The sequence below is a fragment of the Wyeomyia smithii genome, chromosome 3 (assembly GCF_029784165.1).
Source record: "Wyeomyia smithii strain HCP4-BCI-WySm-NY-G18 chromosome 3, ASM2978416v1, whole genome shotgun sequence".
Taxonomy (NCBI): Eukaryota; Metazoa; Arthropoda; class Insecta; order Diptera; family Culicidae; genus Wyeomyia; species Wyeomyia smithii.
Window position 1 is genome coordinate 253,097,845 of NC_073696.1, and position 56,301 is coordinate 253,154,145.

At 40.3% G+C, this 56,301-nt stretch overlaps 9 protein-coding genes across 19 annotated transcripts; 5 read left to right on the forward strand and 4 right to left on the reverse strand.

The window, feature by feature from the left end:
• Positions 1-14,934: 14,934 nt before the first annotated feature.
• On the reverse strand, positions 14,935-16,723 carry LOC129727854 (uncharacterized). The gene is made up of 4 exons (XM_055686087.1): positions 16,423-16,723; positions 16,276-16,362; positions 15,575-16,219; positions 14,935-15,513 (listed from the first exon to the last, which is right to left on the reverse strand). The coding sequence occupies exons 1-4, from the start codon at positions 16,451-16,453 to the stop codon at positions 15,299-15,301; spliced, it is 978 nt and encodes a 325-aa protein (XP_055542062.1). The 5' UTR covers positions 16,454-16,723; the 3' UTR covers positions 14,935-15,298.
• Positions 16,724-23,172: 6,449 nt separating this feature from the next.
• LOC129731667 (uncharacterized) lies at positions 23,173-24,728 on the reverse strand. Of its 2 annotated transcripts, XM_055691845.1 has the most exons (5): positions 24,417-24,728; positions 23,772-24,232; positions 23,558-23,711; positions 23,363-23,497; positions 23,173-23,310 (listed from the first exon to the last, which is right to left on the reverse strand). In XM_055691845.1, the coding sequence occupies exons 1-4, from the start codon at positions 24,553-24,555 to the stop codon at positions 23,391-23,393; spliced, it is 861 nt and encodes a 286-aa protein (XP_055547820.1). In that variant the 5' UTR covers positions 24,556-24,728; the 3' UTR covers positions 23,173-23,310; positions 23,363-23,390. The 2 variants fall into 2 exon arrangements, with proteins under 2 accessions (XP_055547820.1, XP_055547819.1); XM_055691844.1 differs by having other exon boundaries at positions 23,288-23,497.
• A 308-nt stretch (positions 24,729-25,036) lies between these two features.
• LOC129731665 (probable proline--tRNA ligase, mitochondrial) lies at positions 25,037-26,773 on the forward strand. 2 transcript variants are annotated; one of them, XM_055691841.1, is made up of 4 exons: positions 25,037-25,244; positions 25,294-25,447; positions 25,503-25,757; positions 25,811-26,773. In XM_055691841.1, the coding sequence occupies exons 2-4, from the start codon at positions 25,346-25,348 to the stop codon at positions 26,771-26,773; spliced, it is 1,320 nt and encodes a 439-aa protein (XP_055547816.1). In that variant the 5' UTR covers positions 25,037-25,244; positions 25,294-25,345. The 2 variants fall into 2 exon arrangements, with proteins under 2 accessions (XP_055547816.1, XP_055547815.1); XM_055691840.1 differs by having other exon boundaries at positions 25,304-25,447.
• A 20-nt stretch (positions 26,774-26,793) lies between these two features.
• On the reverse strand, positions 26,794-27,829 carry LOC129731666 (protein ARV1). The gene is made up of 3 exons (XM_055691843.1): positions 27,566-27,829; positions 27,230-27,509; positions 26,794-27,157 (listed from the first exon to the last, which is right to left on the reverse strand). The coding sequence occupies exons 1-3, from the start codon at positions 27,797-27,799 to the stop codon at positions 26,796-26,798; spliced, it is 876 nt and encodes a 291-aa protein (XP_055547818.1). The 5' UTR covers positions 27,800-27,829; the 3' UTR covers positions 26,794-26,795.
• A 583-nt stretch (positions 27,830-28,412) lies between these two features.
• LOC129728440 (leucine-rich repeat protein 1) lies at positions 28,413-29,961 on the forward strand. Its single transcript, XM_055686882.1, has one exon. It carries the CDS (start codon positions 28,562-28,564, stop codon positions 29,807-29,809), a length of 1,248 nt encoding a protein of 415 aa, XP_055542857.1. The 5' UTR covers positions 28,413-28,561; the 3' UTR covers positions 29,810-29,961.
• Positions 29,962-34,260: 4,299 nt separating this feature from the next.
• LOC129730319 (V-type proton ATPase subunit e 2-like) lies at positions 34,261-35,495 on the reverse strand. Of its 2 annotated transcripts, none has more exons than XM_055689575.1 (4): positions 35,442-35,495; positions 35,260-35,359; positions 35,122-35,169; positions 34,261-35,057 (listed from the first exon to the last, which is right to left on the reverse strand). In XM_055689575.1, exons 2-4 carry the CDS (start codon positions 35,355-35,357, stop codon positions 34,916-34,918), a joined length of 288 nt encoding a protein of 95 aa, XP_055545550.1. In that variant the 5' UTR covers positions 35,358-35,359; positions 35,442-35,495; the 3' UTR covers positions 34,261-34,915. The 2 variants fall into 2 exon arrangements, with proteins under 2 accessions (XP_055545550.1, XP_055545549.1); XM_055689574.1 differs by having other exon boundaries at positions 35,260-35,362; positions 35,442-35,493.
• A 133-nt stretch (positions 35,496-35,628) lies between these two features.
• Positions 35,629-40,405, forward strand: LOC129730318 (sodium-independent sulfate anion transporter). Of its 7 annotated transcripts, none has more exons than XM_055689566.1 (5): positions 35,629-35,949; positions 37,937-38,305; positions 38,367-38,795; positions 38,861-39,800; positions 39,858-40,405. In XM_055689566.1, the coding sequence occupies exons 2-5, from the start codon at positions 38,141-38,143 to the stop codon at positions 40,160-40,162; spliced, it is 1,839 nt and encodes a 612-aa protein (XP_055545541.1). In that variant the 5' UTR covers positions 35,629-35,949; positions 37,937-38,140; the 3' UTR covers positions 40,163-40,405. The 7 variants fall into 7 exon arrangements, with proteins under 7 accessions (XP_055545541.1, XP_055545546.1, XP_055545542.1 ...); XM_055689571.1 differs by having other exon boundaries at positions 35,629-35,892; XM_055689567.1 differs by lacking the exon at positions 35,629-35,949 and adding an exon at positions 36,198-36,593.
• Positions 40,406-44,638: 4,233 nt separating this feature from the next.
• Positions 44,639-47,923, forward strand: LOC129732147 (phosphate carrier protein, mitochondrial-like). Of its 2 annotated transcripts, none has more exons than XM_055692707.1 (4): positions 44,639-44,794; positions 45,736-46,164; positions 47,031-47,371; positions 47,430-47,923. In XM_055692707.1, the coding sequence occupies exons 2-4, from the start codon at positions 45,796-45,798 to the stop codon at positions 47,773-47,775; spliced, it is 1,056 nt and encodes a 351-aa protein (XP_055548682.1). In that variant the 5' UTR covers positions 44,639-44,794; positions 45,736-45,795; the 3' UTR covers positions 47,776-47,923. The 2 variants fall into 2 exon arrangements, with proteins under 2 accessions (XP_055548682.1, XP_055548683.1); XM_055692708.1 differs by having other exon boundaries at positions 44,740-44,954.
• Positions 47,924-48,114: 191 nt separating this feature from the next.
• Positions 48,115-51,546, forward strand: LOC129732146 (phosphate carrier protein, mitochondrial-like). The gene is made up of 4 exons (XM_055692705.1): positions 48,115-48,295; positions 49,068-49,482; positions 50,377-50,717; positions 50,780-51,546. The coding sequence occupies exons 2-4, from the start codon at positions 49,114-49,116 to the stop codon at positions 51,123-51,125; spliced, it is 1,056 nt and encodes a 351-aa protein (XP_055548680.1). The 5' UTR covers positions 48,115-48,295; positions 49,068-49,113; the 3' UTR covers positions 51,126-51,546.
• Positions 51,547-56,301: the final 4,755 nt, after the last annotated feature.

Below are 56,301 nucleotides of genomic sequence, written 5' to 3' on the forward strand. Positions count from 1 at the left end.
CCAGTTGTTCCTTTTGCACATCCAGTTGAAAAATCAAATGCTGGACTGGTGAAATTTTCTGACATTGTGGACTGGATTTTTGAAACTTTCAATGTACCCGATCCAATAAAAGTTTTTCTTACAGCATTCCTCCCAACAGTTAGAACATTTTTGAAGCAGTTGACTGCTCAATGGCCCCTCCTCGCAGCGATCGTATCCTTAGATGCCTAATTCATCTGCTAATCTGAAGGATTCTATCTCTGTCTTACAGTGGAGTTGTAGAAGTATTTTACCAAAAATTGATTCGTTTAAAGTTTTGATAAATAAAAACAAATGCGATGCATTTTCCCTTTGTGAAACTTGGCCTACTTCAAATATTGATCTCAACTTCCATGATTTTAATATTATTCGCCTTGATCGAGACACCCCATATGGAGGAGTACTTCTAGGGATTAAAAAGTGCTATTCTTTCTATCGTATTAACCTCCCCTCGATTCGAAGTTGTTGCATGTCAAATGACAATACAAGGTAAACAGCTTTGTATTGCCTCAATATATATTCCTCCCAGAGCACAGGTTGGGCAACGGCTGCTCTTTGATTTAATAGAACTTCTTCCCTCGCCACGTTTGATTTTGGGAGACTTCAACTCTCATGGTGTGGCTTGGGGTTCCCCTTACAATGATAACCGCTCCTCTTTAATCTATAACCTTTGCGATGACTTCGACATGACTATTTTGAACAACGGTGAAATGACACGTATCCCGAAACCTCCAGCGCGCCCAAGCGCTTTGGATCTATCCTTATGTTCGACGTCGCTACGGTTGGATTGCACATGGAAGGTAATCCTCGATCCTCACGGTAGCGACCATTTGCCTATTCTTATTTCAATTACTAACGGGTCAACTCGCATGCGACCAATTGACATTCCGTATGACCTCACACGGAATGTCGATTGGAAGTTATACGAGGAAATGATTTCCAAAGCGGTCGAGTCGATTCAACCTAATCCACCACTTGAAGAATACAACCTCCTCGCGGGCTTGATTCTCGACGCCGCGTTGCAAGCCCAAACGAAGAAATATCCCGGCGTAACGATCAAAGAGCGGCCTCCAACTCCGTGGTGGGACCAAGAGTGCTCCGATGTCTACACGCAAAGATCCGACGCGTTTTTGGCCTTCCAGAAGGGAGGTATACCCGACGACTATATACGGTACTCGGAGCTTAATACCAAGCTTAAAAGCCTGGCTAAAGCAAAGAAACGCGGATATTGGCGTCGGTTCGTGAACGAGACGTCGAGAGAGACATCGATGAGCACTCTTTGGAACACAGCCCGAAAAATGCGGAATCGCGTAACGGTCAACGAAAGCGAGGAGTCTTCAAGTCGGTGGATATTTGATTTTGCCAGGAAAGTATGTCCGGACTCTGTTCCTAAGCAAAACATTGTTTGCGATGCGTCTCCGGGCCACGACGCGATAGAATCACCTTTTACGATGGCAGAATTTTCAGTTGCCCTCCTATCCTGTAACAATAACGCGCCTGGGTTAGATAGAATCAAATTCAACTTGTTGAAGAATCTACCCGGCAATGCCAAGAGGCGCTTGTTGAACTTGTTCAATAAGTTCCTGGAGCAAAACATTGTACCGCAGGATTGGAGGCAAGTGAAGGTGATCGCCATTCAAAAACCAGGGAAACCAGCTTCTGGTCACAACTCTTATAGGCCGATTGCAATGCTATCCTGTATCCGGAAATTGATGGAAAAAATGATACTCCGTCGTTTAGACCATTGGGTCGAATCAAATAGTCTACTATCAGATACTCAGTTTGGCTTCCGTCGTGCCAAAGGGACGAATGATTGTCTTGCGTTGCTTTCAACAGATATTCGCCAGCTGGCGTATGCTCGCAAAGAACAAATGGCGTCTGCGTTCTTGGACATTAAGGGGGCTTTTGATTCCGTTTCTATTGACATTATTTCGGGTAAACTTCACCGACAAGGATTTTCTCCAATTTTGAACAATTTTTTGCACAATTTGTTGTCCGAAAAGCATATGCATTTTACGCATGGCGATTTGGCAACTTTTCGAATTAGCTACATGGGTCTTCCCCAGGGCTCATGTTTAAGCCCCCTTCTTTACAATTTTTATGTAAATGACATCGACGAATGTCTGGCAAATTCATGCACGATAAGACAACTTGCAGACGACAGTGTAATCTCTGTTACAGGAACCAAAGCTGCCGATTTGCAAGGACCATTGCAAGATACCTTGGACAATTTGTCCGCTTGGGCTTTACAGCTAGGTATCGAATTCTCTCCGGAGAAGACTGAGATAGTAGTTTTTTCAAGGAAGCATGAACCTGCTCAGCTTCAAACACAATTAATGGGTAAAACGATTTCTCAGGTTTTGGTACACAAATATCTTGGTGTCTGGTTCGACTCTAAAGGCACCTGGGGTTGCCACGTGAGGTATCTGATGAAAAAACGTCAACAAAGAGTGAATTTTCTTCGCACAATAACCGGACAATGGTGGGGAGCCCATCCAGGAGACCTTATAAGACTTCACCAAATAACGATATTGTCTGTTATTGAGTACGGGTGTTTCTGCTTCCGCTCCGCAGCAAACACACATTTGATCAAACTGGAGCGAAGACAATATCGTTGTTTGCGTATCGCCTTAGGTTGCATGCAATCGACCCATACGATGAGTTTGGAGGTCTTAGCTGGAGTTCTACCTTTGAAAACCCGCTTTTGGAGCCTGTCTTCTCGTATTCTTATCAAATGTGAGGTCTTGAACCGTCCTGTGATTGAAAATTTTGAAAGGTTAATCGAACTTAATTCACAAACCCGTTTTATGACATTGTATTTCAATCACATATCCCAAAATATCAATCCTTCTCCGAATATTCCAAATCGTGTCAACTTATTGAATACTTCTGATTCTACTGTGTTTTTCGATACATCCATGATAGACGAAACCCGTGGAATTCCGGATCATTTACGCGTGCAGCAGATCCCCAAAATTTTTTCTAATAAATATCGAAACATCAACTGTGACAATATGTTCTACACTGACGGATCACTTATCGATGGGTCCACTGGCTTCGGTATCTTCAATAACAATTTAACCGTCTCCCATAAGCTCGATAATCCTGCTTCTGTTTACGTCGCAGAATTAGCTGCAATTCAGTACACCCTAGGGATTATCGAAAAAATGCCCACGGACCATTATTGATGAATTTACGGACAGTCTCAGTTCCATTGAGGCTCTCCGATCGACGAAAGATGTTAAGCACTCTCCGTATTTCCTGGGGAAAATACGGGAACATCTGAGTGTTTTATCCGAAAAATCTTCTCAGATTACCTTAGTGTGGGTCCCTTCTCACTGCTCGATACCGGGCAATGAGAAAGCGAACTGTTTTGGCTAAGGTGGGCGCAACAAACGGTGAAATTTATGAAAGACCAATTGCTTTTAATGAATTTTTTGCATTTGTACGTCAGAATACGATCATCAGTTGGCAAAATTCTTGTCCCAGAGGGGAACTGGGAAGGTGGTTACATTCCATTATACCCAAAGTATCGACGAACCCGTGGTTCAAGGGGTTGGATGTTGGTCGAGATTTCATTTGCGTGATGTCTCGGCTTATGTCCAATCACTATAGATTTGATGCACATCTCCGTCGTATTGGGCTCGGGGAAAGTAGTATCTGTGCCTGTGGTGAAGGTTATCACGACATAGAGCACGTTGTTTGGTCATGCCCTGTCCACCGTGACGCCAGGTCTAAATTAGTAGCTTCCCTTGAGGCCGGAGGTAGACGGCCAGCTGTACCTGTTCGTGATGTCTTGGCGAGCCGTGACATACCCTACATGACCCTTATATACGTTTTCCTAAAATCCATCCATGCCCCAGTCTAGTCCCGTTCCCCTCCGTCTACACCCAACAAAACGACAAGAACACGTTTGAACCTTAAGCACAGATTTTGGAATCAGCAACTGCACCCCACTCGAATTCGCCACGACCAGAGAACCCGAGGCCTTCAGTGATATCTTGGCTCAGCGGCACATACCATATGGCCACTTGAACACTAGCGAACAACAACAATGAACCATAACCAGCAACTAGACCCCGCACAATACCTCCAGGACCCGAGAATACAAGTCCCTGCCCCAGTTCATGACATCGGCCATTCGAAGAGCATCAGACGACCATTCAACAACAAACAACTGATTGAAAAATTCATGCTAGTTTTAAGTTAGACTTAATTTCAGCTCGTAGTCGGCAGCGAGGATAAAAAATTTGCTTTTAGTTTTTAAGTCACCAGATATAATTGGCGCCGTTAAACATTAAATTGTATTTGTGCCGTGTCAAATAAACGATATATAAGGAAAAAAAAACAGCTTTTTGGCTCGGTCTAAGGGCTAGACACAGTTACTGAACATTTATCATTGCACTCTTGGGCACATTTTTACATTGAAATTTCTTGGTGTTATATTTTTTTCGAGAATCGAGGACATTTACATTGCTGGTGTGGTAGAAAAGAGATGGATAACATAATATTAACGAAATATGCATTGTCGTATAAATAAGTTGTTTTGGCAAGATGAATTTTATCGCTTACTGTTTTCATAATAAGAGCGCGCCAATTTTCTTCTCAATAAACAAAAACTATTTGGTCTGATATGCTCGAAGAAACTACGATCACTTCTACCATAACAGCGAATTCCTTTGATCTGTTGTCTTCAGATGAAACCGACTATGACGATCCACCTAAACTTCTCAGAAAAGGTCCAACCAAAACAAAAAGTGCTGCGAAAAAAGCGAAGCAAACTCATTCTAGGCTTGCAAATTTAAAGCCCCAGAAGGAGTTCCCAGCGCACCCAGGAACATCTAAAACCCCAGTTGTTCCTTTTGCACATCCTGCTAACGCAACACATGCTGGATTAGTGAAATTTTCTGATATCATGGACTGGATTTTTGAAAGTTTAAATGTACCCGATCCAATAAAAAAATTTCTTACAGCGATTCTTTCAACAGTAAAATCATTTATTAAATCATAGAGATTAAGAAGTGCTATGCTTCCTATCGTATTAACCTTCCCTCGACTCCAGGCATCGAAGTTGTCGCATGTCAAATGACAATACAAGATAAAGAGCTTTGCCTCAATATATATTCCCCCCAGAGCACAGCTTGGGCAACGGCTGCTCTTTGATTTAATAGAACTTCTTCCTACACCACGTTTTATTTTGGGAGACTTTAACGCATGGCGTGGCTTCTCCCCTTACAATGATAACCTCTCCTCTTTGCTCTAAAACCTTTGCGATGACTTCGACATGACGATTCTAAACAACGGTGAAATGCGATGTGTCCCGAAACCTCCAGCGGGTCCAAGTGCTTTGGATCTATCCTTATGTTCGACGTCGTTACGGTTAGATTACACATGGAGGGTAATCCTTGATCCGACCATATGCCTTTTCTAATTTCAATCACTAAAGGGCCAACTCCCCCTCCTTGGTTGGTAAACGGCTGGGCAGAGCGTACCAGTAGTACAACCCGTACTAGTTGGCATAAAATAGACCCCATTGTACCAGAGCTGGGTCGTATGCTGACAGGGGGGGAGAGCTGTTTTCTCAGGAGGGTAGCTTGCCTGAGCGTCTGTTCTCTATGTTAGGGGCGGCTCAAACAGCGTCTGATCCGGAGCGGACGGTTGAGTTATGAAATGCGGTGTCTCGCCAGCTACACCCAAGACGGCAGCGAGAAGTTAGGGTGGAAGTCGCAGCCATCCAGGAAGTGCGGTGGTCGAAGACGGGTGAACGTGAGTTCCGAGTGGTAGATCCTGGTGCTTATTACGGGAGTCATTCACGGTGAAATCAGAGTGAAGTGAACAAAATCCTATTACGGGACTCACGTAAGTGAGAAAAACGTCGCAAAGTGACATCTGCCGCGGAATCTGGGTTATTATGAGTGTCATATCAGTGAAGTGAGAACGGAAAAAGCGACGTTTCGCGTGGAATTATTTCACGACCATTTTGAACGGTGAAATGATTCCACGAAGATGCCATAAGTCTTAAAGTTGATTGATTTGTGATCTGATGGTAAATATTGGAATTATTCTTCAGTAACGAAACGAATCCGAATTTGATCCGTGTCTTAAAGCGGTCAAATTTTCATTTTTTTTTGCCCAATGAAAAAAATGCAAACTAGTTCAGGAAATTTTCGATACCGAAAAAAACATTTTTTTTTATGCCGAATGTCTTAGAAATGCAGAACACGTCAAGATCTGGTGTCATCTAAAAAAACGAAAAAAACGACTTTCTGGGACTTAGAGATTTTTGAGCTGGGAAACAATATGCACTTGTCCTATTCTCAATTTCACTTCACTGTCAATCTCACCCCACGGAGGTGATTTTTGTCACCTCACTTGAGGTGGAATCGGGAATAGGTCTAAAAAAGTGAAGTAAGCGTGAGAGTGAAATATATTTCACCGTGAAGTGACTCCCGTAATAAGCACCCCTATCACGGGAACGACCTTCAAATACCACATCTACTACAGAGGCGGCGATAGAGGTGAACGGGGCGTCGGTTTCGTCATACAAGGGACCAGATCAAGCGGATCATTAAATGGAGGCCCCTCAGTGACCGGATATGCGTATTGAGAATCAAGGGTAGATTCTTCAATTACAGCCTGAACAACGTATACGTACCGACGAACGAAAAACCCGATGACGTGAAGGAGTTCTATGAGCTCCTCGATAAAACATATGGAGAGTGCCCAAAGCATGATATTAAGATCGTAATCGGGGATGCAAACGCACAGGTCGGACCCTAATGGCAAAGCTTGCTCGCAAATCGACCACATCCTGGTTGACAGTCGACTCAGACCACCATCTCGTGGTAGGAACAATTCGCGCTCGGCTGGCCAACGTATACAAATCGAGCACTTCGAGGAAGATACGGACTGGCATCCAGAGGTTGTCCGCTGACGGAGTTGCTGCTGAGTGCACTCGGAAGGTTGAAGAGCGGATTGGTGTACCGGTTAGAGATCTGAACGAACAGTGGAAGCACATCCACGACACGGTCAGCTACACAGCGCGAGAGGTGTTGGGCACGACTGCAGGAACCGCACGCAACACGTGGTTCGATGCGGAGTGCCAAGAGGTGACAGATGAGGAAAATTGAGCTCGTGCTCGCACGATGGTGGCAGCAAATCGTGTGACAAGCCAGATGAGGGAGAGTTATCGAGAGGCTAGAGCGATTGAAAAGAGACTCCATCAACGCAAGAAACCCCGAGCACTGCGAACGATCTCTTGCGGAGGCGGAAGTATGCCTCTCCAGGCACGACACGAGAAGTTTCTATAAGGTGGTAAACAGAATCAGGAACCGGACTGTGCCAATCCCTACCATGTGCAACGACATGGAAGGTAACCTGATAACCGATGAGACATTGGCGGCCATGCGTTGGAAGCAACATTTCAAGACTTTACTGAACTCTGCCAAAACGAAGTACATGGTAGCTGGCAGAGAGCGTGGAAGTCCCCGTGGTGTTGGTGCTGAGGTGGAGATAGATGGGGAACGATTTGAAGTGGTTGAAATTCGTTCATTTTGGTACACTTGTAACATGTGACAACGAAATGAGCCGAGAAGTGTAACGACGAGTTGCAGCTGCGAACAGGGCCTTCTACGGACTACGTAACCAGCTAAGGTCCCGTAGTTTGCAAACTCGCACAAAACTAGCGCTGTATAGAACGCTGATACTCCCGGTAAACTGGAAAATGGAGTGTGGCGCAGACGCATTAATCACGAGTTGTACCAGGTATACAGGCTTCAGTGGGCTGAACATGTAGCCAGAATGCCTGACGAGAGAGCCGCCAAAACTATCCTCAATAGAGAACCAGGAAGAGGCCGTCGGGTCCGTGGTAAGCAGGGGCGACTCGTTCATAGGTGCAACCTGTGCATTGCACACGGGAACGCCATGCAAAAAAATATATTTCAATCGCAAATTTATATTAATATTTTATTGGTTTTTAGTTTCACTTTCAAATAGTAACAAATAGAATGACTTGCGTGATTTCGCGGACATGATTGTGATTACTTCCTCTATCGATTTTCAAAATTTGTAGTTGAACAGGTAGGTTCAAAAGCCACGAGTCGCCCCTGGTGGTAGGCCTCGCACGCGGTGGATGTGCGCGGTAGAAGAAAATGCACGATCTGCTGGTGTACGAGGAGACTGGGGAACGGCTGCCCAAGACAGAAGAAGCTGGATATCTCTAATTCGGCCCTAGACCGGTGAACGGTCCGTTAGCCAACAAAATAAAGTAAAGTAAGTACTGAACGGCGAAGAGGATAGAGCAGTCGACAGAAACAGGAGAGAACTAGAGGAGGATGGACAAGCTGTGGATCCGCCAAGCTTAGACGAGGTGAGGGAAGCTTGTAAAAAGCTAAAAAACCACAAAACTGCAAACTTTTTTCCCGCATCCTATTTCATAGACTAAAGCCGTTGCAGGAAGCCTTTGTTGGAGATTACCAAATTATGCTTGAACACGGTTTCCCAACTAAACTGATTAAGCTGATTCGTGCCACCCTTGACGGTTTTACATCATACGTCAGGATAGCGGGCGTAATCGCGGACTCGTTCGTGACGTTGCCAGGTGGCGGGCTCTCGAATCTGTTGTTTAATATTGCCTTGGAAGGTGCAGTACGGAGATCTGGCGTGCAACGAAGCGGTGCCATTATTTCGGAGTCTCATATGCACCTTGGCTTTGCGGATGATATTGATATCGTCGGTATTATCCGCAGAGCAGTGGAAGAGGAATTCGTGCCTTTTAAAAGAGAAGCAGCGAGAATTGGACTTATCATCAACTCTGTCAAAACAAAGTACATGGTGGCTGGTAGAGAGCGTGGAAGATTGTCGAGTCTTGGTACTGAAATTGTGATAGGGGCATTTATGAAATAGTCGACGAATTTGTGTACCTTGGTACTCTCGTGACGTGTGACAACCATGTTGGCCGCGAAGCGAAGAGACGGATAGCAGTCACAAACAGGACCTCTTACTGAGCTCCCACAGCATGCACGTCCGCACGAAGTTTGCGCTCTACAGGACGCTGATCCTCCAGGTGGTACTCTACGGCCACGAGTGTTGGTCGATGAAAGAGACCGACCGGCAAGCACTTTCAAGCGTAGGATCCTGCGTCCCATACTTGGCGAAAAATTGGAGAATGGTGTGTGGCGCAGGCGCATGAACCACGGGGTGTAGCAAGCATACCAACATGCGGATATCAGCGAGCTGATAAAACACGGCAGACTACAGTGGGCTGGCCACGTGGCGCGAATGCCGAAGGAGCGACCAGCGAAGATAATATTCAGTAGAGAGCCCGGCAGAAATAGGCGACGCCGTGGTAGACCCTGTACTCGTTGGATGTGTGGTGTGGAAATGATTTCGGAAGCTGTTGAATCAATTCAACATCAACACCACTCACACGAAAAGATCCGACGCTATTTAGCCTTTTCGGGATTACAAACTGGGCTAGAGCAAAAAAATATGACTATTGGTGTCAGTTCGTGAACGAAACTTCGAGAGAGACATCCATGAGCAAGCACTCTTTGGAACACAGCCAGAAGAATGCGAAATCGTATAATGGTCAACGAATGCAACGAGTCTTCGGATATTTGACTTTGCCAGGAAAGTATGTACGGACTCTGTTCCAAAGCAAAAAATGTTCGCGATGCACCTGGGTTAGACAGGTCCAAATTGAACTTGTTGAAGAATCTTTCCGGAGGCAACTGAAGGTGATCGCCATCCAGAAACCGGAAAAACCAGCTTCTGATCACAAATCTTATAGGCCGGTTGCACTGCTATCCTGTGTTGAGTACGGATGTTTCTGCTTCGGCTCCACAGCAAACACACATTTGATCAAACTGTAGCGAATAGAATATCGTCTGCGTATTGTCTTGGGTTGCATACGGTCGACCCATACGATGAGGTTGGTGGTCTTGGATGGGCTTCTTCCGTTAAAGGACCGCTTCTGGAGTCTATCTTCTCGTATTCTTATGAAATGTGAGGGTTGGAACCGCCCGGTTATTTAACAATTTTGAAAGGCTATTCGAACTTAATTCACAAACCCGTTTCATGACATTGTATTCTAATCGCATGTCCCAAAATATTAATCGTATATTCCAAATCATGTCAGCTATTAAATACTTCTAATCCCACTGTGTTTCACGACACTTCCATGGTAGAGGAAATTCGTGGAATCCCGGATCATTTACGAGTGCAGCAGATTCCCATACGGGTCATTCCATACGAAGTGTACATGCCACTTGGACACGACCATCACAGATTTTGCCCAAAGTTGGGGGAATTATTCATCTACTGTCGGTTTGGAAAAAAACCCAATTTTGGTGTCGATTGGAATACCCCCCGCTCTGTTGGACCCCCCTCTTTATTGCAAAGTCACGCAATTTTTGTCAAAAATCTCTTTTTTCTTTTTCTTACAATTCATAGACGTAGGATGACCGAAAAATGCTGATAGATGATTTTTGAAGAAAATAAACCAAGGAATCCAGAAAATATATGAGCTTTGACCGGAAGTGTTGCCAGATAAATTATTTTTGTATTTGAAAACTAAATTTACATTTTTCGGCAATTGCAGCCATTTTTATTTTGAATTTGATAATTTCATCGTGTTCCTTGGAAAATTTTACGTAAGAAGCTACTATCATCCCGAGGTAATATGGGCCAATCTCGAGATATAAAATTTTTACGAAAATAGTTGTAAACTTCGTAATTATTTTATTTTATAATTTATAGACGTAAGACACCCGAAAAATAGTGATAGGTGAATTTTGAAGAAAATAAACCAAGGAATCCAGAAAATATATTATTTTTGACCGGAAGTGTTGTCAGATAGATTATTTTTGTATTTTAAAATTAAATTTGCATTTTTCGGCCAATGCAGCTAATTTTATTTTAAATTTGATGGTTCCATCGTATTTCACGGAAAAATTTACGTAAGAAACACTTACCACCTCGAGGTAATATGAGCCAACCTCGAGATATAACATTTTTACAAAAAATTAATTACGAAATTCAAAACTATTTTCGTAAAAATGCTATATCCCGAGATTGGCTCATGTTACCACGGGGTGATAAGTGTTTCTTACGTAAAATTTTCCAAGAAATACGATAAAACCATCAAATTTAATATACAATTGGTTGCATTTGTCGAAAAATGCAAATTAAGTTTTAAAATACAAAAATAATCTATCTGGCAACACTTTCGGTCAAAAACAATATTTTTTCTGGATTCCTTGGTTTATTTTCTTCAAAATTCACTTATCACTATTATTCGGGTGTCTTACGTCTATAAATTGTTAAAAAAAAATTAATTACGAAGTTTACAACGATTTTCGTAAAAATTTTATGTCTCGAGATTGGCTCATATTACCTCCGGATGATAATTGCTTCTTACGTAAAATTTTCCAAGGAACGCGATGAAATTATCAAATTTAAAATGAAAATGGCTGCATTTGCCGAAAAATGTAAATTTAGTTTTCAAATACAAAAATAATTTATCTGGCAACACGTCTATAAATTGTAAGAAAAAGAAAAAAGAGATTTTTGACAAAAATTGCGTGACTTTGCAATAAAGAGGGGGTCCAACAGAGCGGGGGGTATTTCAATCGACACCAAAATTGGGATTTTTCCAAACAGACAGTAGATGAATAATTCCCCCAACTTTGGGCAAAATCAGTGATGGTCGTGTCCAAGTTTGTGCTATTTCGTGGTCACTTCGTATGGAATGACCCATATACATTTTTCTGAAATCCATCCATGCCCCAGTCTATTCCCATTCCTACACTCAAAATATTTTTCACATTATTGTTACGGGAAATTTCCTGTACTTATTCATTTTCTGTCATTTTGCATGATTTATGTAACAAACATAACATCTACGTGGAAATCACATGCTTACTATGTTTTATCACGTGGTATCTACGTGACCTTTGCAACGTCAAACAGAATGTCATAGAAAAAATATCGCTAGAACTCTCTGTGTGAAAATATACAGAAATCAAAATGGCAAAGCTGTTGTCTAACTCAGTCGCTGAAAATAAAATAGAATTTCTCGACGGCTTACCAATAAGTGAGCTTTCGAAAAACCGTACGAATTTGACATCGAGCCCTGAGCTTACAGGTTGCACACAGACTCAGTTCAAAGGTCGAGGAGTTTCTATCGCCGGCAAATGTCGTAATATTTGTCAGTTTTTATGTCGTTTGATTCATTTACGAATCGGCGATTTTGCATGGCCGTGCGATTTATCAAGCAACATATTTCTATAATTTCTAAAAACTATTTGCCGTCTCTTAAGAATTGGGGAAATAAAATTTGGAAATTTTACGTTGTATCAAACGTAGTAGCTAACAGATAATCGAATGCTTTCCATTTTACCGGTACCGTGAAGGTGCCATATTCTGCGCAGATAAGACAATTTCAAAAGTCCAACCCTAGTTCACAGATTTTTTACATGCATTCAAACAAATAATAGGTCCCACATGTTGTATGACTTTCGAAAATACAGAAAAAAAAGTTAGACACATGTACAGCCAAAAACAACAGTATGAGAAGAAAATCTTGCAAAACTCAGTGGTCTGAAGAGAAACGTGCGATTTATGGCCATCTATGAAAAGTAAAATGGGAAGAGCTACCTTGTATCGCAGTAGCCATGGGTGGAGAACATTTTTTAAATATTCATAAAAAATCTCATACCACCGATACATTTTTCTCAATAGACCAACCATCCGGAGTACTATTGACGATTTCTGCCGGCAGACGGGTTCCAACGAAACGAGGTCGCCCAATCGATTTAAGGTAATGTGCCACAGATGTCTTTAACCTCTGAGAATCCACCTGAAATCCAGCTCTCGCTATCTGAATAATCCAACCGACAATCCGGCCTTCCTGTTGCGTTGTGAACGCTTTTGGCCTCCCGGAACGCGTCGCAGAGTTCAACTAAACACCAGCTGAAAACTTTGCACGAAGTGTGCTTTCGAGAATCCCATATTTCCTTGCGGCTCGGCGTATGGAAAAGCCTCTTCTTACCTTGTCCACATTCGCAAGCATTTTGTTCTTATCATATTGCATGTGCTTCCGCCTAATTTTGCCAAAATTCATCTCTGTGAAACTGCGCATAGTTAGGAACACAAAAAAAAAATTTGGTGCGTAAATCTGCGCATTATTTTTTTGCACTTTTTCAGTACTATGCGCTATTTAGCGTAAGCTAATATTTCATTTTACCTAAATCATAACCAATACTAACTTTTATTACCAACTACGATGTTTGTTTAAATCGTTGCACTCGTTCTGAGAGGAAATGAATAAAACTATTTCCTGCCGTTGTCTTTTCGTTACTACGAGGAGTTTTTTTTTCTTTTATTCGCATGTATTCTTGATATTATTGTGACCACTGACAGAGAATCAATAATTCTATTTAAGAAAAATAAAATATTATGCTTATAGTTACAAAAAATACCATAAAACATAAGTATAACAAAAATTGCGCAGAATTAGGCACGGTAACGGTAGTTGAATTCTACGTGAAATTCACATAAAATGCATATGTCTGCTGTATAAGATTCATAGGATAAATCATCTCACCAGATCATGAACTCAAATGACAATCACGTAGAATCTACGTGAAAATGACAGATTGGTGGTTTTCCAAATTCTTAAGAGAGAAATTAGATTTCAGAATTTTTTGAAATATGTTGCTAGATAAATCGCACGGGCATGCAAAATTTCCAATTCGAAAATGGATTGAACGACATAAAAACTGACAAATATTAAGACATTCACCGTCGATAATTACTGTTAGCTGCTATTGTTTATGTTAGGGTAACTCCTGGATCTTCGAACTGAGTCTGTACAAAATCTGTAAGCTAAAGATTCCATGTCGAATAATGGTTTTTCTAAATCTCACTCATTGGCAAGCCATCGATGAAATCAATTTTATGTTCAGAGACCGAATTACACAACAGCTACGCTTTTTTGATTCTTGTATATTTTCGCACGGAGAGTTCATTCTGTTTGACGTTGCCAAGTTCACGTAGATCCTACGTGATAAAACATAGTATGCATGTGATTTTCACGTAAATGTAATGTTTGTCACATAAATCATGAAAACTGACAGAAAATGAATAAGTACAGGAAATTTCACTTAACAATAACGTGAAAAATATTTTGAGTGACCGCGAATTCAGAACCAGCCACTAAACCCCGCCCCATGGATGAAGAGTTGGGTTCATTTCGGGTCATTTTCCGAATTTTCTGTTTTCACAGATTATCCAACTTCGTGCACATTAGTTTAAAAGTAGTATTTAGAAAATAATTTATCGAAAGGACATTAATTTTGTGCAATAACTTATTGATAGTTGTTACCAATCGACCGTCGTAATTTTATTTCTTTTTTTCGATGCAATTTTCTCATAACTGACTACGAACGAAATAAAGCCGCATTGTTAACTTTAATCGTAAACCACGCTGGAAAATTTGCAACTCTGTTAACATTCACGATTGAAATTAACAATGTATACAATTGAATTCAATTAATTTTTTTATATTGGTTACTTACACTGAAATATTCACTCAATCACAACTACCGATCCGAGCGTACGTGAGCAACTTACTTAGTTTTCACTATTCCACGGCACTTCATGCGATCTAGTACTACCGTCATCCTAACACATCGTCGTATGATAAGAAAACTACAGAGATATATTCCCGCTTTTTTTGGTGCTTTGTTGGCAACCTTGATAACAGCATTGCATTTCTAGCAACAGCTTGAGCAAAGCATTTTGCACAATCGCGAAAATGCGAACAACTTTGACTAATCGCAGCCAAAGATTCCTATCTGCCAATTTAATAAATAATTTTCACATTCCAATATGCACTCGAAAACAAACGCACAATAAGTTTTGTTCATTTTTTTGTTGTCTTGTCTTATCAAGTTTTCAAAACCATTAGTACATTTTTTTTGTTATTTTATGTAATCGATCACACTTGACTATAAAGTTTGTTATTTAGCAACTCCGTTTTCGTATTTTCAACGTTACTGTCAGTAAAATCTACTTTTGCTTCCCTACTTCTGCTCGGCTCTTTTCTCAACGTAAAGTGCATATGCGTAAGTTGTATATCAATTTAACGTACAAACTGACAATAATCAAGAAGATAGTGCATTGATAGTGACTCAGCGTTTGAATGCAGAACAAATAAAAAAAATAAACGGAACAATCAGTGGAAAAAACGACCTACCTTGACTGAGTAAAAGGATGACTACGACAAAAACAGCTGGCCACCGTCGGTGACAACCGTGGCCGTTGTGGTTCCACTGGCCGTTGTCAGTGTGAGCGTTTGATGCGGCTGTGATTGCTGCGAGAGGGTAGATTTTTTCGCTTTTGTTTTTGCGTAACGCTTGTGAGACTTCTCGATTGCGTCCTTCATTTCCGTTACGTATTCATCATATTTGAGCCGATCCTTGAACCAGGCCACTGTGAAGATAAACCCGTATGAAACACAATGGAGATCCATAAACTCAATCGTACCACTTACCGTACAGAGAATCGCTAAAAATCACGAGCGAAGATAATTTGAACTTTTTCCCACCATCCCAGGATACTGCATCGAGTACCTCATCGCTAACTATCGAACCAAGTGCATTCATCACGATATTTTCATCACATTCCAGCTTAATTTTGGTGAGATACTCAAATAACTTGTTATAAAGGCTTTCATCGCTGCAGATGCCTTTGTTCAGTTCGATTAGCTCCTTCAGCGTCCTCAGTGGAAACCTAAACATGGACTCCACATTCATGCAGCTTGGTTCAGCGGCAATCAAACCAAGGTTAGCAGCAGCTGCACCTGGTCCAGTTGCTTCTTGCTTCAAAGCCGCCAACCGGTTGAAGCTCTGTTCCGCGACTACCTTCAGCAACTCTTCGATGTTGGTCAACTTTTTCAGAATCAGTTTGATGTCGTCGGGTTGCGATGAAACAGGCTGCTGCTGAACTGTCATGCATCCACTAGCTCCGATAGTAATACCAGTGCCAATGTTTGTGTTCGTTGTTCCCAGCGTCCCACTGTTGATGCTGGAAGTGCTAGCCACCACACAAGAAGAGGAGGGCTCTTGCTGTCGGATTCGCTTGAGCTCCTCAGAGTCCATACTGTGTTCGTCGTCGTAATCATGGTCACCTGATGTCGCTAAAAAAATATCAAATATTATTTATAAATCCAGATATTTGCTTAAAATCACTTACAAGGCTTTTCATCATGTTTATCTTTGTCTCGGTATTTCTTGATAATAATGTGAATATCGTCTGAGATCGGCATCCTTCGTTTTTTCGCTAAAACCCGAAACACCTCTATGAAACTTAGAACAAGCTGATTTTATTTGGAAATCTTACAAGTCGTAGCATAATTATGACAATTATCCATTCTGGGGGTATTACGGCAGCGAAATATCCCTAATCCGATGACAACGTAAACAAGCTGTTCCTGAACAGCTTTGAAGCAGGTTTGAACTGATGTTTAATCTCCTGCACTTCGAGACCTACTACCTGGAACTTCGCGACCTAGATTAGCTAGCAAGCAGAGTAGATAAAAACCATTTTTTTGCAAATTATGCGAAGAAATTTTTAAAATTTCCCCCCAAAACAAGCCATTTACAAACACGAATCACAGTCAGTGATAAACTTTTCCGTCAACGTCAAATTTGTACGGTGGTACACGCTCGTTGACCCTAACTCATAGATAGAGTAATTTGCACTCAGAACGATTTTAACGTATTTTACGAGCAACATGTTAAAAGGTCGTATGTACATACGTGAACAAAACAATTGAGAGTGAGCAAAAACCGAGGGGCGAGACAGCTTATGCTTGAAAGTAACTCTAATTTACTCAATTTTACTCCGAAATTTCCAGATGATTCACATCTTCGATTACCTTGAGAACAAGAAAAATATATGAGCGGTGAGACCGAGTAACATTCATATTTATATTCGCGTTGGGGAAAAGGTTTAAAGATGGATTTTCAGAGACACGAGAGTTACTCAGATTTGCTCTTTATATTTCAGGTTTTCTCAGAAAAACTCAAATTTTCTCACTTTTATTTGAGTTACTCTCTTACTTGGTGGTCCCCGTGGTTCTGTGGTTAGCGATGTCGGTCGGCTAGCTCTCCCACACGGTTGTGATATCGGGTTCGATTCCCGATCAGGTCGAAGAACTTTTCGAGCTGGAAATTTTCTCGACTCAGCACTGAGGCACGGTGTATCGTTGTACTTATCCTACAACATGCAAAATGTGCCGAAAACAATATCGATAACGAATTCTCTCAACTAATCTAGTTGATCGAGACCGCATTATCCCCGAGCAACATTCATGTGTATATTTGCGGTGGGAAAAAAAATTTTAAGGATGGATATTCAGAGACACGAGAGTTACTCAGATTTGCTCTTTATTTTTTAGGTTTCCTCAGGAAAACTCGGAAAACCTCAAATTTACTCACTGTCTTACCCCTCGGCAAAAACAAACAGACCACTCGATGACGACTTCATCGACCAGAAAAATAATGATGATTTTGAAATTTTGCTTAGTGGGCAATAATGCCGCTAGTGTCACTATAAGCAAGCTTGCACATTCATTATCAAAGACAAGAACCATCAGTATTGTCGCTTGTGTTGATTTAAGCAAGCGTGCACATCCATTAGCAAAGACAAAAACCGTTTTAGGAAAATAAGTTAGTGGGCAATAAGCTCACATGGTGGCGCATGAGTGTAACGTTTCGTACAAGGACGAAGATTTTTCAGGATTTTCGTTCGAAGAGGCACGTCTGTTTGTCTGTGTCGCTACAATGACAGTTCGCCCATGTACCAACTGTCATTGTAGCGATTTATAGCGATTTTTATTCTTCTCTTAAAAATCGAAGGACAATGATATAAAATTTTAAAGTCACATTCTGCTCAATAAATTACTCTTTTAGCTGGTATATAAAAATCTGAAAATCGTGAATAGCAAAACCCAATTATCACTGGCGTAGCGTGGTGGGGGTGGCGGAGGCGGCGGGGGCGGACCGCCCCGGGTGTCACCCTCTAGGGGGTGACATCCATGAGGAAAATTTTTCATATGTTTCACCTTCAAAATGGTGATATTCGTGAGAATAACTAGTGTGAAACGATTGAAAATTATATAAATTTGCTTTTAAGAGTATAATCTCAACAATTTTTTCAAAAATGCACAGATTTAGTACAATTGAAAACGAAAGTGCTAACTCTCACAATTTCGGATAACAAAATGGTTTCACTGCAACCTGGAGGGGGTGACACCCAGAGAGAGTAAGGGGTGACACCAAACTTTTTCGCCCCGGGTGTCACCCGGTCACGCTACACCACTGCCAATTACACTTTTGAAAAGTGTAGCAGGCGAATGAAACAGAGCACAATTTGAAAACACCAACAAGTTAAGTCAAAAAAGCAGTTATTTTTGACGATAAAACTATTACCACAGACTAACAGACATAACACGTCGAACAAATTTTCAATAAAATCATCGTTTGGATGATTCCAGTACTTTAAGTTAGTAACATTAGCACCATCTGCTGTCGTATTCGCGCTGCGTCATGTATTTCGACATCAGCGCCAGCGTTACTGCATGTGTCAAATGGGGAACTGCAAATTATGTATGAGATTCACATCCCTGTCATGAACGTCATCCCCATACATTTCGCTTGAAGCCGTTTTTCTCTGGCTCTCTGGCTCGATTATACGTCGAAAGGCTGTCAGTACTTGCGGAATAGTCGATTAATGTCGTTTTCGTTTTCGCGGTGTAGCTACACTCAAACGACACTTTTGACACCGAAAATGTTTTATTTGATTTTTCGTGCACCCTTTTTCTGTCTCTCCCTACAATTCTTCTGTCACTGATGACACTCGAAAAAAGTAGAGTGAACTGTAGGAAGTTACCAACACATTCACACGTATGTGTCAAAACTGGTTTGTGTTGGTTTTCGTCCCACGTGGTAAAGTGTCAGGTAAATTTTTTCTCAACACATTTGCGAGATGGACATATGAAATGGAAACGAGACAAAATGATGAATGCGATAATGACCAAAACAAAACGAATTGACAGCTATCCCATTATTACGCATACCAATGCAATGACACTGAAAATGTTTTATTTGAAGCTGCAAAGTATAGCACGGAAAAAGGGTAGCTACACCGCGAAAACGAAAACGACATAAGCACCGTCCATGCGAGATCAGCTGTTGCTGCAAGTGGTGTGAAGAAATGCAGAAAGCGAAAAATGATTGTTTTGTTTTGAACGTTTTGTGGATTTGTGCAGGACATAAAAAGACATAAACGTTCAAACATGTTAAAACACGTTTCGGATAGCCCTACATTCAATATAGTTAGAAGCACGCAAAAAAATCCGTACAGTAACACATGCGACACAATGAACGGAGCTTATGACCACATTTTCAACAGTAGCGCCATCATCATCGGCGGCAGCTTGAGGAAACTGTTGCCATGAAATCGGTCTGATGAGATTGCATGACAGCGCCCCAGACGACGTTTTCGCGCGATGACTGTTATTCGATTGAAAATTTGAAATGAACGTTTTTGTGGCGATGGAGCTAGGTTCCAGTGTTACGTCTGTTAGTCTGTGCTATTACAATCCAAAATAAGGCTTAATGAACATTATTCGAGTGCTGTGCCAGGAAAATCAACGATTTCGAGGAGCTTCATACAAGCACCGATGATCAGGTAGGTCAGAAAACAAAAAAAAGCAAACAACATAAATTTTAAAATGTTATTGTTGAACGAGAATTGGGTTGTTTCCGATTGATTTCCGATTTTTATATATCATCTGAAAGAGTGAAATTTTCTTAGCAAAACGTTTTTTTTAAACTTTATGTCATTATCCTTCGATTTTTAAATGAAGAGTTAAAATTCGTTCCAAATCGCTACATTGACAGTTGGTATATGGGCGAACTGTCATTGTAGCGATTTCGAGCAGTTTTAAATCTTTATCTAAACAACCCAATTTAAATCAGTCAGCTATGTGGTCAAAACCCGACGCAAGGACTCCAGAGCATGATTAAACCCAACAGTCGACCGGAAAAGATCATGACGTCTGTATTCTGGGATGTGCACGGAATAATATTTATCGAATATTTCACGATGAGAAAATGTATCAACAGCTCTACACCAAAGTGTTGTAGCGAATGGCAGATAAGAACACAAAAACATCTTTATATGTCAAAGTTACGTTTTATTTGTCATCATAAAAAGCTTTATGAAAAATTATATCGTTGTCCTCCGGTTCTTAAACCACGAATTATAACTGCTCAAAATTGAATTAGTTGATACTGTCTTCCGACAGCTTTCGAGTAATGTTTATTCTTCGTTTAGAAAACGAAGAAAGTCCATATAAATTTTTTATTAACAAAATTGGTTTTTTAGATCTGACGGTTTGAGTTAAAAACAAATATTTTTTTAACAACATGTTGCTCAAAAAATTATTCTCATAGCTTGTATAACTAAACAACCAAATTGACAATTGGGTTGTTTAGGTATTCACGGATTTCCGATTTTTATACATCATCTGAAAGAGCGTAATTTTCTGAGCAAAACGTGATTTATTAAAACTTTGTATCATTATCCTTCGATTTTTAATGAAGAATTAAAGTTCGCTCTAAATCGCTGAAATGACAGTTGGTATTATGCATTATGTTGAAAATTGGAGTTGTCGACTAGCGACATTCGATTTTACTCTCATACCGTACATTATACTTAACGTCGGAAGTAGTGCGCTGTATAGCGCATCTGATCTGGGCGAACTGTCATTGTGGTGATTCGAGCAGTTTTAAATCGTGATTTAAAAAGCGAAGGACAACGATAGGTTTTTTTTTAAATTACGTTTTACTTAGAAAATTCAGATCTCTCAGATGATATAAAAAGCTGATACACTGAAAGTAAAGCGCACGCTAATCCCTAATGCTCTTTACATATAAATGCCAATAAAGTAACCTAATCATTCTGTTTTGTCGATCCATATCGATTTTTATTGGAATCCACGGTATTTTAACGTGTTTTGGCACTTGGCGGGATAAGCGTTAAAATTTCAGTGTAAAATGATTGATTCTGGTATGCATGACATGGCAAACCAAAGTGTAAGACAATTGATTTTGTGCTGTGAACTGAAACGCAAGTGTATTCCACGTAGATATGAAATGTTTCTTCCATTAGCACAGAAGTAAGTGGAATCCACTTGGCTGTAGCGTATTGATTTTTTACAGTGTATAGCTAAACAACCCAATTAAACTATCACTCAAAATATTTTTCACGTTATAGTTACCGGAAAAGTTATGTGAATATTTTCCACTGTCATTTTCACGTAGATTTTACGTGATTGTCATTTGAGTTCATCATGAACTGGTGAGATGATCTATCCTATGAATCTTATGCAGTCAGGGATATTAAATGTGCAGATTTGTCTGCAAAACACAGATTTTTGGAGTCCTTGTGCAGATATTTATTGATTTGTAGATATTTGCAGATTTTCCACGGTTTCTGCAGATTTTTGTCAGAGTCTTTTATATTTGCGCAGATTTTCTAAAAATGTGTGCAGATTTTCACAGACTTTTGCCTGCGGGAGCGAAATTTTTTCGGATTACAGATAGATTTTTTCAGATTTCGAGCACATTTTTCCGGTTTTTCGAGCAGTTGCAGACATTTTTCAAAAACATCTGGCATCTCTGTATGCATTTCATGTGAGTTTCACGTAGAATTTAACTAGGTTCTACGTTTCGTACAACGTATAATTTTCAATTTTGGTTTCCCAAATTTTTTAGAGACTAGGAATAGTTTTCAGAAATTATCCAAATATGTTGCTTGCAAAGTCGCAATCGCATGCAAAATCGCCAATTCGTAAATAAATTAAACGACATACAAAATGGCAAAATGATATTGCGACATTCGTTGGCGATCATCGCTGTTAGCTGCAACTTTTTATGTTCAGGAAATTCCTCGCAATTTGAACCAAGGGAATGGTATGGTAGCCTTCAAGCGTTACGAACATCTATTCCTGTACCGTTTGTTCCAAAACTACTTTTTCTGCTGTCACAGTTTGCTTCACTTTGCTCTGGGACACAATTAATGTACTAAATATCACTTAGAATATCACATACCATGTGAAAACCTTAAGAAATTGCTCAAAACTGTCTGATATGCTATTAATAATTGCAGTCAACATTTAGCCGGTTTGCCCGAATCAACATAAGATAAGGGTAAACTGCCCATTTTTCGGGTGCCAGTGCCAGTGATGTTGGTAAAGCGTCAAATGTATAGTAGCTGACAGCGATGCCATTCCCGTGATTTGAACTGAATCTGTGTGAAATCTCGATGCCGGATACTTATGGTTTTTCTAAAGCTCACTAGTTGGGAGTTCATCGAGGAATACCTTTCATGTTCAAAGACTGAATCAGACAACAGCTTCGCCATTTCGATTTCTGTGTATTTTCGCACGAAGAGTTCACGCGATACTTCATTCTGTTTGACGTTGCCAATTTGACGTAGATGCTACGTGATAAAACATAGTATGCATGTGATTTTCACGTAGATGTTATGTTTGTCACATAAATCATGCAAAATGACAGAAAATGAATAAGTACAGGAAATTTCACGTAACAATAACGTGAAAAATATTTTGAGTGTACACTCCGAAAAATATTTTTCACGTTATTGTTACGTGAAATTTCCTGTAAATTCTACGTGAAACTCACATGAAATGCATATGTCTACTGCATTTGCATAAGATTCATAGGATAAATCATCTCACCAATTCATGATGAGCTCAAATGACAATCACGTAAAATCTACGTGAAAATGACAGTGGAAAATATTCACATAACTTTTCCGGTAACTATAACGTGAAAAATATTTTGAGTGATATTTCCTCATTCGGTTGTTTAACATTTTCCCGGAACCCCATTCCCCGAGTGTAACATTTCCCCGAAATCAAACTTCCCGGATGCAAAATTCTCCCCAAATTCATTTCCAAAGCATTCGAACATTTTATGAGTTACAATTTCGATGTTGAAAACAATGTATGCTAGGAATCATGTTCAAAAACCTAGCACATAAAAAAAAGTCAAGAGGTGATTATTTTTGTCTATTTGTGTCTACTCATTATTATAAAACCCTCAACAATGAAAAGCTTAAAAGCAATGCATTCTTACATCCGATTCTAACACACTTTCAAGCTGAGCCCATCTAGTTCCGCTTGCAATTTATTTTCTGAAAAAACGCAAGAAATTTATGAATGGTTACATTCTATAAACGAACATACAATGAATGCTATCATGATATTTATTTGCTCATTTTTGTCTTCTTGTAGGTCGGTTACGATTTTGGATTTTACTCGCGATTTTTCGCAGTTGATTTCGGTAATCGTTCATAGTTGAGTAATCTGTTTTCCAAATGTCTACAAATTTGCGAATGTAAAATTGAAAAAAATATATAGGAAATAAAAAACAAAGCTTACCATACAACAGTTGATTGAAGATGTAAAATGACATCATGTTGATTTCAGCTTCCGCAAACCCGAGCTCGTTAATTAGGCTCTCGGTTACAAAATCGCGCAGAATCGGTTCCAGGTTGCGATTGTGCTTTTGGACGGTTGCACCCAGAAAATTCGCCTGCGAACACAAAACCACACATTAGGAAAATATGATTCGATACTTCCTTCACGGGCTCACAAATGAAACAAACGATTCCTGATCACTAGTGATTGACTCTTCCAGTTCCCTCAGATCATCAATCCGATTGATAGGAAATTCCACCAATTTCAGCTCATCATGCTCTACAAACTCTCCGATCAGTTCACTTTCGTCCAGACTCATTCCGAGGCGTATATCGTCAATCATGTCATCTTGAACCATCGGTTCCACCCCCATCTGCGGAGATCCGGGTTGAGCTAGTGTCAAAGCTGACGCAGAACCACCTGGGGTGAGAGAACCGGCCGCGGCTACAAGTTGGCGATTGATCAGACCATTCATGTGTACCGCATTCAAGCTGTCGGCCTGAGCGTTCATATAGATTATGTTCTCCAGTTTCTTTTCAATCTCATCCAGCCTAGAGATGATGGACTTTAGTGTATCGGAATCGAACTCGACTTCACTAGGATCGGAGAAGGTTTTATGTATTTTTTGAATGACGGCTGAAACAGTCAAGATTTGACAATAGAGATTGATGAATGATGCTGTTTGTTTGTGCGATATCAAAATTTAAATTAGGTAGATTCAATGAGGATTAGGTAATCTACAATCTACATTGCCGAACCAACTTTTGTTTTAAAACTGCCTCAAATTATGTTGGTGTATAATAGTACTGAGAATTCTTACATATATCGTCTTCGTCTTCCTCGATATCAATCTCGTCGATTCCAGCATCTGTTCGAAATTTTTTCACTTCAATCCGGATGTCGTCCGAAATGTTGAAACTGCGGATCGTAGTGGAAATATTAGACTGTACAACACTCATCTTGAATCCCCGTTTAGGATCACTGCACTAAATAAACAACGCTCGTAAGCGCAATAAACTCATCGCCGTAATTCCTACACGTGCGAATACAAATTATAAATTACGAAATAAACAAAACTACGAAATAAACAAAACAACAATCTCAACCGTCGACAGTGAAGCTGCAGGAAATCGCCAATAGTTTCGTTCATCAGGGTTGCCATTCAATTATGCAATTCAATATTCATAAAAATAATATAACTAAATCCACGAAGAAAAATGTACCGTAAACATATAGTTTTTGACTGGGCATTCATTAGAGACGAATATATAAAAAATCACCCTCTTTTATCAAAATTTATCGAAAATGTATGATACCTGCAACAGTAAAAAAAAAATGATTGTTTAGTGTAAATTTTCATTTTGGTATGAAAAATGAATAGAAAACTGACAACAGTCGAGGCAATCACATAATAGTATAGTATGACGCATAAAAGGTTTTCAACAATATAAACTCAGTTTAGTTTTTCCCGTATTTTCTATGGGAGCACTGAAATTGCCGTTCCTGATGCGTATAGAGAAGTGAATAACGCCGATTGATTAATAATTTGTGCTTATTTTGAATCCAGGTTGAATAACCAGCACACCCCCAGTTTCATAGGTTCAATGCTTTTAAAAAATTGAATTTTCAATTGTTTAAGTTAGTAAAGGTAATATAGATGATATTTGATTGTCTAGACTATTCTCACTAATAAATAGCCCTTTGCAGCATTCAACACCTTAAATATATTAGTCAATTCACTGTTTACAAATGCCGGTAATACATAGGCTGTCGAAAATATTTCAACCAACTTTGGTTGTGCCAAAAAATGCGATAATTAAGCATCAAGATGTTACATCCAAAAGCCAACGGGTAATATTCTAACAGTTACATAGCCCTGCCGATTTACCACCGTCTCGGTTTTTAGCTGATGCTCGAGCAGGGACTAATTCGGCAAGCCGGTAACGGTACGTTTTACATCCTTCCATTGCTGCAAAGGTCGCTTCAGAAAACGGTCACACTGGTAGACTATCACATGCAAAGGTACGCAGTAGCGGAGAAACTTACTCTACCCACACTAACGTCTGCTGATCTTTGGCGCAAAAGTGGCCGCTTCGAATCAGCAGGTCCAGAACTAATGAAAACTACTGATCGCCACGAGAAAGTCCAGATTTTGGGACCAGTGAGTATTAAAAAATATCTTAAAATGTTGAATTCTGTATATTTTTATCTTAGACTCACGAGGAAAGTATCACTGCTCTGCTCGCATCTATTTCACCGATATCCTATCGACAATTTCCGCTGCGTTTGTATCAGATAACCACAAAATTCAGGGACGAAATGAAACCCCGCTTTGGGTTGATGCGAGCAAAAGAGTTCTTAATGAAAGATTTGTATACGTTTGACGTTGGTACTAAACAAGCGCAGGAAACCTACGAGGTTGTTGACGAAGCATACCGGAAGTTTTTCGACACGTTGGGAGTGCCTTATGTAAAGGTAAGTGGAGACTCAGGCCTTATGGGTGGTTCTACTTCGCATGAGTATCATTTTCTCAGCGAGGTCGGAGAAGATCAACTAATACACTGTAATGCCTGCGGAATAAGTTTCAATCAAGAAAAACTAGACCCGAATGGTCAATGTGCAAACTGTCGAAGTGACAAATTTACCCGACAAACAGGTATTGAAATTGCGCATGCCTTTATTCTAGAGGACAAATACAGCAAAACTCTTGGGGCCAAGTTTTTGGATCAAACTGGTAAACCGTCCGTGCTTCAAATGGGATGTTATGGCATTGGAATCACCCGATTGATCGCTGCAAGTATTGAAGTATTATCAAGCGCGCAAGACATACGATGGCCACTTGCGATTGCTCCGTTTAAAGTTTGTCTGATACCACCCAAGAAGGGCAGCAAAGAAGAGGCAGTGGCTGGACCGTGGCTAGAAAATATTCTAGAAGAAATGAATCGGTTACCTGCGCTACAATCGGACGTAGTTGTTGATGATCGTACTAGTATGACCATCGGTAAACGACTAATTGATGCCCGGAAAACTGGTTTTCCGGTAATTGTAGTTGTTAGTGGGAAGTCCGCCCATCGTGGACACGAATCGTTCGAGGTTTTCAATACGCTGAAGGGGACGCAAGCGGATTTAGATTTCAATGAAACTTTGGCAGAGGTTAAAAGGATTTGTGATTGTTGAATTTAGGTAAAAAACAATAGTTTTACATGACGCTTTTAAGCAGTACACTAATTTGCGTTAAAAAGAAAGTTTTTATAACGAACGCCAACAAAACGATGACAGCCGATTTCTTCCGGGAACAATTGCGTGTGATTACCGAATGAATCTGAGTGAGTGAAATCACAAAATATGCAACCACTAGAGAAATATGGATTGCCATACTCGATTCGGAGACATTCTGTTTCCAGATAATGATAGGAATGAAGAAAAATTTGTCAATACTTGCTAGAATGACACCGTGCAGCAAAATAATCGGGTAGCATTTATCAGTTTCGTCCGAAGCAGCACTATTTCGGTGTAAGATTTTTGTCAGCAAATACAGAAACGTATATAGCAGAACCGTTCCTGAAAAAAAATATGTGTAAGGAGTGTTGAAATTTCAATATAACGCATGTGATAGCCTAAAACCATACTTACCTATTAAAATGTGTATAGATGAAACGTAAAATCCTTTCTCTGCTAGGAAGGGATCGGTTTGATCCGATCGGTACCTTACGTTAGTAAACCGGCTGAATGCTTCAGTCCAAAGGCAGTACGCTTCTAGCAAAACAAGAATGATGCCTATCTTCCATAGGTTCTTACAGTTCGAATTGTACAGTATATGTCTGTAGGCTGGCTTAGTCAACAAGATAAGATCGATTAGGATTATCAAGACCTCAAACTCAATGTACTTATCGGCTGGGTTGTTACAATTGCTCTAATGAAATTGATGACATTTGAAAGATGGGTATAATTTTCTTACACGAAACTTACGCATTCAGTAATTTTCAACACCGTTGGGCTGAGTTTCCTAAAAAGCTCCGACACGGAACTACCGCAGTTGACGCAAACAAGCTGTTGGTTGTTATTTGTTTGCAGGGTAGCAAAGTATCGATGGAACAATGATTTCATTGCACTGTTAAAAGAATCTAATATGAAGCTGATGAAGTCAACTAGCGGTTTGTAAATCCCGTTTGGACAGCTGATTTTGTTTGCTGAATTTGACATTTCACCGAGCAATCTTCGTTTGTCAGTATCAAGGATGCCAAATTCACAGATAGATATTGTTTTTGATACAAACACATTTTTTGTTGAAATTTGAATAACTATTATTTGTCAGTGTTATTACAATCGAATGAACTCGTGTTAAAAATGACATGTCGTCATTCTACTAATATAGCCACTGTAGCCACTATAATGTTTGTCTACAGATTTTCTACAGGTTGCGTTTTCACTTTATGACAGAAGGCGAAAATGTAACATTTCGATTTCTTTTCCTTTTGTTTTTTTTTTTCATCTCCGAAACACAGAACATCACCAATCAGATTCTAGCCAGAAATTTCGATTGAAACACAGAGAAAAGTTTCGAATAAATTTTAGGAAGTTTGAAACAATATCTTGACATAAACTAATCTATTACTAAGCTTCATGAAAAAGTTTATTTGATTACTATATTAATTCTCAATGGATTGTGTTTTACTAGTTTGTAATTATTATACTATTCTGTAATAACTCTGATACGGAACAAAGACTTATGCAGACTCTTCAAATACGTTATATACTGATATGTCTAGAAATCTGCCATCTCTGGTCAATACTGTGGTTAGAAAACAGACCCGAACATCTGGCAACTGAGTATTTTGGAAGGCGCTGAATGCAAATGCATTTAAAATTTGCCCGGGAAGATATTGAAAACATCACTTCTGTGCCTAGTGATTTCGGTTAGTCAATTCATGTTCCGAGGGTGGTAATTTGGTCAGTACTTACACAATGAAACTCGTTTGTGAAACATGTGTTGTTAACCGCACGGTACCGTCTACGAAGCGTACATTCCAAAAAACTGTTTTAGCTATCGGCAAAAACAGCGACAAAAAATCTGATGAAACGGTTATCATGCTGATAACAAATTCCAATAAAAGCGGCACCAAGTACAACATAAAGAAAAACATCAGTAAGATTTTCACCCGCTTCCTATCGGAAGGAAAGGTTACCATCTCGTTCCACATTCCTGAGCATGATGTTCAAATAAAGAGCGAAGTTGTCCAACTGACCGGATTCCTGAAGGTGTTGAAGACGGTACTAACAGGAGGACAGGCAACAGGCGATGGTTCTCCAGCGCCATCTATCAAGCTACCCTGTCTAACGGTGGCTAACACAAAAACTGCAATTCTGTCTTCAACCAAAGTACTTGCCACTAAATGTGTAATCAAAAGCAGAGGCGACTACCCGTTGAAAGGGTTCTCTCGTAATTTAGTGAGTCTAACTATATCTGAAATTAAGCTATGCCGTTTTGATACACAAATTTTGCTGTTGAAAAATCTACGCATCCTCAATTTGTCAAAAAATTGCTTAGAAAAACTGCCGAATGGACTTGGCCAGCTAGGACTTACCGATTTGGACTTATCAGTAAACGCTCTTCAAAACGATAAGTGGGATTGGCTGAAGAATCCTGTTATCCAATCTAGTCTTCAGAGCTTGAACATTTCCGAGAACAATCTAACCTACTTCCCAACCAACCTCATATACACACGTGCACTCGTCCGGATCGATCTGCAGTCGAATCACATTCAGAAGCTCCCATTTGCTGTATGGAGAATGTCACAGCTACGTTTCCTCAATTTGGCGAAAAATCAACTAACAGCCGTACCGGAATTTATGAGTCGCATGAAGCTGGACCAAGTGGATCTGTCGGAGAACAAACTCGCACCAGACTTGTTGACAGTGCCGGACCTGAGAATCGCGAACGTAGTCGGTCAAGTGCCCGCCTTGTGGGAAATGGCCGCCCGGGTTGTCGTAGCACGTAAGGTACCCTACACGGTTGGAATGATTCCGTTTCTGCTGGTGGACATCATGAACCGAACACCGATCTGTGGCTGTGGAACACTCTGTTTCACCGCAAAAGTTTACGAACGAGCCAAAGTGATAAGACTCAACTGTCAGCATTTAATTCTAAACAGCAATCACGTTCTTTATGCTGACAGTGTATTTTGCAGTCAGCGATGCAGCGCGAGGCAATAAAAAAAAGAGGTTACGTTTTTACGTTATTTATATTTATTTATAATGTAGACATTTTAGTGGTGTAATTTTCCTAAGTTAAGAGTTAAAAATAACATTGAAACAATATTATAATTTTGTTATAGGGCCATAAAAAAAACATGCTAAGACTTATTCTGAGTTTACTATCGATTTGAAAGCTTCCATGCTCTTCAACATGGTTGCATGCGCAGTTTCAAAATCAGTTAGCCGCTTAGTCAATTCATTAAGACGATCCTCGGTTTGCCTTAGTTTCTTGGCTAGTTCTAACCGGCTGTGGCAGGCGTACTCCGGATACAACTCGGTGGCTTTTCGCCTCTCCAACTGCTCTTTTCTATTTAAAATTATAACGTCATCAGTTTGACTTGCAGTAGAGCAAGTTTGTACTTTTTCTTTTGGGATGCTGTCGCTGTCCAAAACAATCTTAGACTTTTTACTTTCATTTGGATTCTTGAATGAGTTCGATCGTTTGCTTACAACAGTACTATTGCATTCTTCTGGTTCATACTCCAGATACTGAACTTCTGTTATTTCACTGAAAGATTGCTGGTTGTCTATGTACAAAATCATCTCAGCCTCATTCTGATCATCATCGATTTCATACAGTGCTTCAATGGAATCTATTACCTCCTCGACATCATCTGAAGCAACTAGCTCCGAATTATCTGTAATAATTGTTGCTTCAACGATTTTATTACTTGACTGCACCGCAACTTGTTTACTGCTACCACTGGATGCAGAATGATTAATCGTCGGAACATCGTAAAAAGGCCCTTTATGAATGATTTCCAATGTAGGTACAGCAACGGAGTTGAGCATTCGGGAATTGGCATTCCGATAATCGGATGCACGGAAATGTAACGTACAAACAACAAATCGTCGCAGCAAACTGGACGGATCCATGGTTAGCTGCAGGGCATCTCGCCACTGGTTGAAAGTCTCTTGTCGCTTCGGGAAACGATGGCACAGGATGGTAACATCGCTATTTTTGCATCCGGCCACAGCGCAGTTCCGCACCATTGAGGGTTTTTTTCTAGTCCAAGAACGATAAACAGTTAATTTCAAAGAAAAATGAAACTTGAAAACTAAATCTGGTGGACGGCACTGATATTACACACATAAACAATTAAATCGGTACTCGACGAAAACGTCGAACGATGGCGTTATCCAGCGTTACGAATCTTGGTTAGCGTCTCTATAGAGTGCCTATATATAACCAATGAGGTATACAAAGGTGAGGAAGAAGAAGATATTTGTCTGTATTAGTAACGAAAAAAAGGTAAACAGAAGCACGTGTTGGGGTTGTGACGTAGATCTCCAAAAACACGAAAATGCCATTTGGAATTGTGTTCCGCATTGTTCAACGACGCAGGTAGGCATTTCCAGCCGCAAACTGTCATAACCTGTGAAAAGTTTTTGAAAAAAATGTACCGAACATTGATTTTTGGGTATTGTTTTTGAACTTCTACGTCATCACTGTTAACAAAAAAAAAAGCCCTTTGAACCCAAGACTCAAACCATCTCCGTACCTTTCTAAATTCCATTGATATATAACTAGAGTGGCGCCTTGTCATCCAAAGTAACGCTGGTAACACTGAACATCCTTTGTCTTTTCCCTACACGTGTTTAATAGGTTGTATGCTCAATTGGAATGACACTGACAGATAATTTTTATTCCAATTTTGACAGTGTCGCTGGAGTGCCTGTAAATATATAGAGTGGCGACACTGTCAAAATTGGAATAAAAATTATCTGTCAGTGTCATTCCAATTGAGCAAACAACCTATTAAACACGTGTGGGGGAGAAGATAAAGAATGTTCAGTGTTACCAGCGTTACTTTGGATGACACGGCGCCACTCTAGTTATATATAGGCACTCTAAGTGTCGCCACTATATATTTATAGGCACTCTAAGCGTCTCATGCGTCTCATCAAAATTTTGGTTAAAAGCCAAGAGGTGTCCAGCAAGCAGCGTTGCCAGGTATCCAGATTTAGCTGGATTATCCAGATTTTTGAACATGTATCCAGGTAAACAGCTTTGATGTCCAATTATCCAGATTTTTCATGGATGATCCAGATTTTATCCAGATTTTATTTTCTCTGTTCCGCAAAAAGGTCATCACTAAAATTTTGGCGCGAAATTTTGCAATTTTGTCACCTCAAATTTTGCGTACCCCAAGACTTTTATCCGAAAAATTAACCTTTCACCCCACGAAATGACTGCCAGATTTTTTCCAGATTTTTATTTTGCCTTTTCCAGATTTTTAAAAAAATGACCTGGCAACGCTGCCAGCAAGCGTTCAGTGCACTTTCACAGTTGTAATTACTCCATGATAGTCATAAATTACAAAACTTAACATAAGTTTAAGTAATCATAAGTTGTTACAGATTATCCTACATATTCTTAGTAGTTGTAATATAAGTTCACTAGTTTATTTATGCAAAATTGAGCATATGCACTGTCAGAAAACTAGTAATATCTTTTAATTTTCCAAATTTCTGGAGAGGAGAGGTTATTTTTAATACTTTGTCCTGTCATTAAGAGTTGGGCGCAAAGTCTGTGTATAATGAACAGAAGAACAAGTCCAGATAGCGGAATGTAGCACCAATGCTTCGCTTTTTAGTCATCCATTCCATTATACTCTAGTGACAAGTGATTCTGAGTTATCACTACTCACCAAAATTCTCCAGAGGTCTTACTTACTTTTACTTTTAAGGCGATAGACCGATTATCGATCCAGTGCCGAATTCAGAATACGTCGCCATGTCCCTCGGTCTCGGGCTGCTATCCTCCAATCGCCCCTAACACCTATTTCGCGTGCATCCTCGTCGGCAGCAAACATCCAACGAGTGCGGGGTCTACCCCGAAGCCGACGACCTCTATCGGGATTCCTGCTAAATATAGCCTTCGCTTGATGCTCATCCGGCATTCTCGCTACATGCCCAGCCCACTGAAGCCTGCCGTGTTTTATCCGCTTGACTATATCCGCAGATTTGTATGCCTGGTACACTTCATGGTTCATGCGTCTGCGCCAAACACCATTTCCTAGTTTACCGCCAAGGATTGAACGCAAAATCCTACTTTCAAAATCACCAAGAGCTCGCCGACCAGCCTCTTGCAGCGTCCATGATTCATGGCCGTAGAGAGCCACCGGAAGAATCAGTGTTTTATAGAGTGCAAGTTTAGTACCGATTTGCAGACTGCGGGACCTTAGCTGGTTACGTAATCCGTTAAAGGCCCTGTTTGCGGCTGCTATCCGCCTCTTTATCTCACAGCTAACCTCGTTGACACATGTCACTAATGTTCCCAGGCAAATAAATTCGTCGACTACTTCAAATGTTTCCCCACCACCGCAGCACCAACCTCCGACGGACTACCACACACTCTGCCAGCCACCATGTATTTCGTTTTGGCAGAGTTTATGACAAGCCCTAATCTCGCAGCTTCCCTCCTGAGAGGTCCGAAGGCCTCTTCCACAGCTCTACGGTTGATTGTTGATACCAATGATGTCGATATCGTCCGCAAAACCGAGAAGCATGTGCGACTTCGTAATGATGGTGCCGCTTCTCTGCACACCAGCCCTCCGTATAGCACCTTCCAATGCGATGTTGAACAATAAGTTCGACAGCCCGTCACCCTGCTTCAAACCATCTAACGTCACGAACGAGTCCGATATCTCACCGGCTATCCTGACGCTTGATGTAGAACCTTCAAGGGTGGCACGTATCAGCCTAATCAGCTTTGTTGGGAAGCTATGTTCGATCATAATCTGCCATAACTCATTTCTCTTAACTGAATCGTACGCTGCCCTGAAGTCTATGAACAGATGGTGCGTCTGCAAGTTAAATTCTCGAAATTTATCGAGGATTTGCCGCAAGGTAAACATTTGGTCCGTCGTGGAGCGTCCCCCTCGAAAACCGCATTGGTACTCGCCAACAAAGGTCTCCTGCAACGGCCTCAGTCTGTGGAACAGGATACGGGAGAGAATTTTGTACGCGGTATTGAGAAGAGTTATGCCCCGATAATTGCTACAGTCCAGGCGATGACCTTTTTGTAGATCGGGCATATGAGACCCTCCAACCAGTCCGAGGGCAATTCTTCATCAGACCACACTCTCAGCATGATCCGGTGGATGGCACGATCTAGCTGTTCGCTCCCGACTTTGAAGAGTTCGGCGGGAATGCCGTCCTTCCCGGCTATAAGCATTACGCCTATATTCGAAGGTTAGAACAGGTCAACCTGAATTTTACCTTAAGCTTCGAAGTCTAGAAATTACTGCTTGATTCGAGTAACAAAGTTTTTTAAATAAATGTTCAATGAAGGAGTAGTTTAGGAGTAGGAGTAGATGATCCTTTTATAGCATTCAGTAGACTAATCGCCGTTCGGAATAATCTCCAAGGAATTCTTTTCCAACTTTAAATAAAAAACTTCAAAATGATGCTGTTTAAAATATGGTTTCATCTACCGCATATATTTTACTGGTTCTACTACTTGGTATGTAACATACATGTACGCGTGATTAATAATGCTACCATATTTTTCTTGCGTATTTGCTCCAATATAGCTAATGAATGTTTGGCTGGAAAATAGTACATCTTATATGATCGCTATCATTTTCATTTAAATCGTTTGGCTTACTGCATATTCTGCATAATGGTGTAGTAAGAAATGTCCATTAAATTTCGTGATTTGCTTATATGATAATGTGTGTTATAATAACTCCTCGTAATTACTTCATACAATGTTCGCTGCATAAATTTGATTGAGGGCATTTATGCACTCAATTACTGTGTTTATAAAATATGCAATTTCTTGATTATCATAATATATTTCAAATTTCGCGACAGGAAATATTTTAGCACTATAAAACTCACATCAGCATCTTATAAACCCGATGAGAACAATTCATCGAGTTGCGACAGGAATTTACATCCGCATGATGCTCATGTGTCACCGACAGACGTAAGAGGATTCTTACCTAATTTTGATGTCTATTTTGGATTGAATATTTAAGATTTTTTTCAACAAATGTTTTCTGTGTTACTTGCATTCTCCGCTACATTGGTGATAAGAGACAAACAAGATCCAACTTAATGGTCCGTGTGCTCTGGTGTCCAGCCATCCATATCTGGAAGCGGATTGCCCCATTCCCGTGCCATGATGAGTATAGTGTTCTGGTGGAGTTTAGGGCCAATAAGTGGATTCATTTGAGCCATATAACAGCATAGCCAGCTGAATTAAATGAACAAACAATGTTTTAACAATAGAAAAACCTTAAGGCCATGTTTGTACTTACAATAACCAGCATGTGACTGCCGTCAATATCAGGACACATTGAACAATTCTGCAACAGGAAAAGGAATTGGTTAGAGATCTATACCAAAACTAACGAAGGCCACTATTAACACACAAAAGAAGAGAAAAAACAACTCACCCTCTGTTCGGTCCCTTTGGCGCAATGATTGGCAAAACAATGCCAATCACGCCAAAAATGGCCGAAAAAATAATAATCGGTAGCGCGGAGGCCCCCATAGCTGCTGGAATGGAAACAAAAATCAATATCTAGCTACGGTTGGCCGAAAACTATTAAATTTTCACAGCACTGGTTGCACGTACCTGGTGACTTCCAAAATCGATTGACTAGCGAGTGAGAAAAATATCACATGACAAGCTCAGTGGGTGTCCGACGTTGAGTCACTCGGGGATGACGTTTCAGCTGCTGAGTTCTCATCATGCTCTGACATAAGTGCCATTCTTGACGTTCAAAAGCTACCGATCGCATAACGCCACCTGGGAATATGTTTATATTTAATGCTTCGCCTCTAATTTATAATAGCAGTTTTATTTCGTATGGTGAAATTTTAATGATTTTCCAGTAAAAACTCGATAATGACCACGGGTTTCCGTGTAACAACATTATAACATTTTATTAAAAATGCTAAGCTAGAAGACTCCGAGTTTTAACAATGGCATAACGGGCACAACAGAACGTGCTGCGCAGCATCCAGCGAGTCCAGTGCTGTTTTTGTCTGTAGTGTGGCCAGTACGGTTCGTGAAGGAAATCTTGGTGTGTATCTATATAGTTATTACTCTCAGGTTATTACCGCAAGGGAAACCACTTTTCGTAAGTAATCCGATCTCTATTATAAAACACTTGATGTTAGATAAAATGCGCGCATCGATAGAATTCCTAATGCACGATTAAGTTTATTTTGAATTGTGTACTATGTGTAAAACACAGGAACTTGATATTTGTATAGCAATATCTGTTGAAGTTCTGAAATGTGTGTTGGTTTCAGATATATATACCAAAACAATCCAGAAATCAAAAAAAAAAAGATAGAGATCTGATGCTTTTTTATGTACCTTTGGTGCGATCAATTATTGTAATGATAAGACCAAGGGAACAAATTTATCCTAAAGTATCCTTAGCTACAAAATTTTCATCCGCCAGATATTTGTTTGTCTTAATTTCGGAATTGGCTAAATTTCAAACAACGAAACTGGTTCACTAGCCATAGACAACAGCTTTTACACCAGTTGGTGCATCAAGTGAACTTTCAACACCATCTCTGCCACGTCTTTTTTTATCGAACGTACCTACAACAGCAACACTCATTTGGATAGTATTTTCAAGGCGAAGCGGCCAGCATGCTTTAGTTTGCTCAAGCCAGTCAGTTCGAGTCGTTGTGGCTGAGTCCGAACGAATTATTTGTAAGATTCTCTAAACAAAAGATTACAACTGAAAGTGAAGAACATCGTACGGAGGTGTGTTTTCATAACAGTGCTCTTGATTGGTATACAATAAGCTTGTCAGTAGATGCTGTGAATCAGTAAGATACGCTGCCCCCAGCGCGCAATTGATAAATACATTAATCAACACCATATAACATAGTGTCTGGTTCATGATATTGATATTAGAACTGAGCTAGATTCTGAGTAGATTTTCAATTAGTGTTCCTTGTTGTGTTTTTTTTTTCTTGTGAAATAATCTCAGCAAAATACGATAATTTTGAAAATTTTATTGATTTTTTAATCTAAATATAACATGTAGGAAGCATTCAAATGACCTGCGTAAAGATTGTGGGATTATTATTCGATTGTAATGCCAACATTCGAAAGGCAGTTTTTTCACCGAAGGCTAAAAAACGGATACAATTATGGTATGCATCAACACAGAAACAACAAATCCACCACCAAGTCAAAAAAAACTTTTCTAACGGATCGATTTTCACATCCCCACAACGAATTTTATGAGATTGATTAGGTTCTTCTGAAGAGATTTGAAAATATGTACAAGCAGTGGTTTTTTTTCTCAATATTCGACGAACTCAATAAAATATGATTACTTTTCTGGTGAATTCGTAGTCTTTTCGCGATGAAAAAGACCGTTCCGGTAACTGGTTTTTTCATCACGTGCTTTTGGTGCTTACAGTAGTTTGAATACCTCGAAACAAGTCTGCATTGCCGGTTTTTGTATTGTCTTGTTCTTGATTGCGGGGGGTTATTTATTCGAGCCCAACACAGCATCGCGTGGCTAGTCGGACCGTCTCTCTCGTTCAAGTAGTGCGTGCGTTTAAATAAACCTTAAGAGAAAAAAAGTTTTGCTCATATTCAAGTGATCGCACCGTTATAAAATAAAAAGTCAAAAAGTAAATATTTTTGGAGATCAAGAAAATCGCAAAAACTGCTTCGAACTGAGAGGTATTAAGAACCCACTGCGTAATTTGGTGACCTTCTCTAAACTTTAAAGAATTCAGTTAATTTCGGGAGTTTTATGACATGCTTATTTGAGTAACTTTAAAATACTCGTAATCTTCAAAAAATTGCAGACATCTTATTAACAGGCACTCTTTAGTTGTACTTGCTTCAAAAGTGCCCATCTTGCAATGTAACGGCGACTTTTTCAATATTTTCAATCTCGTGGATCCTGCAATTTCTACGCAACAAACTTTCGAACAAAGCTTGAAAACAAAATCTGGAAAATGATTATTCATTTTTTAAATAAAACATTTTATTGGTTAGAAGTTAAACAAAGTTCTTTCGTAGTAGTATTCGTTAGTGATTATAAATATATTATTGCCTTTTCTCTGTTCCTGATTTAATGCTAGATTATCAAGAGGAGAACGCATTTGGATATGTATAAATAACGATGGTACGTTTGCACAGCCATTAGCACCTTTTCACTTGGACTGGATACTGGAAGTGCGAAACGTTCGCACGAGCTGTGTCGTGCCGCGTTTATTCATTCACATAAAAGAACGCAAAATTCAAAAACAGCAATCAAGAAGAAACATTGTTTAAGTGTCCTTGGTATGATGGGTCTAACACAGGTGGAGAAAATTATTCCCGGTGCTCGATGGCTTAGAGGATACAACGCGCAGTATGCAGTAGCTGATTTGATAGCCGGTATCACCGTTGGATTGACGGTGCTGCCTCAGGGTTTGGCTTACGCTACGCTTGCTGGATTAGAACCGCAGGTTGGTACGATTGTTAACTTACATGGTTTGCATCATATTCTAAAAGAGATTTTATTTTCAGTATGGTCTATATTCGGCTTTCGTAGGTGGAGTGGTCTATGCACTGTTGGGTGGTTGTCGGGAAGTAACTATCGGACCAACAGCTCTGCTCGCGCTAATGACCAGTCGTCACACTGGCTATGGTGGGAACTCTGGACCACAATTTGCCATCTTGTTATGCTTTCTGGCAGGAATCGTAGAGCTGTTAATGGCAGTTTTACGGTTAGGAGCGCTGGTTGATCTCATCTCGCTACCTGTGACGGTTGGATTTACCTCAGCAACAGCACTTATTATAGGAGCATCACAGCTGAAAGCTCTTTTGGGTATCCGTGGAGGTTCCGGCGCTGGGTTTACCGAAACCATCTCAACCGTGGTTCAAAACATTGGAAATGCGCATATTCCGGACAGCATATTAGGCTTCAGCTCTATCGCGATTTTACTGTTATTAAGAGTAACTATCATAACTCCCGAATCAGCAAGAACATCTTCATCACATCTTCTTTTAAAATTTTTCAGAAACTAAAAGATATTAAAACTCCTCCTCAGGCCAGTCGAGGACGAAAAACGTTTGGTATGGTCCTATGGCTGATCGCGACGGCCAGAAATGCCTTACTGGTGCTGGTTACTAGTTTGCTCGCTTTCTATTACGATCGCAACGGCTCGCGTCCATTTGCTCTAACCGGTACCATTCGAAGTGGGATACCTGGATTCCATTTACCACCTTTCACTACTCAGATTCCCGCTGCCAACAACACGGTCACGGACTTGGATTTTCTCCAAATGGCGTCTGAGTTAGGTCTCAATATTGCTCTGGTTCCGGTAATAGCCGTGTTGGGCAACGTTGCCATTTCCAAGGCCTTCGGAGGAAGTGGTATCAATCCGACGAAAGAGTTAGTGGCCTTGTCTCTTAGCAATATTTTCGGAGCGTTTTTTAGCTCCATTCCCGTTACTGGTTCATTCTCGCGAAGTGCTGTGAATCATGCCAGTGGTGTGAAAACTCCAATTGGTGGTATCTACACTGGTGCTTTAGTATTACTCGCCCTCGGACTGCTAACCCCTTATTTCCAGTTCATTCCGAAGGCCGCACTAAGTGCGGTCATCATATCCGCGGTAATCTTTATGATCGAGTATGAAGTTATACGACCGCTTTGGCGCTGTAACAAGCGAGAGCTAATTCCTGGTGCTATTACATTTGTGTTGAGCTTGGTTATTGGCGTGGAACTAGGACTGCTGGCAGGAGTGCTGGCCGATCTAGCGTTTGTAGTATATCGAACTGCACGACCAGTATTAAGTGTAGATGTTGCATCAACTGTTACCGATATTCAATACATCATCATTCGACCAAGGCACAGTCTACTGTACTTCCCAGCGGTCGAGTGGGTGCGAAACGGTATCTCTAAAGCGATAAAAACTCATGGCAACGTTCCTGTGGTCCTGGATTGCCGAATTGTTCACGGTTAGTACAGTTTTATCTATGAATGTTGTTCTTTGATTGAACCATATACTGTTGTAGAACTCGATTACACGGCGGCTACAGGCTTAGGGGCGCTGCGGAAGGAGCTCGATCTCAAGAAAATTCCCCTGATTGTCCTGGGAGCATCCGACGCGATGCGAATAATTTTGCGTGAAACAATCAAAAGTTCCATGCTGGAGGCCAGCAATGAAGTCGAATTGGAGAGAGTACTGCAAGAGTTAGGTAGCGAGAGCAGCAAGGGTGAACTTCGAGAAGTTGTCACTCCCTTATTAACGCCAACGGACGATCAGCCTCAGCCCGAGGCTACCGAAGATTCCGCCCAACGCAAAAAAGGTCGGATATGACTACGGTGTAATCGTTTGTGGAGGTATCCTTATCAATCTACGTTAAATGCGTATCAGTACAGAGTACAGATGGTGAGATTTGTGCTCGATTTGCTCTACGTCCGGAATTATGAAACGAATTCTCTCTATAAAGTATCTCTCGATCGGTTTACTTTACAATGTTCCTCTATGATTTATTTATAACGATGTGAATTTTTATTGTGTATTGTTTTTCAAATAACAGCAGAAAACTTTTCCAAGAAATAGTTTTTTTAGTACTAAAAGACTGAGAAAGAAATTTACGTCAAAAGGCAAGTGGGCAGAAGGTAACTTTTAAAGAGAATTTAAAAAAATACCCTTAAACCACAGACTCTGTGGTCTGTGCTTAAACCTACATATCCGAATAAATCAATGACAAAAAGCGAGCTGGTTTTATTTGAACTTTTGTTATACTATTAACTCCGCCTGCAATGGATCCTCTCGTACACTGAACCTAGTAATCATATAAAAGTTGTTGGAAAACATATATAGTTTTTTTCCATGTAGATTTTCCAATAGCATTTATGTGCATGTCACTTAGAAACTCACATTACGGTTTTAGTTATATTCATTGGAATAATCACATGTCTTGTATGTGTTTTACTACGATAAGAATTATTGGTTTCATTTAATACACTTCATGTGTTTGTACATGTAATGTTCGATCTGGTAGTTTGAAGTGTTGCATTTTTCCGTAATTAAAAGATTAAATGTAAGAGATTGGATTTGTCCATTTATTTCAATGTTTGAGGTATATTTCAAATAATAAATAAACATAATTGTAGATAAAACTTACAATACAAATAAAACTTAATTTCATTCAACGTAACTTTGCTCCTAACTGTTCTTGAAGTTGTCCAACAAACACGTCAGGAGTTCATACAGCTGAATTCCACACTATAAAAAAAAGTTTTAATTTATTTTTTAATCTACATAATTTTAATAAACTTACGTAGTAAAACTTCCAAGGAATCCTTGGTAAACCCAAATCTTCCAGCAAACTATCTGCAACATTCGCCATCTTGAATACACGGACGAAATACATTTTTTTCACATCTGAAATTCTCATAACTGTTATCTGTCCACGCACATGAAGCGTATTATCATAAAAGCCATCAGGTTGACAGATAAAAAAGTATCCCTGCGTTCTAACAAATTTTATGTGGTTTTCACATGAAGTTTATCGTGTACACATAACATGAATTAGATTATGAAATTAGTAAAGTTATGTGACGTTTCCAATAACAAATAAGTGAATTCTTGGTTCAGTGTACGAATAGACTTAAACCACAGACTAACAGACGTAACGCTGGAACTTAGCTCCATCGCCACGAAAAACGTTCATTTCAAATTTTCAATCGAATAACAGTCATCGCGCGAAAACGTCGTCTGGGGCGCTGTCATGCAATCTCATACATATTTTGTAGTTCCCCATTTGACACATGCAGTAACGCTGGCGCTGATGTCGAAATACATAACACTGGCGCGAACACGACAGCAGATGGTGCTAGTGTTACTAACGTAAAGTACTGGAATCATCCAAACGATGATTTTATTGAAAGTTTGTTCGACGTGTTATGTCTGTTAGTATGTGCTTAAACTATTAAGAACCAAAGCAGAGGGTTCAAACACCTGTAAAAGAGAATAGGTGTAATACCTACTATTCATGGCTATTACGTAAAAAGGCTTCTCGTGGGATTCACATGGACAACATAAACAATTCAAAAATTTCAACAAAAACAGTTAACAGGAAACGGAGGAAGTGTTCGAGCAAACCCTTTTTGATCAGGAGATGGAGTCAGGGTTTAATCTTGATGGTGTTTCGCACACAAGAATGCCCATCTGCCCTCTCCATGATCCTTGATTCCCCAAAGGAGACGGACGCAGACGCATCTTCTAGTCTGCCTGCTTCCCGTAAAGAAAGAGCGTCTCTTCAACACACAAAAGTGCAGTTACGCAGCATTCCTGAAAGAAGGCACTCAAGGAATAACATCAGAATGCTCGCCCTTCGATCTTGCGGCCGGCCAGACCTACAAGGTCGAGCAGGAAAGCGGCAACGATCGGATGACATCCCGCCAGCAAAAACAAGCGCCGGTCTCTCGACGAACAAAAAATCTCGGTCCTGAGACACTCGGTGGAGTTGTCTACAGGGAAATGGTGGGGTAGCCATCAACCTTGACGGCTACCCCACCGAACTTTTATCCAAGAAGCAACTTGGAGTTGTGCACGATTCGATCCTGGATCGAATTGCGGCATTAGACATTCCGCTACGCAGGCCTAAGTTCAGGAGTTACCATTTCAAACACGGTTACCTTTACTTGGCCTGCGCTGACAGCAAAACGGTTGTGTGAAGGAGGAAGACCATCCCAGACCTAACTCCCTGGGAAGAAGTACAACTGCGTGTTTACAACACGAATAACCTGCCAAAAACGATCTTGTTCGCAGGTTATTCTTCGAACAGTGTGGACACTTCAAATGAAAAGATACTGCGATTCATCCAGAATCAAAGTAGCGGGGAAAACCGTCGAACTTTTTCTGGAGATCGATGAACAATCCACCGACCGAATCACAGACTTCTTACTAAACTACATGTTTGGTAAGGCTCGCATGCACCGGGTAGGCAGCGTCCTCAGCAGAAGATTCACCAAAGTGCAACTAACCGTTGCTCTGGTCCAGAAACCATGGGTCAACAACACAAAGGTTCTTGGCCTCGCGGACTCAAAAGGTAGCTTGATCTATTCTAACACTCAGCCTAAACCTAGGACTGCACTGCCTCTATTCGCATAACAGTCCTATGTTTTCTTGTTTTTTTTTTTTGTGGAAATGATTCCATTTTGGCATGCTCTACAAGAGTAGGCATTTAAACCGAGGTTGTGGGGATCAAACCTCACTTTTTTAATGGCTATTTTCACAAAATTTACACAGGACTCGCAACTTTTACATAGGACTATTATGCGAATAGCGGCAGTGCAACTCTGTTGAACAGAGTAATCAAATACACTCCAATTACAGAATTTATTCAACGAGACGTCATTCTCATAATAGCGGAAGTCCCGGCTACAAACGGGAAACAAGACATACCCAACAAACAATTTTGTTGTATAACGACTTGTTAAGCTATAGTTCAGCCGAAATCCACTTAATAATAGCTTACTCAGCTGTAAATCAACAAAATTGTTTGCTGGGTAGTCATCGCATTCGCTTCCCCGGTGACCTGGATAATATTCCGCCTCCCGAGGTCTGTGCACTCGTGTGGTACTGCAAACGAAGAAGGTCCTTCAGGGAACACTTAGTCAACTCCCAGTCTTTCTGTTCAATCGGTATACGCACGCCCGACAATCTGGATATGGCTGCACGTAATCTTGAATGCAGGATCACTAATGCCTACTGATGTTTGTTGATTCAACCGATTCGTTTTTTTTTTTTTTTGTAAAAAGGTTTATCCCTATGTTCATTTAAGCTTATTTACAAAAGATTAGCTTAACCCCTCTAGTGCCCAATGCCGCCTTTAGACGGGCTTCAGTCAAACCCCCAAAAAAGCTTCAATAAATACTTTAAAAAAAATTATATATTCATAGTGATTCTACCGAAGTCTGTCTAAAAATTAATTTGGGCACTAGAGGGTTAACTTTGAAAACAGAATTAAAGTGCATTACTATCACGTAGAATATTCAAAATTGCTTTGCGCTGTTTGTCCAGCCTACGCTCCATTGGTTAACAAAAAAAAAAACAAAAAAAATTACCCACCCCAACATAAATAAAAACCAAATTACCCAACCTTTTGACAACTCTGCTTTACGTCAGTTTCATATAGTTTATCAAAAGAAAAATATATCTGGCAACATTTATGTTGCAAATTATTCATAAATCTAAAAATTGACGCAAGCTGAGAGGTTATGGTGCGTAGAAAGCTGGATTGCCATTAGGAACCATTCAAATATTACATAACGCGAAATTTGGCAATTTTCAATACTCACCCACCCCCATGTAACGCAATTTTACATGTTTGCCACACGCAATATAACGCTTCGCTGAATACCCCCCCACCCCTGAGCGCGTTATGTATTATTTGAATGATCCCTTATGGTGCGTAGAAAGCTGGATTGAATCTGAAAACGAACTAGTTCAAGACTTGGAGTTCAAGACATTATTAAATATTGTTGAAGCTTAAATCATGTGTATTTTAATTCAATTAAATATATCTTGAAATGAAAGATGGACTTAATTTATCTGTAAGAAATATTGCTTCAAACTATTTTTATTTCCAATTTGAAACATTTCAATTTATAAATAATCAACTTTATCATTTTTTTATAACTGCTGTTCATCACAACGTACGGTGAAAACTGTATACGATATGGTAGACCTGGCACTCAATCTACCTTGCGTACACCGAAAATCCCAGTTCTCACATGCTAGTTTCCATTTTTTTCTTCACTACTACACGCATGAATTCTCCAGCCAACCAGTCAGATACGCCGTGTTGGTGTTGGTGCAGCACAAGTGGTTGAATCAGCAGCGCAAAGCACCGACCGAACAAAACCGAGAGTCTTTCCTTTCCGCAGTGCGTTAACGTTTGTGCCCGCTCAGTTCTTTTCGTTCACACAGCTTCAGGTAAAAAGTGGATAAATTTCTTGGCGATTTAGTTTAATTTCACTGCAATTAGGATTCCAACTGTTGATATTATACCATAATTGTAAAATTTCTGTGAAAAAGTGACAATTTCCAGCTGTACTACCCAAATTAATTTGACCGGTTGGCCTTCCTAGTGATGGTAATTAATGTTTCTGAATTAATGGTTTCTTTTCTTCAAATAAGAATAATTTTAAGCTAGAAACTATTTTTTCTAGTAAACCTATTTAAGTAATTGAAGTGAGACAAGTAGGGAGTAAATTGGCGATGCAGATGACTGCATTATACCTTGAAGCTTGTCTGGAATTAATTATCTTAGGGTTGGCAGCTGTACTCGTTAATGGGCTGTGCTCAACTCCACAATTTCAGATCAGCACTTTTGAACAGCCTATGCTTCGCAATTTGAAATTAATCAAAAAGTGGTAAAATTCGAATTTCGTTGATTGTAAATTAGCCACGTGGCTTCGATTGCACTATTTCTATTCGGCTGCATAGTTGTCATAATCTAATTAGATAGATGCACTACAATGAATTTAAAGTCCAGGATCGTGTCACTGTGGATCGAAGTTTTACGTAATCTTTTTGTTCTTTTTTGCTGGAGCCAAAAACGCTTATCTTATCGGTGAGGTGAAGCTTTGCCAGACTTGAGTAGCTTTGAGACTCAACTGTAGTTACAAACACATCGAAAATGATGTCTAAAAAAAGTCTTCGCTGGTCATCCCCGTCTTTATGGGGAGGGTGTTTTCAATCAAAGTTCCCGTTTTATTTGTAAAGACTAGGGGGTAATTATTATCTAATTCCCAACTCAAATATATCGAGCTATTGCATATCTATATGAACAACAATGTTGATATTTATTTTTCTTGTATTTTATCGATTCAACAAAACGGTGCAATCATCGACTGGAAATTTGCGAATGTTAGCTCGTGTGAGGCAACAGTACACACAGGACCGTCTAGTATCAAACACCCAAACCCGTCACAATGTTTGCTGGTTTATTGGACGCTGCCCGTAATTCACCTTTCAAAACTCCGTTCAGTCGGGTACAGTGTGATCCCGGCACCGATCGGGCACTAGTGCCGTCCGGTGACCAAAGGATCCAGGCTGCTGCCACTCGAGAGGTGGAGTTTGCTTCCAATGAGTTCTACGCTCTGTGCGCGGTCGGTGGTATTTTATCGTGCGGTATTACGCACACAGCGGTAGTGCCACTAGATTTGGTCAAATGTCGGCTGCAAGTCGATCAGGCCAAATACAAGAATTTGTTTCACGGGTTTAAAGTAACCGTTGCAGAGGAAGGTGCCCGTGGTCTTGCCAAAGGATGGGCTCCGACGTTCTTCGGATATTCGGCGCAGGTAAGTTGTTCACGTGACAATCCTTCGCATTTTTCCTGAGTTATCATCACACACCAGCTGATGGTGCAACATTTTTTTACATGTACCTATCACATGATTTGACGATACCTCGATAATCGAGCATTCGTGCTCTGCAAGTCAAATAGTCAGAAAGCGCGGAATCAATGATGTCAGCGCACTTGCTGCTTAGTGTAGTCTTAAACGTGCAGCTTCAATTTATTGCCTCATGCTAGTGGCACGCTTACGCATCTGACACTGTATTAGTAAATAAAGTTCTACTTCAGTAGACGAACCTGACCTTGAACACATTTATTTCATTCATTTTCTCCGATTACATATCGCATTTGCAAATGCTGATGTTTCGGTAGTGTTTTCCCTGTCCAATTACGTAATAATTAAATGCCGCCCAAATAATAATTGCTGCTGAGGGATTCTACGCAAACACTTTTAGGATATTTTACAGACTCCGTAAAGAAATTAGATCTAAATTTTTGAATATTTTGTTTAAACTACAGCAAAAAGCGCTTGGCATGAAATTCCATTATTGTTATATAATAACTCGCTAAAGAAACATCTCGACGATTCCTGCTTGCACAATGACATTGTTTGAGTTGAATCAAAATTATCGGCTGATGATTATACTGGTAGTAATATAAAGTTAGATTTTCTGCTGTTTTCTACTTTGTCTACTTAACTACACTAAAGGTGAATGAACTTTACATTGAAATATTAAAGCGTATTGACATTAAAAGATTTTATTCTACAGTTCTGATAATCTGCTTATCAAGAACGCTCACTTTATAAGCTAAAATTTACTTCTAAAAGATGACTTGCATTAAAATGATTTCGACTTATTCGTTACGCAGGGTGCTTTCAAGTTCGGTCTGTACGAAGTATTCAAGGTGCAGTACGCCAACCTAATCGGTGAGGAGAATGCCTACCTGTACCGAACTTGGCTGTATCTGGCCGCTTCGGCGTCGGCTGAGTTCTTCGCCGATATTGCTCTGGCCCCGCTGGAGGCAGCTAAGGTAAAGATCCAAACCACCCCCGGATACGCCAACACGATGCGTCAAGCGATGCCCAAGATGATGGCCGAAGAAGGTATTACCGCGTTCTACAAGGGTCTGGTTCCGCTCTGGTGTCGACAGATTCCGTACACCATGATGAAGTTCGCCTGCTTCGAGCGCACTGTCGAGTTGTTGTACAAGTGAGTAAAATTGACCGTTTATAGTATCAATTGTTTACTAACTCATGTTCCTCTCTAGACACGTGGTACCAAAACCACGCGCTGACTGCAGTAAAGGCGAACAGCTGGTTGTCACATTCGCTGCTGGTTATATCGCCGGAGTGTTCTGCGCCATCGTGTCCCATCCGGCTGATGTTGTTGTGTCTAAGTTGAACCAAGCTAAGGGTTCCAGCGCAGTCGATGTGGCTAAGAAACTTGGTTTCATGGGAATGTGGCATGGATTGACGCCGCGTATTATTATGATCGGTACACTGACTGCGCTGCAGTGGTTCATCTACGATGGTGTTAAGGTGGCTCTGTCGATCCCGCGTCCGCCACCTCCAGAGATGCCTGAATCACTGAAAAAGAAACTCGGAGTCGAATAGAGCAATGATCAGTCGATGTTTACCTGTGTGCATCAAAGTGATTAGAGATTAAGATTTTTATTCCAGTTTAGAGAGACGGACAACAAAGTGTAAAACGAATCGTGCAGAAACAGCGAACAGTAATAAACAAGGCGAGCTACTAAATGAACATCCGCGGACGCATTATGGAAATTAGAATGAGAACCACCCTCATCCTGTGTTGTTGTCAGCTGTTTTTTGTTGACCCACGTGGTGAAAAATCGCAACCATCTGTCAGGTTCGTAGCAGGCGGAGAAAGCTCTTACTCGTGAAAAGATTTGCACGCTCTGGCTCTCTTCCGTTCTCGATCTCCCTTCACTCACAGCACAGTAGGTATGGCACGCGCAGGAAGAATCTTCCGTACCGCAGCCAGCGAGTCACACTCGCGATTCAAGCTTCGAACAGACATCAGGCACCACTAGCGTGCGATCTGACTGCCCGAGATCCGTGTGTGACGTACCGTGCGTGTGTGACAGTGAACTGCTGAGAGCAGAGCAGAAAGGTAATACCAAAAGAAAAAAAACGAACGAAGGAAAATTTGCAACTTTCACGACCGAGGGCAACTAGAATGTTGGAAATTTAGAACTTTTTCGCTTGCTAACGGTTCTTGAACGATTTATCTTTAGTTAGTTGGTGCTAGAGTGTTTTCCATAAAATATTGCATGCCAGGAAAAGTTTTCAATGAAATTTTGTTATGTAATGCAACTTGGCAAAAAGAATACTAACCTAGTTTTCGGTGAAAATATTGGTCCAATTCGACTTTTGTGGCATATTAGTCGAGTCACATAAAATAGGAGTATAATATTTCATACAGCATAAAATATGATAAAAAAAAATAGTGATTCTATGCCGCAACCAAATCATGACGCTAAAAACATATAGCGAACTCTTAAGCCCACTGTTCCATTTCTAATCAGTTATTTTTATAGTGACTGAACTTCAACTTGACATCGTTCGACAGTTTTTTTCGCGATCGTAAACTTCATCGTTTGTTGCCTCACATCGCTAACTAACGGGGCGACGTCGAATAGTATCTCCACTTGATCGGTTGACGCTGGTGATCTGTAGATTGACAAACGAAAACTATTTTTATCTTAACCTTGTTTGTCGCTCTGTTCTGGTTTCTTTGGGTCAACCCGAACTTATGCAATATAGAAAGCTAATGATTAGATCACAAGGAACGATTCGTCGTCGGTGGGAGCTGTCAGCTGTCTGATATAATCCCTTTATTAAATAACATTAAAAATTCTAATATAACTTTGAACATGTTGCAGTATTCTACCTTAGATAACAGAATCATAACCCACAAAGCTAGAGACAATGTTTTCCGCACTGTTGGACGCCGCTCGCAATTCCCCCTTCAAAACCCCCTTTAGCCGGGTTCAGTGTGATGCTGGTGCCGGTGATGGCAAATCACTGGTGTCAGGTCGATCGATTGCAGCCGCTGCCACCGATGAGGTCGAGTTCGGTTCGACCAAATTCTTCCTGCTGTGCGGTGTTGGCGGTATCATCTCGTGCGGTTCGACGCACACTTTCGTCGTGCCGTTGGACTTGGTCAAGTGTCGTCTGCAGGTCGACCAGGCCAAATACAAGAACCTGTTCAATGGCTTCAAGGTGTCGGTTGCTGAAGAAGGTACCCGCGGTCTGGTGAAGGGATGGGCACCGACTTTCTTCGGTTACTCAGCACAGGTGAGTTTGATTATAATTAATTTTAATTTGTAAAAATTGACACCAAAATTTTCTTCTCCTTAATGTTAGTTTTGTGGTGGTCTGTTGTTTTGATGCTTTATAAGATGAAGCAACTTGTTCATACAGCATTCAATTCCAACGAGATTAGAAATAGGAGAAGCCAAAATAATATTTGGTGTCTATCACTTATAATGAAATTGTGTATGGCTTCTTGTCTGAAGCTCATTTCCACATCTATTTCATAAATGGCACAGCACAATTTTCTTATGCTCTCGAAGAACTTTTTGTCTAGTTAACTGTCTGAGAAGAAATTCACAGACAAGTGCTTTTTTATTTATTTTGGTTTTTATAGCAAAGATGTTTGTGAGTAATACTCAATAACAATGATATGGTCAACTAAATTACAAAAATCGATAAGTTGAATGATGTCGTAAATATAATCAGAAAGTGTTTAGTGACAAGTGAAAATAAAATATCTATGCTTGCCTGACTGCAAATTTGTGACATTCTCTTTGCTCAATAATTTCAAACTTGCTGTTAGAACTTATCTTGTATACAATGCAGAATCTTGTGATGAACGCAGGGCCTGGGGCAAACTGGTTTGTGAGGCCCTCTTTTCCTAAAACATTTAGAGGTAACGTTCTGGAAGGTGACAACCCCAGGACTAGGGGGCCCCTTGAATCGGGAGCCCCAGCGCATTTACCCCCTTTGCCCCTTCTCAAATCCAAGCCTGGATGAACGGATTCACCTTCTTCACAACACCCTTATCACTAGCGCCACAATCGCCAGCAGTGATAACAACCATTACACTTTTCATTTACTTCGAGATGACATTTTAAACAGCAGTTAGATATACAGGAAAAAAATTTAAACATCCTTCACTCTACCTTCCAGGGAGCCTTCAAGTTCGGTCTGTACGAGGTGTTCAAGGTGCAGTACGCCAACGTACTGGGCGAAGAGAATGCCTACCTGTACCGCACCTGGCTGTACCTGGCCGCTTCGGCTTCCGCCGAGTTCTTCGCCGATATTGCCTTGTCACCGTTTGAGGCTGCCAAGGTAAAGATCCAGACTACACCTGGCTTTGCTAACACTATGCGGGAGGCAATGCCCAAGATGATGGGCGATGAGGGTATTGCTGCCTTCTACAAGGGTCTGGTTCCGCTCTGGTGCCGCCAAATCCCGTACACTATGATGAAGTTTGCCTGCTTCGAGAAGACCGTCGAATTGTTGTACCGGTAAGTTGTTACCTTTCCAAGAAGCGTTGAATTTGTTTTTAGCAAATAACTTTAAATTCTAGTTATGTAGTACCGAAGCCACGTGACCAGTGCAGCAAGGGTGAACAGCTGTTGGTAACCTTCGCCGCTGGTTACATTGCTGGCGTGTTCTGTGCTATTGTGTCTCATCCGGCTGATGTGGTTGTGTCCAAGCTCAATCAAGCCAAGGGATCCAGTGCGTTCGATGTAGCCAAGCAGCTCGGATTCATGGGAATGTGGAATGGCTTGATGCCACGTATCATTATGATTGGTACTCTGACTGCTCTGCAGTGGTTCATCTATGACGGTGTCAAGGTGGCTCTGTCCATCCCACGTCCACCACCCCCAGAGATGCCTGAATCGCTGAAGAAAAAATTGGGCGTTCAGTAAATATTCACCTTGCACTTTTCCCCGAGTTTTAATTATTTCATTACGCTACACAGTTAATTTGTAAGTGAAGGCAAAATTCGGAACTAAAATTATACCCCATTGGAACCGGATCGGATTAGTGCTATTTGTTGGATGTTAGACTGATACAATCGTGGAATTAAAAAAAATCAGTCAGGGTACGCGATTCAGTATTGACAAAGGACGGTTCTCGTGATCTTACCGACGTAAACACAGGCACACACTGATACACACAACGTAAATTTTAAAAACAAATCGTTAGTAAAATCGCAGTACTAAACTTCCAAGTCGATTGTATTATTTGTTTAGTATAATTCTGTTGCGTCACCGTGGGTAGGCAACCGGAGGCTAATAAAAAGTGAGAGAGGGTTCTTCGTGGAAGGACCTTATCGCATAGGAATAATCGTCTTTTAATCCACTCGGTAGTATCACTATCATTCGCTGATATGTACGCAGTTGCGTATCTAAGTTTGTGCTTCGAATTAGAAAATGACCCCAAATTGAGCTCAGAATTACTGAAAAGTGCTTCTACAGGCCAGAAAAAGTCAAAATAGAAAATGATCCCAAATTGAGCTCAGAATCGCCGAAAAGTGCTTTTCAAGCCAAGAAAAAGCCAAAATAGAAAATGATCTTAAATTGAGCTCAGATCGTCGAGAAGTGCCTTTAAAGCCAGCAAAATGCCAAAATAGAAAATGATCCCAAATTAAGCTTGAATCGTCGGAAAGTGCTTCTAAAGCCCAGAAAAGGCCAAAATAGAAAATGATCCCAAATTGAGCTCACATATGCCGAAAAGTGCCTTTGAAGGCCAGAAAAAGCCAAAATAGAAAATGATCCTAAATTGAGCTCAGAATCGTCGATAAGTGCTTCTAAGGGCCAGAAAAGGCGAAATTAAAAATAGATCCCAAATTGAGCTCAGAATCGTCGAAAAGTGCTTCTAAAGGCCAGGAAAAAAAAAACAAAATAGAAAATGATCACAAATTGACCTCAGAATCGCCAAAAAGTGCTTCTAAAGGCCAGAAAAAGCCAGAATGAAAAATGAACTCAAATTGAACTCAGAATCGTCGAAAAGTGCCTCTAAAGCCAAGAAAAGACCAAAATAGAAAATGATTCTCAATTGAGCTCAGAATCGCTGAAAAATGCTTCTAAAGCCCAGAAAAGGCCAAAATAGAAAATGATCCCAAATTGAGCTCAGGTTCGTCGGAAAGTGCTTCTAAGGGCCAGAAAAGGCCAAATTAGAAAATGATCCCAAATTGAGCTCAGAATCGCTAAAAAGTTCTAAAGCCCAGAAAAGGCCAAAATAGAAAATGATCCAAAATTGAGCTCAGAATCGCTGAAAAGTGCTTCTAAAGCCCAGAAAAGGCCAAAATAGAAAATGATCTTAAATTGAGCTCAGAATCGTCGAAAAGTGCTTCTAAAGCCCAGAAAAGACCAAATTAGAAAATGATCCCAAATTGAGCTCAGAATCGCTGAAAAGTGCTTCTTAAGCTTAGAAAAGGTCAAAATAATTGAGCTAAGAAACGTCGAAAAGTGCTTCTAAGGGCTAGAAAAGGCCAAAATAGAAAATGATCCAAAATTGAGCTCAGAATCGTCGAAAAGTGCTTCTGAGGGCCAGAAAACGCCAAAATAGAAAATGATCCTAAATTGAGCTCAGATATGTCGAAAAGTGCCTTTGAATGCCAGAAAAAGCCAAACTAGAAAATGATCCCAAATTGAGCTCAGAATCGCTGAAAAGTTTTAAAGCCAAGAAAAGGCCAAATAAGAAAATGATCCCAAATTGAGCTCAGAATCGCTAAAAAGTTCCAAAGCCCAGAAAAGGCCAAAATAGAAAATGATCCAAAATTGAGCTCAGAATCGCTGAAAAGTGCTTCTGAAGCCCAGAAAAGGCCAAAATAGAAAATGATCTTAAATTGTGCTCAGAATCGTCGAAAAGTGCTTCTAAAGCCCAGAAAAAACCAAATCAGAAAATGATCCCAAATTGAGCTAGGAATCGTCGAAAAGTGCTTCTAAGGGCCAGAAAAGGCCAAAATAGAAAATGATCCAAAGTTGAGCTCAGAATCGTCGAAAAGTGCTTCTGAGGGCCAGAAAACGCCAAAGTAGAAAATGATCCCAAATTGAGCTCAGATATGTCGAAAAGTGCCTTTGAAGGCCAGAAAAAGCCAAAATAGAAAATAATCCCAAATTGAGCTCAGAATCGCTGAAAAGTTCTAAAGCCAAGAAAAGGCCAAATTAGAAAATGATCCCAAATTGAGCTCAGAATCGTCGAAACCTGCTTCTAAAGGCCAGAAAAAGCCAAATAGAAAATGATCCCAAATTGAGTTCAGATATGCCGAAAAGTGCCTTTGAAGGCCAGAAAGAGCCAAAATAGAAAATGATCCTAAATTGAGCTCAGAATCGTCGAAAAGTGCTTCTAAGGGCCAGGAAAGGCGAAATTAGAAAATGATCACAAATTGACCTCAGAATCGCCAAAAAGTGCTTCTAAAGGCCAGAAAAAGCCAGAATGAAAAATGAACTCAAATTGAACTCAGAATCGTCGAAAAGTGCCTCTAAAGCCAAGAAAAGACCAAAATAGAAAATGATTCTCAATTGAGCTCAGAATCGCTGAAAAGTGCTTCTAAAGCCCAGAAAAGGCCAAAATAGAAAATGATCCCAAATTGAGCTCAGGTTCGTCGGAAAGTGCTTCTAAGGGCCAGAAAAGGCCAAAATAGAAAATGATTCAAAATTGAGCTCAGAATCGCTGGAAAGTGCTTCTAAAGCTAAGAAAAGGTCAAAATAGAAAATGATCCCTAATTGAGCTAAGAATCGTCGAAAAGCGCTTCTAAGGGCCAGAAAAGGCCAGAATAGAAAATGATCCCAAATTGAGCTCAGAATCGCTGAAAAGTGCTTCAAGCCCAGAAAAGGCCAAAATAGAAAATGATCCCAAATTAAGCTTAGAATCGCTGAAAAGTGCTTCTAAAGGCCAGAAAAATCCAAATTAGAAAATGATCCCAAATTGAGCTCAGAATCGCCGAAAAGTGCTTCTAAAGCCTATAAAAGGCCAAAATAGAAAATGCTCCCCAATTGAGCTCAGATATGTCGAAAAGTGCCTTTGAAGGCCAGAAAAAGCCAAAATAGAAAATGATCCTAAATTAAGCTCAGAATCGTCGAAAAGTGCTTCTAAAGCCCAGAAAAGGCCAAATTAGAAAATGATACCAAATTGAGCTCAGAATCGCTGAAAAGTTCTAAAGCCCAGAAAAGGCCAAAATAAAAAATGATTCCAAATTTAGCTCAGAATCGCCGAAAAGGGCTTCTAAATGCCAGAAAAAGCCAGAAGAGAAAATGATCCCAAATTGAACTCAGAATCGTTGAAAAGTGCTTCTAAAGTAGTCCTGTGCGCCGCCACGCCGCGCCGCCGAAAAAATTTTTATCGCGCCGATAGTCATTTCTTTGCTGGTTGTTAAATTGTTTGTTTACTTGTTTTATAAGCAGGTATTAGACGAAGCAAATGTTTGCTATTTTTCAATACAGATTTTATTTTGTGCAAATAAAAATCGTACCAAAACTAGCAAATGTTTGCGTCGTCTAAAACCTGCTTTAACCATTCTTATATCTTTTTTGACATCCTGTCAACCCGGATGAACATATTTCTAACTATCTATTTTGAATTAAAAAACCGAACATGAGAGTGTACACATCATACGCAATATTTTGGAAGTGGTAATTAGTGTCACGCCGGTACACGCCGCTGCCGCCGCCGCCGAGAATTACCAACGGCGTCACGCCGGCGCGCCGATCGCCGCCGAGGTAAAATGTTTTCTACGCCGCCGCCGCCGATGATATGGTCGGCGCACAGGTCTAGTCTAAAGGCCAGAAAAGGCCAAAATAGAAACTGATCCCAAATTGAGCTCAGAATCGTCGAAAAGTGCTTCTAAAGGCCAAAAAAAAAACCAAAATAGAAAATGATCCCAGATTGAGCTCAGAATCGCTGAAAAGTGCTTCTAAAGGCCAGAAAAAGTCAAAATAGAAAATGATCCCAAATTGAGCTCAGATCGTCGAAAAGTGCTTCTAAAGCCAAGAAAAAGCCAAAATAGAAACTGATCTCAAATTAAGCTTAGAATCGTCGGAAAGTGCTTCTAAAGGCCAGAAAAAGCCAAAATAGAAAATGATCCCAAATTGAACTCAGAATCGTCGAAAAGTGCCTCTAAAGCCAAGAAAATACTAAAATAGAATATAATTCTCAATTGAGCTCAGAATCGCTGAAAAGTGCTCCTAAAGCTAAGAAAAGGTCAAAATAGAAAACGATACCAAAATGAGCTCAGAATCGCCGAAAAGTGCTTCTAAAGCCCAGAAAAGGCCAAAATAGAAAATGAAACCAAATTGAGCTCAGAATCGCTGAAAAGTGCTTCTAAAGCCCAGAAAAGGCCAAAATAGAAACTGATCCCAAATTGAGCTCAGAATCGTCGAAAAGTGCTTCTAAAGCCCAGAAAAGTCCAAATTAGAAAATGATCCCAAATTGAGCTCAGAATCGCTGAAAAGTGCTTCTAAAGTTCAGAAAAGGCCAAAATAGAAAATGATCCCAAATTGAGCTCTGAATCGCCGAAAAGGGCTTCTAAAGGCCAGAAAAAGCCAGAAGAGAAAATGATCCCAAATTGAACTCAGAATCGTCGAAAAATGCCTTTAAAACCCAGCAAAAGCCATAATAGGAAATGATCCCGAATTGAGCTCAGAATCGTCGAAAAGAGCTTCTAAAGCCCAGAAAAGGCCAAATTAGAAAATGATACCAAATTGAGCCCAGAATCGCTGAAAAATGCTTCAAGCCCAGAAAAGTCCAAAAAAGAAAATGATCCCAAATTTAGCTCAGAATCGCTGAAAAGTGCTTCTGAAGTTCAGAAAAGGCCAAAATAGAAATTGATCCCAAATTGAACTCAGAATCGTCGAAAAGTGCTTCTAAAGCCCAGAAAAGGCCAAAATAGAAAATGATCCCAAATTGAGCTCAGAATCGTCGAAAAGTGCCTTTAAAACCCAGAAAAAGCCAAAATAGGAAATGATCCCAAATTGAGCTCAGAATCGTCGAAAAGTGCTTCCAAAGCCCAGAAATGGCCAAATTAGAAAATGATCCCAAATTTAGCTCAGAATCGCCGAAAAGGGCTTCTAAAGGACAGAAAAAGCCAGAAGAGAAAAT

Bases quoted from the DNA above. Each gene is read 5' to 3' on its own strand.
- LOC129727854 (XM_055686087.1), bottom strand. From the start codon at position 16,453: ATGGATAATTGTCATAATTATGCTACGACTT. The intron at 16,363-16,422 runs GTAAGATTTCCA...TTCGGGTTTTAG, and splicing joins TCATAATTATGCTACGACTT to CGAAAAAACGAAGGATGCCG. The intron at 16,220-16,275 runs GTAAGTGATTTT...ATATTTTTTTAG, and splicing joins TAAACATGATGAAAAGCCTT to CGACATCAGGTGACCATGAT.
- LOC129731667 (XM_055691845.1), bottom strand. From the start codon at position 24,555: ATGAGTGTTGTACAGTCTAATATTTCCACTACGATCCGCAGTTTCAAC. The intron at 24,233-24,416 runs GTAAGAATTCTC...TGACTGTTTCAG, and splicing joins GGAAGACGAAGACGATATAT to CCGTCATTCAAAAAATACAT. The intron at 23,712-23,771 runs GTGAGCCCGTGA...TTGTGTTCGCAG, and splicing joins AGGAATCGTTTGTTTCATTT to GCGAATTTTCTGGGTGCAAC.
- LOC129731665 (XM_055691841.1), top strand. From the start codon at position 25,346: ATGCCGGTAATACATAGGCTGTCGAAAATATTTCAACCAACTTTGGTT. The intron at 25,448-25,502 runs GTAATATTCTAA...CTCGGTTTTTAG, and splicing joins TTACATCCAAAAGCCAACGG to CTGATGCTCGAGCAGGGACT. The intron at 25,758-25,810 runs GTGAGTATTAAA...TTTTTATCTTAG, and splicing joins AAGTCCAGATTTTGGGACCA to ACTCACGAGGAAAGTATCAC.
- LOC129731666 (XM_055691843.1), bottom strand. From the start codon at position 27,799: ATGTCAAATTCAGCAAACAAAATCAGCTGTCCAAACGGGATTTACAAA. The intron at 27,510-27,565 runs GTAAGTTTCGTG...CAATTTCATTAG, and splicing joins TGTTGAAAATTACTGAATGC to AGCAATTGTAACAACCCAGC. The intron at 27,158-27,229 runs GTAAGTATGGTT...ATTTTTTTTCAG, and splicing joins ATCTATACACATTTTAATAG to GAACGGTTCTGCTATATACG.
- LOC129728440 (XM_055686882.1), top strand. From the start codon at position 28,562: ATGAAACTCGTTTGTGAAACATGTGTTGTTAACCGCACGGTACCGTCT.
- LOC129730319 (XM_055689575.1), bottom strand. From the start codon at position 35,357: ATGGGGGCCTCCGCGCTACCGATTATTATTTTTTCGGCCATTTTTGGC. The intron at 35,170-35,259 runs GTGAGTTGTTTT...TTCCTGTTGCAG, and splicing joins CCAAAGGGACCGAACAGAGG to AATTGTTCAATGTGTCCTGA. The intron at 35,058-35,121 runs GTAAGTACAAAC...CATTTAATTCAG, and splicing joins GCAGTCACATGCTGGTTATT to CTGGCTATGCTGTTATATGG.
- LOC129730318 (XM_055689566.1), top strand. From the start codon at position 38,141: ATGATGGGTCTAACACAGGTGGAGAAAATTATTCCCGGTGCTCGATGG. The intron at 38,796-38,860 runs GTAACTATCATA...AAAATTTTTCAG, and splicing joins CGATTTTACTGTTATTAAGA to AAACTAAAAGATATTAAAAC. The intron at 39,801-39,857 runs GTTAGTACAGTT...ATACTGTTGTAG, and splicing joins GGATTGCCGAATTGTTCACG to AACTCGATTACACGGCGGCT.
- LOC129732147 (XM_055692707.1), top strand. From the start codon at position 45,796: ATGTTTGCTGGTTTATTGGACGCTGCCCGTAATTCACCTTTCAAAACT. The intron at 46,165-47,030 runs GTAAGTTGTTCA...TTCGTTACGCAG, and splicing joins TCTTCGGATATTCGGCGCAG to GGTGCTTTCAAGTTCGGTCT. The intron at 47,372-47,429 runs GTGAGTAAAATT...GTTCCTCTCTAG, and splicing joins ACTGTCGAGTTGTTGTACAA to ACACGTGGTACCAAAACCAC.
- LOC129732146 (XM_055692705.1), top strand. From the start codon at position 49,114: ATGTTTTCCGCACTGTTGGACGCCGCTCGCAATTCCCCCTTCAAAACC. The intron at 49,483-50,376 runs GTGAGTTTGATT...TCTACCTTCCAG, and splicing joins TCTTCGGTTACTCAGCACAG to GGAGCCTTCAAGTTCGGTCT. The intron at 50,718-50,779 runs GTAAGTTGTTAC...TTTAAATTCTAG, and splicing joins ACCGTCGAATTGTTGTACCG to TTATGTAGTACCGAAGCCAC.